The 72,089-nt window shown below is 35.5% G+C and overlaps 1 protein-coding gene, 1 non-coding gene and 1 pseudogene across 2 annotated transcripts; 2 read left to right on the top strand and 1 right to left on the bottom strand.

The window, feature by feature from the left end:
- The first annotated feature begins 3,575 nt into the window (after positions 1–3,575).
- Positions 3,576–4,301, top strand: LOC129872477 (uncharacterized). The gene is made up of 2 exons (XM_055947461.1): positions 3,576–3,647; positions 3,732–4,301. The coding sequence occupies exons 1-2, from the start codon at positions 3,576–3,578 to the stop codon at positions 4,299–4,301; spliced, it is 642 nt and encodes a 213-aa protein (XP_055803436.1).
- Positions 4,302–13,592: 9,291 nt separating this feature from the next.
- On the bottom strand, positions 13,593–13,689 carry LOC129875388 (small nucleolar RNA R32/R81/Z41). The gene has a single exon (XR_008763182.1). It is a non-coding gene; the product is annotated as a small nucleolar RNA R32/R81/Z41 (small nucleolar RNA).
- Positions 13,690–46,044: 32,355 nt separating this feature from the next.
- On the top strand, positions 46,045–56,290 carry LOC129875298 (receptor-like protein kinase FERONIA; annotated as a pseudogene).
- The last annotated feature ends 15,799 nt before the right edge of the window (positions 56,291–72,089 follow it).

Genomic DNA, 72,089 nt, shown 5'->3' with positions numbered 1-72,089 from the left:
AAATTCAGGTTATGATTAATTCAAGTTATAATTAATTAATTCATATAATAATTAAGATCAACTTATAATTAATTCAACTTATAATTATTAAGTTCAAATTCTATTTAATTCAAGTTCTAATTAATTAATTCATATAATAATTAAATTCAAGTTATAATTAAGTTCAACTTATAATTAACTCAACTTATAATTAAGTTCAAATTATAAATAATTCAAGTTCTAATTAATTCAAGTCAGATGTTCTAAGTTAAATAAGAATAAAATTACATGTTTCAAGTATATACAAATTAAAGTTCAAAAATAGGAGTATTCAAATATCTAATTAAAGTTCAAGTTCATGACAACATAAAGTTCTAATTAATTAGTTTTAAAGTCTAAGTTCTAGTTACTTCTAAAGCTTAAAGAATTCAAACATATACAAACCTAAAAATTTCAAAGTTCCACTTCCAAAATTCCTAAAGTTTAATTTCATGACTATGAATATGGTCTAACTCTAATTAGCTTAATTTGTTCATAAATACTACAATTCAACAAGATTTCAAAAGTCAACAAAATTTCAAGTTCAAGTTTCAAAATTCAAGTTCTAAGGTCAAGTTCTATATTATATTCAAGTATCCTAAAATTCAAGCATCTAAGTCCTAATTAGTTCCAAAGTCTAAAGTTCACAATTTATACAAACCAAAAAAATATTCTAAGTTCAAAAATCCTAAAGTTCAAGTTCATAACTTGAATATCTTCCAAACATCAAAAATCATTCAACCCAATGTTTTTCTAACTTGAATATCTTCCAAACATAAGAAATCCTAATTTCTAATTAGTTCATGTTCTAACCATAATTTTATCTTCAAAAACACTTCAAGTCCAACTAACACAATACCCAATTCACAATCTAATTAAAAAAAACCACAATTCAAACTAAGGCCCTAAAATTTTCATTCATATTCTCACTTCAAGAACTAACCAACTTAACATAACATTTGAATATCAACAACACTTTAATTCCAACTCCAAAAAATATATGTAATTCACAATTTAATTCAAAAAAAAAATCTCAACTCAAACAAAAGACCTAAAATCTAATTTTTAACATTCACCAATTCAAAATCACATATAAAAATTAGCTATGTTAATAACATACATTAAACAAATTAAATAAAATAAATTAACTAACAAATCAACAAATTAATATTTTTTTTCCAAATTAAAACCCTACAACTAACTAACCTTATTAACAATACGGAGAGAGAGAGAGGTTGACAGTAGGGAGGGGCGGCGGCAACAACGGCGACGGGGGAGGGCATGGCGGTGGCAGCAGCGACCGGTGGTGAGGGGGTGGGGTGGAATTTTTAGAGAGAAGGGGGAGGGTTTAGAGAGAGAGAGAGAGATCAAAAATGAGAAAAAAGACGGGTCTCTGTTTTGAAATATTTCAGATGAAGCGATAGACAGTGTCGCCCTGTCCGTCGCTTTTTTAAAATATTTGACCGACTTTGACCAAATAAGCAACGGACTAAGAGACGCTGTCCGTCGCTTATTTTAAAAAAAATGATAAATAAAATATAATAAAATACGACGGACGGAGATTCTATATTTAAATTATATTTAATTATTTTCAATTAAAAGCGACGGACTCCGTCGTTATTTTATTTTATAATTAATTTTTAAATATATTTTAAAAATCTGCCAAAAATAGCGACAGACATATAGTCTCTGTCCGTCGCTATTTATAAAAAAAATTAAATTATTTTTTACAAAAAAAAAGCGACGGACTGCGTCTCAAATGCCGTCGCTTTTTTGAGCGACGCAGTCTGTTGCTATTAGTTTCGTCATTTTTTACCAGTTTTTAGTAGTGGGGGAATTGTTTGTCGAAGTGGACTTTGGTTGGTCTATGGCGTAAATGAATTGAACTCCTAGAGGTTTGATAGAACTTGTTATGTGCTAAAACGCCAAGGTTCGTGTATAAACTTGAACTTCGTATATTTTACTTCCCAAAATTTGAAGTATCTTGATGGATTATTTTCTTACTCTTTGTCTTATTTCGTGGTATGATTATTATCTCAAGTATTGTAAAACTTTCGCAAAATCACTCACTTGTACGAATTGCTTGATCATTTTGCATTCGTGTTGGTACTTTGTCCTTTATGTTACAGTGACTTGTACTTGATATTGGCATGCCTCTCGATTCGGATCTTGCACATCTTGACTTTGAATTTATATTTCATCTTGACGATGGATTTTCGTCCATTTTCGAGTACGAGTGAAAAGCCACTTTCAACATGGTTCTTGATTCTCTTGATATTGGATGATGAACCTTCTTGATATGGGCTTCGGTCCTTCTTGATTTTGGGGATTCGGTCCGCCTTGGTACTGATTGTGCTTAGTTGAAGGCATGACCTATATATTGGGCGAAATTGATTATTTGACAACTCTTTTGAATTGAATTATAAGCTTTCAAGATACTTGAATCTTCGAATATTAATATTAATATTTTGAAACTCTTCAAGGTTTGTATTCGATACTTTGATATACTTGCTCACTTAGGCTTACTTTTACCTTATTGAGCCTTCTGCGACAAACAAGGAAATTGAAGAGTTTAATGGCTCCAAGCCCAAAGTTTATACACCACTAAGCTTTATACTTAGCGATAGTTATTTTCTGTCGTAGGTAATGTGTGGGACGAGTTGTGAAGATGGCCATTTGGAGTATACATTTGGAGCCCATGTGAAGATCACATCTGCATATGCATCTAGTTTTGTAAATATTTTAGGGACTTGTACAGGATACATGTGGCACTTATGTATGAAATTTTGAAGGCTTGTGAAAACAAAACCATATAATTGTAACTTGAATTGGGTGACTAGTTTTGCTATTTTTTGAGTGTGTTTTTAACTCAAGTCATGCCATATACTGGATTTATACTTTGACTTGTCATTATGCACAAAGGAAGATAATCATTTTGTGATAATTATTAGTTTGAGTTTTGTGTATTTTATGGACCCTCATTGGTGTTGAATTGGAAATAGAATTTCAAAACAAGTTTTCTAAATGTGTTAACTATTTGAGATTATAAAAAAAACTATCTTTTGCTTCGTAAGTGGCATCCTCCCAAAGGGGATACTACAAGTGTTGGTATCAGAGCATAGATTTATGATTCTAGGACTTTTATTGTGACTTGTTGGTATACTGTTTGTTTTTGTTACATGTTGTTTTTGTATATAGTGCATATGCATCATGTACATATCCCTAATGCAATGTGATCGTCCCTTATAAGAAATCAAGTCGTGGCATCTTCTACTTCTAATAGACTTATGTAAGCCGCTCGTGAGGGTTTAAATACCTCTAATGCCCAACTTCACCAACAAGAAGGGGTTGGAGAACATTTTTCTGATTCTAATCCTCCCAGTACAAGTGGATATGAAGCGGAAAGTAATCAAAGTATGAGAGTTGGGCCACACCCTCAAATGAGTCATAGTGCCCCCGCTGTTAATCCCTCTTTTCAACAAATGGTCATTTTCTTTTGTCACACGGCTAGAAGAGTGCCTGACCCTGATGAAATGAACTTTGAGAAAATGAGAAAAATGGGTGGAGTTGAGTTTGAAGGCACTGTTGACCCTATAGATGACGAGCAGTGGTTGGAATGGATTGAAAGAGTGTTCGAGCAGTTAGAGGGTTCAGACGCTGCCAAATTTAAGTATGTTGTCTCACTGTTACAAAAAGATGCATATGATTGGTAGGTAAGTGTACCGAATGCCAGAGCAAAACCTCCTGTTCTTACTTGGAATGATTTTGTGAAAGAATTTTATAAGAAGTATGTCCCACCTACTTATCATGATTCAAAGAAAAAAGAATTCTTAAATTTAGAGCAAGGAAGTATGTCTATCGATGAATATCAGCAGAAGTTTCTTGGGCTTTCCCGCTATGCTGTGGGTATTATTAATAATGAAAAAGATAAGTGCAGGCGATTCGAAAATGATTTGAATGATTCTATCAGAAAATCTGTAGCGATCCTACAACATGAAAACTTTTGTAAATTAGTTTCAAGTGGTCTTACTTGGGAAAGGATCGACAAAGAACAAGCTGGTAGAAATGAATACAAGTTTAGGAAAGCTTATGCAGATTTAGGAGGTCCATCAAAAAGAGGGAGGTTTGACAGTTCCAAAGCTAATACTTTTTGCAAGTTAGCCCAACATAAGCAGAATAGATCAAGTTTCTCTACTGCCAGCGCTCCAAGCTATGGCCAAGGCAAGACTCGTATACCTACTTGTACACAATGTGGAAAGAATCACTTTGGTACCTGTAGATGAGCTTCTGGCACTTATTTTAATTATGGGATCTTCGATCATAAAATGAGGGATTGTCCTAATTCTAACTCCACTTCTTCTCCGCATACGGAAGGCTCGGTTCAAAAACCTATTACCCCTCTCTCTCAAGGGAATAGAGGTGCAAGATCTAGAAACAGATAAGAAACAGGTGTAGGTGCAGCCAATCAAGCTCATGGGTCAAGAGCTACAGCATGAGCTTATGCGATGAGACAGAGGGATGACCAAGATGGAGCAGATGTGGTTTTTGGTAAATTTTACTTATTCAACTTATATGTTGTTACATTATTTGATCCTAGTTCTACACATTCGTATGTTTGCTCATCATTGTCTTTTCCTGAAAATGTGAAATCTGTGAGACTCGATTATGGGGTGCTTGTCCAAAGTCCTTTGGGTCAATAAGTTGTTTGCAATCAAATCTATCGAGGTTCTCCCTTGGTGATTCAAAATCTAGTCTTTCCTGCTCATTAAATTGAAATGCCTTTCCAAGACTATGATGTCATTATCGGTATGGATTGGCTTTATAGATACCATGCGGTAGTTGATTGTAGGTCAAAGCATGTGACCTTTAGAGCTCCTTCACCTTCACACATCATTGTTTGAGATGAAAGATCAATGACATCTAATATCATCTCTGCAGTGGTGTCAAGGAAGATGGTTAGACAAGGCTGTGAAGCTTATCTTGCTCATATATTTGATACACTCTTAGAAAGTAAAAGCCTTGAGGATATGCTCGTGGGGTGTGAATTTCCTGATGTCTTCCCTAAAAATCTTTCCGGACTGCCCCGAAAAAAGAGGTTGAATTTCCTATAAAGGTTGTATCTGGAACTACTCCTATCTCTGTGACGCCTTATCGAATGGCTACAGCAGAACTGAAAGAGTTGAAAAATAAATTACAAGAACTCCTTGAGAAAGGTTTTATTCGCCCGAGTGTTTCCCCCTAGGGTTCTCCTGTTCTATTTGTGAAAATAAATGGGACTTTTAGGCTTTGTGTTGATTACCGGCAATTGAACAAGGTAACCATTAAGAATAAATACCCACTGCCTAGGATTGATGATTTATTTGACCAGTTAAAAGGTGCTAGTTTGTTCTCAAAAATTGACTTAAGGTATGGGTATTACCAACTATGGGTAAGGGAAAATGATGTTCCTTAAACTGTCTTTAGGACTCGGTATAGCCATTATGAATTTTTGGTGATACCATTTGGGTTGACGAATGCTCCCACGGAATTTATGGATTTGATGAATCGCGTGTTTAAGCCTTATCTTGATCAATTTGTAGTGGTTTTTATAGATGATATTTTAATATACTCCAAGAATAGTGAAGATCATGGAAAGCATCTTTGAATTGTTTTGCAAATTCTGCAAGAGAAGAAGCTTTATGCCAAGCTTTCTAAATATGAATTTTAGCTCTGTGAAGTGGCCTTTCTGGGACATATTGTGTCGGCGGCAGGTGTGAAAGTGGATCCTAGTAAAATTCAAGCTATTTTTGAATGGAAACCACTTAAAAGTCCAACTGAAATAAGGAGTTTCTTGGGTTTAGCGGGATACTATAGAAGGTTTGTCAAAGGCTTCTCCATTATAGGCTCCCCTTTGACTAAACTCTTGAGAAAGGATGTCAAGTTTGTATGGGATGACAAATGCCAGGAGAGTTTTGAAAAGCTCAAATCCTTATTAACACAAGCTCCTATAATTACTCCACCAACTGAAGGAAAGGAATATGTGATATATAGTGACGCCTCTATTTTGTGGTTTGGGTTGTGTCTTGACGCAAGAAGGAAAAGTGGTTGCGTATGCTTATCGAAAATTGAAACCACATGAATTGAACTATCCTACTCATGACCTTGAGCTCGCTTCCATAGTGTTTGCCTTGAAAATTTGGAGGCATTACTTATATGGCAAAAAATGTCACATATTTACTGATCACAAGAGTTTGAAGTACTTGGGTACACAGAAAGAATTAAATTTGAGGTAACATAGATGGCTTGAACTCATCAAATATTATGACTTCATAATCGATTATCATTCGGGTAAAGCCAATGTGGTAGTAGATGCTCTAAGTCGTAAAGCTCTTGCTAGTTTATCGCTAAGCCACATGCCTTTGTTTGTTAAATTGAGAGCCATGAATGCTTGTCTTGTATTTAACTCTGATGGCTCTATTTCTGCCGGTTTGCAAGTCAAACCAGTTCTACTTGAACAGGTGAAAGATGCACAAAAGTTAGACGAGAAGATGGTGAAATTGATCAAAGAAGATCAAATTGGAGAAAAGCTTGATTTTAAATTATGGGAGGATGGTGTTCTACTTTATCAAAACAGGTTGTGTCCCTAAAGATGACAATTTGAGAAAAGAAATTTTGGATGAAGCACATACTTCACCATATGCAATGCATTCTTGAGGTACTAAAATGTACCAAACCATTAAAGAACACTACTGGTGGAATGGTATGAAGAAGGACATTGCGGAGATAGTTTTTCAACAGATAAAGGCCGAGCATCAAGTCTCGACTGATTTGTTACAAACCTTGTTGATACCTGAGTGGAAATGGAAAAGAATAACTATGGACTTTGTTTCTGGGCTTCCATGCACTCAAAGAAATCATGATGCAATTTGGGTTATAGTTGATAGGATAACCAAAAGTGCTCATTTCTTTGCCATCAAGATGGACTACCCACTTGAACGTCTTATAGAATTGTATGTTGAGGAGATTGTGAGGTTACATGGAGTTCTTGTTTCTATTGTATCTAACCGAGACCCAAGGTTTACATCTAGATTCTGGACTAGATTGCAAGAAGCTTTGGGCACTAGGTTGAACTTTAGTACATCTTTCCATCCTCAGACAGACGGTCAATTCGAGAGGGTGATTAAAATCTTTGAATAAATGCTTCGAGCTTGCATTATGGAATTTGAAGGTAGTTGGGACAGACACCTAGCCTTGAAAAAATTTGATTATAATAATAGCTACCAATCAGGTATAGGCATGCCTCCCTACGAAGCCTTATATGGGAGAAAGTGTAGAACTCTTTGCTGGAGTGAAGTTGGTGAACAAAAACTGGTTGGTCCTGAGATTGTGCAACAAACCGAAGATAAGGTAAAAGTCATCAAGGATCATCTAAAAATTGCTTCAAATAGACAAAAGTCTTATGCTGATCTTAAGAGGCGTGAAATTGAGTATCAAGTAGGAGATAAGGTATTTTTAAAGGTTTCTCCATGGAAGAAGATTATGAGATTTAGCCAAAAAGGGAAACTTAGTCCTTAATTTATTGGACCATATGAATTACTTGAGAGAGTTGGTCCAGTTGCATATAAACTAGCTCTTCCACCGGAGTTAGATAGAATCCACAATGTCTTCCATGTTTCTATGCTTAGAAGATATCGCTCCGATCCATCTCATGTTCTCCCTGTCGAATCCATTGAGATAAGTCCTGATTTGACATATAATGAGGAACCTATCCAAATCTTGGCCCGTGAGACAAAAGAGCTTAGAAACAAGAAATTTCCTTTAGTAAAAGTCCTTTGGAGGAATCATTCTGGAAATGAAGCAACCTGGGAGCGAGAAGAGGATATGAAAATTCAATATCCATATTTGTTTTGAGTATAAGGTAAATTTCGAGACGAAATTTCTTAAGGGGGAGAGAGTTGTAATACCCCAATTTTCTTTTTATGTTTTCTTCTAAAAGATTACCATGTGATCAATGTTATCTATGAAGTTCTATGTGAGTAACGATGGTTGACAATAGGTCTAGAGAGATTTGGAAGGAGTTGGAGGCCAAATAATGGGTCGAGGTAATCAACCTACTTGTGTAAGCTACCAACTTGGATGTCTTATATAACAAAGTTATTTGAGTATATTGTCGAGCTTAAGTAGAAAGGATTACATAGGTTCTTAAAGTGAGATGAGATTACAAACTCATGAAAGAGGGAAAAGGAGGCGTAGCACCTACTTGGACCAAATAGGTGACACACCTACTTGGGGTGGACCCCGACGCTGCCATGTGGCAGCTTTAGATAGGGCACATGGATGAGGTGGCTCCCTAGGGGCTGGACACGTGTCACCCCTAGGGGCTTCCATGTGTCACACTTTAAGGGAGCATATATATGTATGTTAAGATGACTAAGAAGTCATTTCTTCAACAAAATTACACTTAGAGTTTTGAAAGAAAACATAGAGAATAAGAGAGAGTACCTACGGCAGCAATAAGGAAAAAAGGTAACCGCTCCGATTTCGTTCCGTAAATTAATTATCTAAGGTGTTCTTCAATCAAATGGAGGTTTTTAATAACATAAATAAACTGATTGGGGAAGCAAGCAAGGGTAACGAACAGCCACCAATTTTTAGCCGCGATTAAGAAGCTTTCGAGGTCAAGTTTTGGCAAGGTAAGGTTTTACCTTTTAAGTTAAAGTTAATGATATTGTTGTTGATGTTGTTGATACGTTGTTCTTGTCATAAGTGGGGGAATAAACCTTGTTTTGCAAACTCGTTTTTGGTTGGGATTGTCGTTAGTAATATTAGTATAACTCCTTGTGTAAAGCTTAATTTTGAGTGATTCAAGATGTTTTGAAAAGAAATTTTATAGGGATATAACTTTCATTTAGGCTATAAAACTCATTTTTTCTTTTATCTTCTCGAAAAATGGTGATGAAGTATAGGGAAGGTGCTGCCCAGATTTTGTTTTGGAAATCCTACATGGACTACTGTTGATATTTTGGGCATATCATTTTGCACACAATTGATATGATGGTGATTCTAAATTTTATGCGACCCTAAGACACATGTCAAAAACTTTCATTGAGGCCACAAAGCATATTTCCCCCATTTGCCTCTTTGAAACTGAGCAACAATACAAGACAGTAGGTTGTCCAGAACTCTTATTTTGATAGTTTGGGCTGATTTTCATTGATTTCATATTTAGTTTCGATATGATGAGACTGTTAAACTTAAGTAGGTATTTTATTGTGTATTTAAGGTGTATATGCTCTTATACAAGCTAAGGGGAATTGTTTGACGAAGTGGATTTTGGTTGGTCTATGGCATAGATGAATTGAACTCCCCGAGTTGTGGTAGAACTTGTTATGTGCTAAAACGCCAAGGTTCATGTATAAACTTGAACTTGGAATATTTTACTTCCCAAAATTTGAAGTATCTTCATGGTTTATTTTCTTACTCTTTGTCTTATATCGTGATATGATTATTATCTCAAGTATTGTAAAACTTTCGCAAAATCGCGCCTTGTACGAATTGCTTGATCATTTTGCATTCGTGTTGGGACTTTGTCCTTCATGTTATAGTGACTTATCCTCTATATTGGCATGCCTCTCGATTCGGATCTTGCCCATCTTGACTTTGGATTTATATTTCATCTTGACGATAGATTTTCGTCCATTTTCGAGTATGAGTGAAAATCCACTTTCAACATGGTTCTTGATACTCTTGATATTAGGTGAAGACCCTTCTTGATATGGGCTTCGGTACTTCTTGATTTTGGGGATTCGGTCTGTCTTGGTACTGATTGTGTTAAGTGTAAAGGCATGACGTTTATATTGGGCGAAATTGATTATTTGACAACTCTTTTGAATTGAATGGTAAGCTTTCTTGATACTTGAATCCTCGAATATTAATATTGATATTTTGGAACTCTTCAAGGTTTGTATTCGATATTTTGATATACTTGTTCACTTGGGCTTAGTTTTACCTTATTGAGCCACCTACGACGACTAAGGGAATGGAAGAGTTTAATGGCTCTAAGCCCAAAGTTTATACACTACTAAGCTTTATGATTAGCGATAGTTGTTTTCTATCGTAGGTAATGTGCGAGACGAGTTATGAAGATGTCCATTTGGAGTATACTTTTGGAGCCCATGTGAAGATCACATCTGCATATGCATCTAATTTTGTAAATATTTTGGGAACTTGTACAGGATACATGTGGCACTTATGTATGAAATTTTAAAGGCTTGTGAAAACAAAACCATATGCTTGTAACTTGAACTGGGTAACTAGTTTTGATATTTATGGAGTGTGCTTTTAACTCAAGTCATGCCATGTGCTGGGTTTATACTTTGACTTGTCATTATGCACAAAGGAAGATAATAGTTTTGTGATAATTACTAGTTTAATTTTTGTGTATTTTATGGATCCGCATTAGTGTTGAATTGGAAATAGAATTTCAAAATAAGTTTTCTAAATGTGTTGACTATGACATTATAAAAAAACTATATTTTGCTTCGTAAGTGGCATCCTCCCAAAGAGGATGCTACAGTAGCCTTCGTATGTGCATAGACTATAGGCAGCTGAATAAGGTGACTATTAAAAATAAGTATCCCCTTCCTCGCATTAATGACTTATTCGATCAGTTGGAGGGTGCTTGTGTTTTCTCAAAAATTGATTTGAGGTCCAGTTACCATCAGCTGAAAATACGGGCAGTAGATATACCGAAGACTACTTTTCGAACCTGGTATGGACACTATGAATTCTTGGTAATGTCTTTTGGGCTTACAAATGCGACTTCTGCTTTCATGAGTCTGATAAATAGAATCTTTAAGCCATATTTGGATCTTTTTGTTATTATTTTTATTGATGATATATTGATCTACTCAAAGAGCAGAAAAGAACATGAAGAACATCTGAGGATTGTTCTGGGATTGTTAAGGGAGAAAAGGCTATATGTCAAATTCTCCAAGTGTGAGTTCTGGCTTTATTTAGTGTCTTTCTTAGGGCACGTAGTTTCTAAGGATGGAGTGATGGTGGATCCCCAGAAGATTGCGCAGTGAAGAGTTGGGCAAGATCCTCTAATGTCTCAAAGGTAAGGATCTTTGTTGGGTTGGCTAGCTACTACCGTCGGTTCATCAAGGAATTTTCTTTCATTGCTTCCCAGCTGACCAATCTAACCAAGCAGAAATTTCCATTTATGTGGTCGTACGGGTGTGAAGAAAGTTTTCTGAAACTCAAGACCTTATTGACTACTGCACTAATTCTTGCTTTTCCAGTAGAAGGTAAGAATTTCATTATTTATTGTGATGCATCATATTTTGGTTTAGGTGCAGTGCTAATGCAGGAGAAAAATGTAATTGCCTATACTTCAAGGCAATTGAAGGTGCATGAACATAATTACCCCACTCATAATTAAGAGTTGATTATGGTTGTATTCGTATTAATGCAATGGAGACATTATCTATATAGGGTAAAGTGTGAAGTGTATACAGATCATCGCAGTTTACAACATGTGTTCACTCAGAGAGACTTGAATTTGAGGCAGAGGAGGTGGATGGAATTACTGAAGGACTATGATATCACTATTATTTATTACTCGGGAAAAGCTAATGTAGTGACCGATGCCTTAAGCAGAAAAGTATAGAGCATGAGAAGTTTAGCTCATTTGCAGGTTTCCAAACTTCCATTGGCTAGAGAGGTTAAAACTTTGGGTATTAACTTTATGAGGTTGAAAGTAACGGAGAAAGGAGGATTCTTGGCCTGTGTGGAGGCAAGATCTTATTTCCTTGACAAGATTAAAGAAAAATAGTTTGATGATGAGAAGCTGAGACGGATTCGTGATATGGTCTTGCAGGGAGAGGCCAAAGAGGCGATGATCGATGAGGAATGCATCTTAAGGATTAAGGGGCGCGTTTGTGTGCCCCGTATTGATAATTTAATTCAGACTATTCTTGTAGAGGCTCATAGTTTGAGGTACTCTATACATCCTGGTACAACCAAGATGTATCGCGATCTGAGACATCATTATTGGTGGAGCAGAATGAAGTGTGACATTGTTAATTTTGTTGCCCATTGTCCAAATTGTCAACAGGTAAAATATGAGCACCAAAGTCCTGGAGGGACACTTCAAAGAATGCCCACTCCTGAATGGAAGTGGGAAAGGATTGCAATGGATTTTGTGGTTGATCTTCCAAATACATTGGGTAAGTTCAATTCGATATGGGTAATTGTTGATAGGTTAACTAAGTCTGTTCACTTCATTCCAGTCAAGGTGACTTATGATACAGAGAAGTTAGCCAAACTCTATATCCACGAGACTGTTCGATTACATGGAGTACCAATTTCTATCATATCAGATAAAGGTATGCAATTTACTTCTAACTTTTAGAGGACCTTGCATGATGAGTTAGGTACTAGATTGGATCTTAGTACTGCATTTCATCCTCAAACCAATGGGCAGTCTAAGAGGAAAATTTAAGTGCTGGAGGATATGTTTCGTGCATGCGTGATGGATTTTGGTGGCCATTGGGATCAATCTCTACCATTGGCAGAGTTTTCATATAATAATAGTTATCACTCAAGTATTGATATGGCTCCATTTGAGGCATTATATGGGAGAAGATGTAGGTCTCTTATTGATTGGTTTGATGCGTTTAAGGTGAGACCTTGGGGAACTGATCTTTTGAGAGAATCATTAGAAAAGGTGAAATTCATTCAGGAGAAGCTTCTAGCAGCTCAGAGCAGGCAGAAGGAGTATGCAGACCGAAAGGTCAGGGACATGGAGTTTATAGAGGGAGAGCAAGTGTTGTTGAAGGTTTCACCCATGAAGGGTGTGGTGAGATTCGGTAAGCGAGGTAAGCTCAGTCTGAGGTATATTGGGCCGTTTGAAGTTCTTAAGCGTGTTGGAGAGGTGGCATATTAATTGGGTTTGCCTCCAGGTTTTTCTGGAGTGCACCCAGTGTTTCATGTGTCTATGCTAAAGAAATATCATGATGATGGAAACTATATTATTCGCTGGGATTCGGTCTTACTTGATGAGAATTTATCTTATGAGGAGGAGCCTATAGCTATTCTTGATAAGGAGGTTCGTAAGTTGAGATCAAGGGAGATTGCGTCTGTGAAGCTTCAATGGAAGAATCGTCCGGTTGAGGAGTCCACTTGGGAGACTGAGGCGGATATGCGTGGAAGATATCCACATTTGTTCATCGAGTCAAGTAATCTTTTCAACCCTCGCTCTTTTTTTGACCATTAGGGGATGAAAGGTGGGTAAATTGGTATTTGTTGTAACGATCCATTAGGTCATTTTGAGTATTAGGGCTTTTTATTTCATAAAATGCTCATTCCGTAAATTTTTAATGGGTACTTTGGACTATTCGATAACCATGGTTATTTAGTTGAGGGTAAATTTAAATAACTAATTTAATTAATGGGCTAAGTTGATAATTTATTTAATACTCTATACCAATTATTAAAATAAAAGGATAGGGTTTATGAATTGTAGTACAAAAAGATTAGAAAAGAAAAGAAATGAAGGGACGAGGAACCTACTTGCGGCGACAACCTTCAGCGAATGAATCAGAAAGAACGTAGCGAATAAGGATATATTTATGGATCATATGAAAAAAAATTGCTCATCACTTTTCCTTATGTTCATCATTTTCTTCCCCCGTAGAAAAAAAAATTCTAAGGAAGGAGAAATTGGAATTGTGTGGCGGCAGATATTGAGAACGGCGCAGGTAAACATTCAACTTGAATGTACATTAACATGGAAAATTGTGTGCTTCAATTTACTTATTACTTTAAAAAATTATTATTTTATTGAAAGGAACGTGTGGAGGGATTGAAATCTATTAATTATTTCTACTACTTTATAATTTATATTAGTTTGGTGGAAATTGAATAGCAAAAATGGTGATGTTGGACAATCATTACAAAATAGTATATAGGAGTACAGAATGAAATTTAGTTCTCTAATTTGGTTTACGGGGTGGATTAACGTTAATGACTTCTTAATTTAGCTTCAATGCTTTGGACTATTTTTTTTCTGATACCGTATTATGATTTTAGTTTTTGCATATTAGTATACCTAATTGAATATTAGGTATATGGTATTATATGAATGTTAGGTATACATTATTATATGAATATAATTAGATTTTGAAATTGGAAGAATTGCGGCGTAATCATAGGCTTGAGATTTAGGACATTGATTATAGATTTGGGTGAGTTTTTGGGTCTAGGCTAGAGATATAGTAATATAGGTGTCTACGGATTCATTTGCTTACGAATATTATGCATTTCATAGATTGGAAATGTTCGGGGGCATCAAAGAAAGGAAACTCATTGGTGAATTAGCTTGCTTGACTTCGGTTCTTCGGTTGAGGTAGGTTATGGTTTTATTCTATATCATAGATAGACTCTTAATAGTGATTGATAGTCATTGAGTAATGTGTGAAGTTTTCTATGCATTTAATTATTGTGGTTTGGATGGTTGATTTCCTGCTACTACTTTATGCATATTGATTTCTATTTTGAGTCGGCCGATGATACCTACTAAGTACATGTTGTCCTGTATTGACCCCTACTTGTATTTTTTTTCTTTGTTTTATTTTGTGGAGTGCAGCGAGTGTTCCACCGACTTCGACTCGATCTCAGCTCTAGTTAGTCTCCATTTCATAAGATTTCAGGGTGAGCTATCCTTCTAGCTCGTGATGGATTCTCTCGGTTATGGCATGGTGTCCTTAATTTTCAGACACATTTTGTTATTTATTTATTCTGGTGTTTGACATTTCCAGACTTAGTTTTAGAATTTAGATGTCCTTAATGTGATGACTTTCAGATTTTGGGGAACGTTATGTAATAGATTTTAGTGGCTTTTGTTATTTCTGACTTTAATAAGATTGAGCTTCCGCATTATTGTCGTGGTTTATAAGTTGAATCGTTAATGTAAGTTAAGGTTTATATCGTTGATTCTCTCACCTAGGAGGTTAAGTGTGGGTGTCACTCATGGTCCAGTTTGGATCGTGACACACTGGCATTAGATAAACGAGAGCAAGGCATGACAGTGGCATGAAGGAATGGCATGGGCAGTAGCTGGGACATATTATACGTGTTGGAAAGCAGCAAACATTATTCCAAGTGTTGGAAGATGGAAATTCGGCTAAGGCACAAGGTTGCCATGTGCATCGCACATGTATCAGCTGAGTCAGATTTGAATTTGAAATTTGTCCAAGTGTTAGATATAATTTCTTTATTAGTTTATTTTTCCCTAGAAATTCGTAAAAGCCATGTGCAAGACATATGAGCAGTTGTAACCGCTTGTAATTGTTGTGCATATTTATTCATTTGTAGGCAAAATTTATTATAAGACAACAAGTCCGTTATTAACAGTAAGACTATGCCTTAAAAGAAATTGTGTATCCTGTATATAAATCTGTGAGATTAATAAAAATCCTGGGAATTTATTCATGTAAAGATTGTGTTCTTGTTATTCATAGGTTGCTAACAAAACAATCTAAGTACTTAGACAAAATTTCGAGTGTGTTGTGGCTGAAGTGAAGTGGTATGTGCTTGACTTCCTAGCGGTGGTGACGAAGGATAAAATCATCCCTATCTCAACTAGTATCAGAGAAAAGGTTATACGAGATGGTGACAAATATTGAACTACAAAACATGTATGAGGAGGGGAGGCATGTGGTTGTATAACGGATGAACAAGTGGGGGATCCAGAGTTGATGGATTTACTTCCCAGATCCTTCGCTTACGTGAAGAGATGGGTCAGTTTCGTGCTGAGATAGAGGACAAACTATTAGAGATGCTAAGTTTTCATGAAAGGACCAGTATATAGATCATCAATCTGATAAAGAAAAATGAAAATCTTCGTGCAAAGGTCGTGGTGCTATGTCGTGTTGTTGCTGCGTCTGGACAAACTCGTAGTGAACACTCTTAAGTTAAAATTCAAGAACCAAGTCTTTTGGTGGTGCTACAAGTGTCAAGGAATTGGACATATTCCTTTCAAATATGGAGCAGTACTTCATTACTACTCGAAAATGACAAATCGAATATCACTACCATGTACTTGATGGGTGATGCTAAATGACGGTGAAGGACCAGGAATTCAGACGATGAAAGTGCTGGCAAGCCTAGAATTGAAACTTGGGCAAAATTGTAAAAGGAAATGAGGGCCCAAATTCTTCCTAGCAATGCCTCATGGATTGCTAGGGACCGGTTGAAAAGACTAAGGCAAAATAAATCTATTCGTTATTACATCAAGGATTTTACTTCTTTGATGTTAGACATCCAAAACATGTCAGATGAAGACAAGTAGCATAACTTTATTTCGGGAAAGCAACCTTGTAAGACCCCAAAAGTTGGAAAGTCGAACAAAAAGAGAAAATTATAGAAAATCATTGGTGCCAATTTTTATGAGCATATTTACGGTCCCTACAAATGTGTACAAACCATAGAAAGCAATCATGGAAATGAGGAAAACCAGTACTTAGAAACTTTTGGGACTAATGACTTGTACGAGGACCTTCACGGGCCATATGATATCCCTCAGACCATAAAAAGGCCTCTTGGAAAGGGTCCTAAGAGTTGGAAAAGGATCAGGGTGGAAGGGCCTTTCTACGGGACTACCTACGGACCGTATAAGGTCCTACGGTCCATAGAAGTGGTCGTATAAGGAAATTCAGAAGGTCAGTTGGAGGGTTGTGCAGGATGAGGGGGTCTACGGTTCGTATTATTCTCTACGACCCATAGACCAAGCCCCTAGGAATTAGATCCAATTCCAGTAGCTCCCATTTTTGTGACACAGCTTCTTCGGACAATCTTCACGGTCCGTATAAGGTTTTATGGGCCGTAGAGAGTACCCACAGACCTTGAACCCAAAAACTCAGAAACTCAAGTCACTTTCTATGAATCGACCTTTGCGGTCCGTACAAGTTTCTCTGGTCCGTAGAGTTTTCCGTAGAATTTTACGGACAGTTATTTCTAGGGGTATTTTGGAAATTTTTTATTCTTTTAATATTGAAACCACGTCATTTTGGAACTACTTTTAGACGATCTATAACTACACAAACCCTTCAAACCAACCCCATTCCCTCTCATTCACCTAAAATTCATTCGGAGCTTCAAGTTTTCTCTCAAGAGTTCTTCTTCAAGTTCAAAGCTAGGGTTTTCAAGATCAAGTTCTTTAACTCCATTGTTATTAGGGCATTGACTTTCAGGGATGTGGGAATTCACAATAGATCCCATTTATCCATTTGGTCTCAAAAGAACTCAATTTTTTGAATTCAACTTCACTCAATTTAAGAGGATTTCATGTCAATTCTTCATGGATCTTATATATATTGATTCAATTGATATTATTTTACTTTACTATGCATGATTTCACATTAGTACATGATTCTAAATTGATTCCACATGGACTCATGCCTTATATCTATGAATTCACATTAGTACATGAATGAATGAATTGTGAAAGTTTTTCTCACAATATGAAGGAATCATGATTTAGATGCTTAGAAAGGTAAGTATCTATATGAATTATGTTCTGATCATGATTTTCAAGGAGTTATTCTTATAAAATATTTTATGATGTGGATTGGTATTGATTAATGTATTTCCTAATAATATGAATGATAAATGATTTACTCATTCTACCACAAAAGAAACTATGTTTCTTATAAGCTCACTTATATGTTTTAAATGATGCATTAACCTTATCTTATTGTTTGATGATTTATTCTCATGTTTTTAAAGAATGTTGGCCATGCATCCCATATTTATGCATATCATGTAATCATTCTTACATTTTTGCATGCTTCTAACATACTTAGTGCATTTCATATACCAACGCATATTTTTGCTTACATTGTCTCATAATATATGTTCTAACTCTCATCCCTTCACATGTGGCCATTTTTGGATTGCTCTTGAGTACACCGTTGGTGATTCCTCACATTTCGAGGAAACAACCCTTACGAGTTTTATGTTTTCTTTCATGAATTGTAGTTTCTTATATTTGGGTGAGCTAGGGCTTGTCCTAATCTCCCGTCGAAGATAATAGAGGCATTTTTAGACTATGTTCATGTAATTCCTTTTATTTCGATATTATGGTTTGAGTTCTTATCTTCTATCGAGATTGGTATGTTAAGACTTATCTTTCGCATTTATGAATTTATTTTGATATTTCTTACTTACCTTATGCATGCTATGCTAAGAGGCTTATTTGGGGTCTCTTGGGATCCTAAGCATTGTGTCACGTCTAGGGCCTAGCTTGGGTCATGATAAACTTGGTATGAAAGCACAAGGTTTAAGGTGTCCCAGGGTGTCTGATATGCCACGTCGAGTAGAGTCTTGAACATGAGTTTGAAGCGTGCCACATCTATGAATGAGAGTCTATAAGGCATTTTAGAAAACTTTATTTTTTTCGTTACTCTTGAGTCGCGCAATAGAGTTAAACTCTAAGGCTTTCCTTATAACGATTGTTCTTTGTGATTACAAAATCATGCCTCCATGAAGAGCTCCCATAAGAAGGAACGTTGAAGAGGAGCAAAAATCTCCAAATGATCCCATGGATGAACAAGTTTCACATGCCAAGTTTCAAGTGGCGTTTCAAGTGCTTGCCTAAGCTTTGGAGGCACAAGCCAATAGAGATGTTGTTTCTCCCGTGAACCCAAATGTTGGTATGAAGGCTAGTAGAGTTCGTGACTTTACTCGGATGAACCCTCCAGAGTTCCATGGTTCAAAGGTGGATGAGGATCCAAAAGAGTTCATCGATATAAGATTGTGCACATAATGGGTGTTAGCCCGGTTGAGAAGGCGGACTTAGCCTTTTACCAATTGAAATGTGTGTCTCAAATTTTGTGTGAGCAATAGAAGGGTGAAAGGGATAGATATGCGGATCCTGTAGATTGGGAAGAGTTCAAAGATGATTTGCTTGACCATTTCTTCTCTCTTGAACTAAGGAAGGTGAAGATCAAAAGTTGATCATTCTAAGGCAAGATAACATGAGCGTGAGAGAATATGCATTAAAGTTCACTCAATTGTCAAAGTATGTTCCTATGGTTGCCAATTCTAGAGCTCATATGAGTAAGTTTTTCTCGCATGTATCGGATTTGGTGGTCAAAGAATGTAACACCACCATTTTGATTAAGGAAATGGACATATCAAAGTTGATGACACATGCCGAGCAAATTAAGAAGGCTAGAAATCAAAAAAGGCAATGATCGATAGTGGTGAATTTTTGCATTCAAAGTACGGTAATGGTGGTTGTCCTCCTCGATTTGGCCAAAAGTTCTCCGGCTAGAATTCTTATAGTACTCCAGCTCTAAAGTTCAACAAGAATAGGGCATCTAACCCTAAGACTCACAAAGTAGCTTCTATTGGTCAGACTATCCCCGCATCCAATAAGTGTGGGAAGAGCCATCGGGGAGAGTGCTTGACAGTTTTGGGTGCATGCTTTGGATGTGGCAATATGGGTCACTAAGTGAGAGATTGTACCTCAAGTGCTAGTAGAGATGGAGATGGTCGACCTCATACTCAGACTACTTCAGGCTGACCGGCTCAGTTGGGTACTACTTTAGGTTCTGGTGGTGGTTAGCACCAGAACAGATTTTATTCCCTTTAGACTTGATAAGATTTGAAGAATTTTCCCAATGTGGTTAAGGGTATGTTACAAGTATTTGAGTTTGATGTTTATGCATTGCTAGACTAGCTACTACTCTATCTTTTATTAGTTCTTATCTTTCTATGAAATTTGATGTTAGTCCTGAGATCTTGTTAGAGCCTTTTTCAGTCTATACTCCGATAGGTGATTCAGTTTTAGCTAAAAGAGTATAGAAATTTTACAATCACAGTTTTCCCATAAAATCACCTCAGTTGATCTTGTAGAGCTTGATATGAGTGATTTCGATATTATTCTTGGTATATATTGGCTTCATACATGTTATGGTTCCATTGACTCTAGAACCTGAGTTGTTAAGTTTTAGTTTCCTAATGAGATAGTCCTAGAATAAAAAAATAGTAATTCTGTGTTTAAGGGTCAATTTATCTTGCCTTAAAGCTTGGAAAATAATTTCAATGAGTTGTATCTACCATCTTGTATGGGTTAGGGATACAAATTATGAAGGCCCTACTCTTGAGTTTTCGAAAGTGCTTTCTGATGATCTTTCGAGTATCCCCCAAAAAGGGATATAGACTTTAGTATTGATATTCTTTCCGATACCCAGCCTATCTCTATCCCTTCTTATAAAATGACTCCGACAGAACTTAAAGAGTTAAAGGATCAGTTAAAGGAATTTTTATATAAGAATTTTATTAGGTCAAGTGTCTCTCTATGGGATGCTTTGGTTCTCTTTGTTTGGAAGAAGGATGGTTCACCTCGCATGTGTATTTATTATCAACAATTGAACAAAGTCACAATTAAGAATAAGTATAGCATTCTGAGGATTCATGTGTTGTTGAGGATTCATGAGTTGTTTGATCAACTTCAAGGAGCTAGTTATTTCGCAAAGATCGATATTCGATCGGTTTATCATCAATTTCGAATAAGGAAATGTGACATTCCAAAAACGACCATTATATTGTATGTTCACTTTGAATTTTTGGTTTATCTCTTTTGGACTAACAAATGCTCATGTAGCTTTTATGGATTTTATGAACAGGATGTTTAAGCAATACTTTGATATATTTGTTATTGTGTTCATCGATGATATTTTTCTCTATTCTCGAAGTGAGGATGATTATGTCAATCAATTGAGGATTGTATTACAAGTTCTTAAAGATCATCAATTGTTTGCTAAGTTTAACAATTGTACGTTTTGGTTGAGGTCGGTGGCTTTTCTTGGCCATGTTGTATCCGGTGATGGTATTCAAGTTGACTTTAAGAAAAACAAGGCAGTAAAGAATTGGTCTAGACCCTTATCTCCTTCCATATTTAAAGTTTCTTGGGCTAACGGATTATTATAGACAGTTTATGGAAGGGTTCTCTTCTATTACATTTCCCTTGACTACTTTGACTCAAAAGAAGGTGAAATTTCAATGGCCCGAGGTATATGAAAAGAGCTTTCAAGAGTTGAAAGATCGACTTACTTCTGCTTCGATGTTGACTTTACTAAAAGGATTCGATGGGTTTATTGTGTATTGTGATGCTTCGAGAATTGGTCATGGTTGTGTCTTGATGCAAAATAGTAAGGTGATAGCCTATGCTTCTAGGCAACGTAAGGTACATGAAAAGAACTATTTGACTCATGACTTGGAGTTAGCAGGGCTTGTGTTTGCTTTAAAAATTTGGAGACACTATCTCTACGGTATCTATGTTGATGTCTTCACCGACCATAAGAGTTTGCAATATGTGTTCAAGCAAAAGTATTTGAACCTTTAACAAAGGAGATGGCTTGAGTTATTGAAGGACTATGAAATAAGTGTGTTATACCATTCGAGAAAGGAAAATATGGTTGTCGATGCTCTTAGTAGGTTGTCCATGAATAGTGTTGCCCGTACTGAGGATGAAAAGAAGGAGTTAGTTCATGGTATTCATAGACTAACTCGTTTGGGTGTTCTCTTGGTTGATTCTGAGGATGGTGGTGTTGTCATACAAAATGGTTTTAAATCATCTCTTGAGTCAGATGTGAAGGAAAAGCAAGAGAATGATTCGACTTTGGTTGAGTTGAAGAAAGTGGTTGCCGAAAAAGCCATTGAGGCCCTCTCCCAAGGGGGAGATGGGTTACTTTGATATCAAGGTCGATTTTTTGTTCTCAATGTTAATGTCTTAAGGAAAATGATATTGCCCAATGCTCATAGTTTGCAGTATTCTATTCATCTAGGTTCAACAAAGATGTATCGAGATTTGAGGAAATTTTATTGGTAGAATGGCATGAAAAAAGATATTGCGGAGTTTGTGGCTAAGTGTCCAAATTGTCAACAAGTGAAGGTTGAGCATCAAAAACCCAGAGGTTTAGATCAAGGCATTGATATTCCTACTTGGAAGTGGGAAAACGTGAATATGGACTTCATTACGGGTTTGCCTCGTACTCGTAGGTAACATGATTCTACTTGGGTTATTGTTGATCAAATGACTAAATCGACACAATTTTCTTTCCGTTGAGACTTCAATTTTGAACGAGGATCATGGTAGACTTAACATTTGAGAGTTGGTTAAGCTTTATGGGGTTATTTTTTCTATCATTTCGAACTTAGATACTCAGCTTACATCCAATTTTGGAGGTCATTTCAAAAGGGTCTTGGTACTCAAGTTAAGCTTAGTACAATTTTTCACCCTCAGACTGATAGTCAAGTCGAGCGTACTATTTAGACTTTTGATAGTATGTTGAGGGCTTGTGTTATCGACTTCAAATGTAATTAGGATGATCACTTGCCATTGATTGAGTTTGCTTATAACAACATTTATCATTCGAGTATCCAAATAGCTCCATTTGAGGTCTTGTATGGTAGGAGGTGTACATATCCTATTGGATGGTTTGAGGGTGGTGAGGTTGTTTTGATAGGCCCTGAGTTGGTGTGTGAATCTATGAAAAAAGTTAGACTCGTTAAATAAAGGTTGAAGACTGCCCAAAGCTGACAAAAGTCCTATTCGGATGTACGGAGAAAAGAGCTTGAATTTGAGGTTGATGATTAAGTTTAGTTGAAAATCTCACCTATGAAGACTATGATGCATTTTGGTAAGAAAGGAAATCTTATCCCTAATATGTAAGCTCATATCAAATTTTGAGGTGCTTTGGCAAGGTAGCTTATGAGTTGAATTTGCGTTCGGAATTGACATCGGTGCATCCGATGTTTCATATCTCTTTGTTGAAGAAGCGTATTGGTGATCCTACCTCCATTGTGTCATTAGAAAGCATTGGTATGGAAGAGAGTCTATCTTATAAAGAGGTTCCAGTTGAAATTTTAGATCGTCAAGTCTGAAAGTTGAGAAATAAAGAAATTGTACTAGTGAAGGTTCTTTGGAGGAACCAACTAGTTTAGGGTGCTACATGGGAGGCCGAAGCTAATATGACATCTCTTTATCCTCATATATTTTATTCCATTCCAACTTGAGGTATTAAGTTCCTTTATTTTTACTCTTTCGAATTCATGTATTTCAGTCACTCTCATGTTTTCATATGCATGCATGTTCATGAAATGTGTTTTAAAGTTATGTTTTAGCTTAGGGTTGATTACTCCTTGGTTTATGCATTTTTATGTGTTGTTGCATTCATGTTGGGTCGTTAGATATCTTTTCATATTTTATTCATGTTATTTTGATTCTTATTCAACGACGAATATTTCCAAGAGGGTGATATTGTAAGACCTCGAAAGTTGGAAAGTAGAATAAAAAGGGAAAATTATAGAAAACCACTGTTGCCAAGTTTTATGAGGATCTTTATGGTTCATACAAAGGTATACCGACCGTATGAAGTAATCGTGGAAATGAGGAAAACCAATACTTAGAAAATTTTGGCACTCATGACTTGTACGAAGCCCTTTCCAGGCTGTATGATGTTCCACGGATCATAGAAAGGCCTCGTGCAAAGGGTCATAAGAGTTGGAAAAGGATCAGGGTTGAAGGGCCTTTGTATGGGACTACCTATGGACCGTACCTATGGTCCGTAGGAGTGGATGTAGGAGGAGATTCGGAGGGTCAATTAGAGGGTTGTGCAAGACGAGGGGGTCTATGGTCCGTAATATTTTCTACGATCCGTAGACCAAGCCCATAGGAATTAGGTTCAATTCCAGTAGCTCCCAATTTTGTGATACAGCTTCTATGGACAATATTCACGGACCATATAAGGTTCTACAGGCTGCAAAGAGGACCCTTAGACTTTGAACCCAAAAACTTAGAAACTCAAGTCACTTTCTACGGATGGACCTCTACGGGCCATACAAGTTTCTACTGGCCGTAGAGTTGCCCGTAGACTTTGAGGCAGTTATTTCCATGGGTATTTCGTATATTTATCATTCTTTTAATATTGAAACCATGTCATTTTGGGACTACTTTTGGACGACATAACTACCCAAACCCTTCGAACCAACTCCATTCCTTCTCACTCACCTAAAATTCATCCAAGGCTTCAAGTTTTCTCTCAAGGGTTCTTCTTCAAGTTCAAATCTAGGGTTCCCAAGATCAAGTTCTTCGGGTCTTTTTTCCTCTGGTATCGGTCATCCGAAATCAGTATCGTTAATTGGTAATTTCTCTCTTGTGCCATTAGCGAATCCCTTTAGAGGAGTCGCCGAAGCGAGTCGAAAGGCCAAAGAGTCATCTTTGAAGGCTACTATGCATCATTATTCATAACTCCATTGTCATTAGGGCTTTGAGTTTTAGGTATGTGGGCATTCACCAATGGATTGCATTAATCCATTGGGTCCCAAAAGATCTCTATTTTCGGAATTCAATTTCACACAATTCAAGAAAGTTTCATGTCAATTCTTCATGGGTCTTATATATATTGATTCAATTGATATTGTTTCAATTGATCATGCATGAATTCAAATTACTACATGATTCTAAATTGAATTCACATGGACTCGTGCCTTGTGTATATGGTTTTCAATGATAAACCATGATTTATGAGGAACTGCGTAGAATTGTTTGATAGTGCACAATTTTGTTATAACATGCATAGGTTGTCGGCAATAGAGAAGAGCCCTTTTGAATTGGTGTTTGGCATGCAACCTAATACGCCGCTCGAAGTCGCTAAGTCAAAGTCACAAGGAAAGTTTCGTACTACTTACAGATATGCGTGGGAAAAGCAAGAGTTGTTAATAAAGCGCAAGACATCTTGAGAAAGAGATTAAAAAGAATGAAGAAGTATGTTAACACACATTGGCTTGCTTTGAATCTCGGGTTGGGGATAAAGTGTTATTGAATCCTACTCCATAGATTTGGAAGAAAATCAGTAGAAAGATGATTCATCGTGGACTAATTTCTAAGTATGATGGACCCTTCAAAGTTATAAAAAAGGTGGGTGAAGTTTCTTACGTGTTGAATCTATCGGAAAGAAGGAAGATTCACCCTACATCCATGTAAGCTTTCTAAATCCATTTTCATGAAGATCCAATACGGTTGGCATCCAGGCGGGCTCCTCCTATTGTGAAGCAGAAATATGAGGAACAAATTGAGAAGATCTTGGGTCATCGAACTTTGAGTCATAAGCAAGAAAAATCGGCGGCACAATTTATGGCTCAATAAAAGGGCAAGCAAGTGTGCGATACAACTAGCATAAAAAGACCATTGTTGTGGCAGTTTGAAAATGAAGTCAAGGTGTACTTAGATTCTGTCCAATTGAGGATGATGAGCTTGTCTAGTAGAAAAAGTTTGTTAGATGCTCAACTTGATGATTCGAGTGGCTCGAGCTTATCTAGAGATTTACACGATGAATCTAGCCAAGGCCCAATGACTTTGGTTAAATAAAGTTTACTTGTGACAAAACTTTGGCAATGGCATAGCTAAAGTATGTGGTGTCGTTAAGTCATGACAAGGGTTGGCCAGGCTAAAGCAAGGCAAGGCTATGGTTGTGGCTATGTGTTGGGCAAGTTAGACTAATAAAAAGATTGGACAGCAATGACAAGCTGTACGGGGAAGAACCTACGCACAAGGCAAACACGTGGGCAAGGTGCAAAGTTGGGGGCTAGAATGGGCATTTAGTGCTAGATTTGAAGGCTACCAATGTGTGTCATGCACATGCATTGGTAGTTGAGAAGTTACTTAGTTTCTAACCATTTGTGACTTGTCAACATATTTGAACTTGTAATTTGAATTCGTTATTGGGGTAGCAGTTGGGGATCTCAACTACATAGAATAAGACATGTGACTAGGTGATGTGGTCAAATTTAATTCCTTAAAACTCACGAATCCAACCAATGACTCAAATAACTCTCCAATGTCCTAAAATTCGTACCAACTACACAACTAAATCAAAAATCACCTTACTGATCTAACAAAACTTTCAGCATTTGAATGCAGCCTCATTAACCTAGAAAGATGACTTTGTTCAAACTTCCTAAATTTCACATTTTCAAAACTGAAAATCTCATCTAATATTCATCCGATCACCTTGGAAATCATGCCACCTATCACCGCAAGCCACAAATGATAAGCAAAAGATGCCGAAAGGATCAAATTAGGAAAAACACATAAAAACACAAAATGACTATGAAGATCGTTACAGATTTTCCTGCAACAATACCAAACAACATAAGTGCAAAAGATTAATAGTATGTCGCATGGGAAGAAAACCATTTAGTCAGTCCCCTTCTGATAGGAAAAATCAGTAAAATTCCAAATGTCCCTCCTTGAGTTAAATATGCTAAATCAGTTTAATACCTATTTGGGTTTATCACTTCCCATCTCAAAACAGACCTCAAGTATTATTGTCTATAGGTGGGATACAGTATGGAATAGGCTTTGATATGCTCCATTATCATTTTGCCACATTTATTCAGTTTACTAGCAGTTCAATGTGAGCTAATTCTTTAACAAAAGTTGTTTAATATGGGGAAGAAGTTGTTCTGTTCAAGTGAGAGTACCGTATGCTTTTATGCATTTCAAAGTTTGTCACCTTCTACCGTCTATTCTTTGTTGCACTAAGAAGATACCAATGTTGGAAAAGAGACTAAACTTGCCTTTGTACCTAATACTACCTTTTGGATAAAAACAGAAAAATTGAACCAACTGATCGATCAATAAACCAATTTATTTAGGTTTGGTTTTATATTTTTGAAATAGATAATATTTGATTTGATTTTGATTTTGTTCAAATAAATCGAAGAAATAATCAAATCGAAAGGCTATATACATATTATTAATAATTATATATACATGATATATTATTTTTATGAACAATTTTAATTATCTTATATATGTTTTCATCAAAATTAAGTGAGAGTTTAATGGGACTAACTTGGGGGGCATGATCCAGTTGTTGCTTTTTTCAATTTTGATTTCATTTTCTACACAGTGAGTGAAACACTCAACTAGTTAGGAAAAAGTACACTGTGGTTGATGAGGTAGACATGTATTTGTTTGCTAATTAATTTATTTTCTATTCACTCATCTTGTTTTTTGATTTTATTTTCGTGTCTTGTTAATAATCGAATCAAAATCCATAACAACCAAACGAATAAACATATACTATACTTGGTTTGATTTTGTTTTAATAATTTAAATAACGATTAAATTAATTTAATTTTGATTTTAAGCAATAAACGACCAGTAAACACCCCCACCCACTAGTGTGTCCTTTTCAAGTTGCTAACACGATAAGATTTTTGGTTGATAGCTACAACAAACCAATTCCAGCTATTCTGGAGATCCCTTCAAAGGACCATCCTTATGAACCTGCCCATAACGAGTGAAGTATCTCTTCTCTACTGTCCATAACGCCTAAGTGTGTACAATCAGCATTATATTTATGTGTGTTCTTCAAACTAATAAGCGATAGTTTAGGTGTATTTCTCACACTCTCAATAATTTAGGTATAAAACTTTGAAAAAATGGTGATAATTTAGGTGTGTTTTTAACACTTAACCATAAATCATCTATATTATATTAAAAGCACGAATACCTTAAAATATTGATTAAACTTTTTGTCCTTCCTCCACTTTAGATAAAATCATCTTTTCACCATTTTTCTTCAATTATTATACCATTATTTTAATGATATTAAATATTAACTACAACAAACATAATACAAACTAAATGAAGAAGATTTTCTTATTATAATTAAACTCCTACCATGAGAATTTAATTCCAACTAAAATAGACTTGCTCCCAAAAAAAAAGTCAAAAAGTTTTCCAAATAATTGGCAAAAAATGCTTTTAAAAAGTCCAACAAAAAAGTTCTTGTTAAATTATAGTGGATGTCTCTTTAATGGGTGTCTTTTTTCCAAGTGGGGAGTCCCAAGTGGGGCCTACTCAATGTGGGCAAATTGCCCACTTGGTTTTTAACCCTTATTTCTGACTATAAATATAGTCATTTTTCTGTAATGATAGATACAAAAATATAGCAATACTTTCTCCTCTCTATTTCTCTTAATCTCTCTTGCTCTTATTTTCTCCTTATTAAATTATTGATTTAATCTTATTTTACAACACGTTAGCAGCACGAGTCTCTGTCGCTTTGAGCTATATTTTTAGAAGGTAACAAAAGGGGTAAGAATTTTATTTTTTTAAAATGTGTAATATTTTAAAACTTGAATTTGTTGCTCTTGATATTTCTGGAAAAAGCTACTCATCATGGGCACTTGATGCCGAAATTCATTTAGAATCGATGGATCTGGCAGACACCATCAAAGATGAAAATACGGTATTTAGTCAAGATCGTGCAAAAGCCATGATATTTCTCCGCCACCATCTTGACGAGGGGCTAAAATTACAATATCTCACATTAAAAGACCCCCTTAAATTGTGGAAAAATTTAAAAGAAAGATATGGCCACCTGAAGTTGGTCATGCTTCCATAAGCATGTCATGATTGGCTAAACTTGCGATTAATGGATTTCAAAAATATAACTTAATATAATTCTATTTTTTTTAGAATTATACCTCAGTTAAATTTATGCGGAGATAAAATAACTGAGCAAGATAAATTCGAAAAAACATACTCCATATTTCCATCCGCGAATATGCTCCTGCAACAATATCGCAAAAAGAATTTTAAAAAAATATTCTGAATTACTATCTCACATTCTTATTGCTGAACGCCACAATGAACTATCAATGAAAAATTATGATAGTCGGCCTGTTGGTTCTTTGTCAGTCCCTGAAGTAAATCAGACAAATTATAACCAACGCAAAAGAGGTCATGGCCCCAGACGTGATCGTGGTCGAAGAAGAAATTATAATCATGGTACTCGGCTGGCACCGAAAAATAATCAACAATATAAAAGGCAGAGTAAAAGGCCAGAAGCTTTACCGAAGAAAAATTCAAAAAGTGTATATCATAGATGTGGAGGTATGGGCACTGGTCACGGACTTGCCGGTTATCAAAATGTTTGGTTTAGCTATATCATGCGCCCTTGAAAAGAGCAAAAAATAATCGAGAAGCAAATTTTATCTCTGAGGATAATATTGAGCCTATGCATCTGGATGTAGCTGATTTCTTTAATTTTTCAGAAGAAAATATGAATATTGATAAGACTAATAATATTTAAATCATTTTTTTATTATTATTTTATCTATACTAAATATTATGTTTGTATTTTCTTAGTTCATGTAAATAAATAAAATTTATGTAATAAACCATGTATTAATTATAATATTTACTTTATTTTCTTTTTTGAAGAAAAATATGGATATGCCTCAAATTTTGTTTGGATCAATGATTAATCACGAGGATATTTGTGTAATTGATAGTGGAACAACTCATGTTATTTTTAAAGATGAGAAATACTTTTTCAACTTACTTAGAAGGAAAGCAAATGTACTGCAATTTCTGGTAATTCAAAAATGATTGAAGGCTCCGGAAGAGCTATTATAATTCTGCCTAAGGGGACAAAAATTGTTATAGAAGATGCACTATTCTCTTCTAAATCCCCAAAAAACTTGTTAAGTTTTAAAGATATACGCAGAAATGAATATCATGTTGAGACACTAAATGAAATGAATACTGAATATCTTGGTATAACCAAGAGTGTCTCAGGCCAGAAATATATTTTGGAAAAATTACCAACTTTGTCGTCTGGCCTATATTATGCAAAAATTAGTGCAATTGAAGCGCATATGATCGTAAACTGGAAGCTTACTGATCTTAATATATTTGTGCTATGGCATGATCGAATAGGTCATCCTGGATCAATAATGATGAGACAAATCCTTGAAAATTAAACTGGACATCCGTTAAAGAACTAGAAGATTCTTACGAATGATGAATTTTCATGTGCTGCTTGTTATCAAGGCAAATTAATTGTCATACCATCGACCCTAAAGGTTGGCATCGAATCTCCTAGCTTTTTAGAGCGTATACATGGAGATATATATGGACCTATTCATCCACCTAATGGATTGTTTAGATATTTTATGGTCCTAATAGATGCATCATCTAGATGGTCTCATGTGTGCCTCTTATCATCCCGCAACCTGGCGTTTGCGAAGTTGTCAGCACAAATAATAAGATTGAGAGCGCAATTTCCAAATTATCCAATTAAAGTCATTCCAAGCTTTTAATAATTATTGCTTATCAATTGAGATAAAAATTGAACATCATGTTGCGCATGTTCATACTCAAAATGGTCTTGCAGAGTCATTTATAAAGCTCCTATAATAGATTTCAAAACCTCTACTAATGAAAATAAAATTATCAATTACTGTTTGGGATCATGCTAACTTACATGCAGCGGCACTTGTACGTCTCAGACTGACGCATTATAATAAATACTCTCCATCACAATTAGTATTTGGACACGAGCCAAATATAGCCCATCTAAGATTTTTTGATTGTGCGGTATACGTGCCTGTAGCATCACCACAACATACAAAGATGGGCCCTCAACGAAGGTTGGGCATATATGTTGGGTTTGACTCACCCTCCATAATTCGATACCTTGAATCGTTGACTGGAGACTTATTCACTGCTCGATTTGTAGATTGTCGATTTGATGAAACAATTTTCCCGCCATTAGGGGAGAGAAAAAGGAACCCAAAAAAGAAATTGCGTGAAAAGTCTCATCACTATCTCATTTTGATCCATGTACCCGCATATGTGAGCAGGAGGTCCAAAAGATCATCTACTTACAGAAAATAGCAAATTAAATGCCAGATGCATTTACTGATTTGAAACGGATAACTAAGTCACATATCCCTACAGTGAATGTGCCTATTCGGATTGATGTCCCAAAATGACCATCTACAAGTATCATAGCTTCTGAATCCCAAACAAGCAAAAAGTGTGGTAGACCATTGGGTTTAAAGGATAAAAATCCTAGAAAGAGAAGCGTGATAAATAATAAAGATGATACTACATAAGAACCTCCTAAATAAGGTCAAGATTTGAGTAATTCTGATATTCCTAAAGAAATCAGTGAACCCGAGACTCAAGTGAATGAAGAACTTTCAATAAGTTCTACCGGTGGTGAGATAAATTTAGACCAATCAAAAATTACGGTGGATAATATTTTTGCATATAATGTTGCAATTAACCTCATGCAAGATAGTGAAAATCTTGAGCCTAAATCCATCGAAGAATGTCTACGTAGATGTGATTGGCCAAAATGGCAAAAGGCAATTCAATCGGAATTAGACTCACTTGCTAGAAGCGAGGTTTTTGGACCTGTAGTCCAAACTCCTGAAGGTGTAAAATCAGTTGTCTATAAATAGATTTTTGTGCGAAAATAAAATGAGAGAAACGAAATTGTAAGATATAAGGCACACCTTGTTGTACAAAGATTCTCTAAAAAACCCGGGGTCAACTATGAAGAAACATATTCACCAGTTATGGATGGAATAACTTTTCGATATCTCATCAGTTTATCTGTACATAACATTCTTGAAATACATCTAATGGATATAGTTACAGCTTACCTTTATGGTTCACTTGATAATGAAATTTACATAAAAATTCCAGAAGGATTAAAATTGCCTGAAGCATTAATAAATCTCGGGAGATGTACTCAATAAAACTGCAAAGATCATTATATGGTCTAAAATAATCAGGGTGTATGTGGTATAATCGCCTTAGTGAGTACTTAATAAATCAAAGCAATATAAATGATGTCATTTATCCATGTGTTTTTATTAAGAAAATGAAATCTGAGTTTGTTATATTCACCATTTATGTTGATGACATAAATCTCATTGGAACCCCTGAAAAGGTCCAAAAGGCAATTGAATAGCTAAAGAAAGAATTTGAGATAAAAGATCTTGGAAAGATAAAACTTTGTCTAGGTCTGCAAATTGAACATTTAGCAGATGGGGTCTTTGTCAATCAATCTGCCTACACTGAGAAAATCTTAAAACGATTTTACATGGACAAAGCACATCCATTAAGTACTCCAATGATTGTTCGATCACTTGAAGTGGAAAAAGATCTATTTCGGCATCCTAAAGAGAATAAAGAACTTCTTGGTCCTGAAGTACCAAATCTCAGTGCTATTGGTGCACTTATGTACCTTACTAATGCTACCAGGCCTGATATAACATTCTCTGTTAATTTGTTGGCAAGGTATAGTTCATCCCCAACGCGAAGCATTGGAACAGTATCAAATATATTTTGCGATACCTGAAGGATACTATTGATATGAGTTTGTTTTATACTAATAAAGGTTGCGCAGACCTTAGTGGTTATGCAGATGCAGGTTATTTATCAGACCCACATAAAGCTCGATCTCAGACAGACTATCTATTTACACTCGGAGGAACTGTTATATCATGGCGATCTACAAAGCAATCTATTGTTGCTACTTATTCAAATCATGCTGAAATAATAGCAATTCATGAAGCAAGTAGAAAATGTGTGTGGTTGAGATCGATGATACAGTTCATCAAAGAAAGATGTGGCCTGGAAAATAATGTTAAAGTACCCACAGTTATATTCGAAGACAATGTCGCGTGCATAGCTCAATTAAAATGTGGCTTCATAAAAGGAGACAGAACAAAACATATTTTACCAAAATTATTATTCACACATGATCTTCAGAAGAATGGTGATATTGATGTACAACAAGTTCGTTAAAGTGATAATCTTGCAGATTTATTCACAAAGGCATTAACAACATCAATTTTTGAGAAGCTAAAATATAAGATTGGAATGCGCCGTTTTCAAAATATCAAATAAAGTTTTCATCAGGAGGAGTAAAATACGCGCTACACTCTTTTTCCCTTAGCCAAGGTTTTGTCCCACTGGATTTTTCTGGTAAGATTTTTAATGAGGCAGCACTCAAGGTGTATTACCATATGTGTGTACTCTTTTTTCTTCACTACGCTTTTTCCCACTGGGTTTTTCCTAAGTAAAGTTTTAATGAGGCACAACATTTATGGTGTTCAGAATAACTCTATATATATTTGTTCTTTCAGTAGAATTATTTTTTTTGTAGACATCAAAGAGGGAGTGTTAAATTATGGTGAATGTCTCTTTAATGGGTGTCTTTTTCCCAAGTGGGGCCCAGTCAAAGTGGGCAAATTGCCCACTTGGTTTTTAACCCTTATCTCTGGCTATAAATATAGCCATTTCTATGTAATGATAGATACAAAAATATAGCAATACTTTCTCCTCTCTATTTCTCGTAATCTCTCTTGCTCTTATTTTCTCCTTAATAAATTATTGATTTAGTCTTATTTTACAACAGTTCCAAGAAAATAGGGGGGGTGGGGGAATTCCAAAAAGGTACACAAAAAATAGCCAAAAAAGTAGGTTGGTTTAAGAAGACTCGTATTCATAATCAAATAAATAAATAAAATATATAGTAGAGAAATATTATAAAAAATAATTAAGTAGTCCTAAAATATATTTAAAAAAAAAGAATATTTTAAAAATTAAAAAATCCCAAATTTATTGTAAAAGTAGTTCTAAGTTTTCTTTTTTAAAAAAAGTTTAATTAAGAGGCAACCGCCAGCCTCAACGTAGGAAAAAATTTTATCAAAGAAGAAAAAATGTAGGAAGAAAAAACTACTTCCGAAAATTCTATAAAATAGGTTAGTTTAAAAAGACTCTTTTTCATAATCAAGAAAATAAATAATACCCTACTTAAAATAGAAAACCATATATATATATATATATATATATATATAAGAAATTATGAGTATGGATAAGTCATAATGTGAGTTGATTTTTTTTATTGTTTTGTTTGTAAAGAAAAATAAAAGAACGATCATAATTCTTCTTCTTCATCTTTCTTTGTTTTTATATCCATAATATATACCTTATCTCCTCCTCTTCTTCTTTGGTGCATCGGACTGCCCTTACAGTATAATTTAAAGTGATTCTCGAAGTATAATCTATTTTGACTGAAAAATTGATAGTAAAGGGTCAAAAGGTAGATTTTCTTTTGTTGTTCATTTAGTTTCTTTAGAATATATGTTCATCACAAATCTTATTGATTAATCATTAAAGTATGAGAACTTACTTTTTATAAAAAAATTGTGCAATTTATGTTAGCAAAAGGTGTTCAAATTCTTCCGATTAAAGATATTTTGTGTAATTCTTATTTAAAGTTATTTTTGAAGTACAATATGTTTTGACTCAGAAAGCTGATAGTAAAGGGCCAAAAGGTGGTTTTTCTTTTGTTTTTCATTTATTTTCTTTAGAATATGTTTATCATAAATTCTATTACTCATTAATCAAAGTTAGAAAAATTACTTTTTATAAAGATTTGTATAAAAATTTATACAGTCTATGTTACGAGGAGGTGTTCAAACTCCTCACGTTAAAGATACACTGTGCAATTTTTTTCAACAAGTGTTTGATATTTGTATTGAAACTAGATTAAATTTGAATTAGTATTGAAAAGTCTTATATTAGTAGTTAATCGATCCTTAAAAATGGTGACTCGATTCCCATTCTACGAGCTAGTTATAGCTGATAGATTGTAAAGTGAAAATAAAATGGCCTAAGATATACTTGTGCAGTAGATCAAATTTGTCATTATTCTTATTATTAGCCTTGAATGTCTTTTTATCTTTTTTTTTGCGTTTTCTTCTTCAATAATCTAATATAAGTCTTATGATAGAATATTATTATATTCCTACATTGTCTGATCATTTTAACTTGATTGACCAAATATGAATTGAGTCTTCAGGCCTTATTTTAATGATTCGGCAAAATACTATATTTAAATTATTTTAGAGATATCATTTTTTCGTGTTAATTGTCCCATTGATATATGGTAGTTTCTTATGTGGAATGAAGCATAATTTTGTTGTCTAAACTTGTGTAGGACAATGGAATAATCTGAATGCTCCGTTAATATTATGTCTATTTAACGCAGACTAAATTTACAATTTTTTTCAAGTAATTATTATTTTGATATTTAAGAATTTTAAATTAATTAAAATTAGAGATATTTTAAAAGTCTTAAATATTTTCTTATTTGAATTATATTAAAAGTCTTGGCATTTAATAATTTAAAATCAATAATAATTTTGTTTAGTTACAACAATCTTATGAAAAAATAACATAAGGAGACTGAGCTAAGAAGTCCTAGAACAATTTGAACTCCTTTACAAAAACGTTAGGCAATTTTAAACATTTAGACCACTTAGAAGTTTGAACTTCTTAATATTATTTAAGACTTTTAAATTAATTAAAGTCCTTATTTAGAAGTGCTTTTAAACTAAAAATAACTTTTAAACACTTTTGGACTGTTTGGGTAAGTTAAAAAATACTTATAAGCACTTAGCTTAAGCTAAAATGCTAAAAATAAGTCAAAAGTAATAAGTTAAAATCTCTAACTTATGACTTTTGACTTGTAAGTTAAAAATGAAAAGTCAATCCAAGCATGCTCTTAATCTAGATTAAAAAAAATATAATATTTAAAGTTTATGAAGTAGCCAAACAAATTAAAAGTTTATCTCTTTCCTCCTTTTTCTTTGTTTAAATAAATAATTTTTTTTGTTTTTTATAACCTATTAAGGAAAAATAATAATGAGGGAGTGCTAATTGAGTAAGAAAGGAATTTATAAAGTAAAATTTAAACTCCGATAGCAACCGCTGAGTACATACACTAAATTCGTTATATTAAAATCACAAGGAACTTTAAATTGTTGACTTAACTTTTTATTATTGATTAAAAAACTATACATTTAACAAAATTATCATTTACTATTTTTCTCAAATTATTGTCATTTAATGATTATACTAATATTTAAGACTTTAAATTATTTAAACTTATAGTTCTTAAACATTTACCTTATTTACAAGATGTAAGAATTTTTAATATTTAATATTTTAAAGTTAACTAAATTGTACCCTTATACTTAATAAGACTATGTTAAAGCTTCAAGTAAGAGTCCATTCAAGCTTTAACCTTATTTAATTTGTATATATTGTCCTATGTGCCTTCCATCTTCCTATATTATTCAACAATATAGAGCCCGTTTGGATTGGCTTTAAGTTGGTCAAAACCAACTTAAAGCCCCTTTTCAGCTTTTGGATGTGTTTGTCTAATGCTAACTTTAAGCCAGAAAGTTCTTAAAATCAGTCAAAAATGAAAAGTTAGGATTCCTAACTTTTTTTTTCCTAAGTGCTTAAAGTCATTTTCTTTGACCATGGAAATTACTTTTATATCCCTTATATTTTAACTAAATTCCCAAACTACCCTTTTTATTCTTTTAACCCTAAAATTCACATAATTTTCCTCATTTAAGCACTTTTATCCAAACACTCAACTGCTTATTTATAAAAATAACTTTCAGCACTTTAAAGTTCTAAAAGCACTTCATACATAAAAGTTACTTTTTTTAAGCCCATCCAAACAGGCTCATAGTAAAAGACTTAGGAGCTAGAAATTTAATTAGTGAGGTTCTACAAAGATAGGTGAAATTGAATTTAAAACTCAATGAGAAATTAGAACATTCTTTTCTCATTAAACAATAGAAAAACATAGAATTGAAAGTATATTCAACCATTTTGCCTTATTGTCAAATGAAATTGGTTTAAAACCACAAATATCAGAAAAAATAGTTAAATAATATACTTTAATATGATTTTTTTAAAAGACAAAAAAAGGTTTAGTATTTCATACAAAGGGATAGGAATAGAAAATTGGCGTATTTACACTTGATGATATGGGTAGATAGTATATACATAAATTTCAAAGTTGGGTACTCAATAATATAAGTTATTACACATGTAATATTTTGTTTATTTTATGTACACTTTTTAATTAATTGAAGCGGTACATACGTGCAAAGCATGTACGCTAAATTAGTATATTATTAAAAGTAAGAAGCTTTAAAGTGCAAAGTTGGATTACCATTTTGCCCCAACATAAAATAATAATATTAAAAAATATTTATTTAGTTAAATATTAAATAATAACCATTTATCATAAAATAAATTCCTCCCATTAAATATTAATAATTTGAACATTTTAATGTTAGCCTGCTCCTTAATTGGTATAATTTTTAATCTTCTTATACTTAATGCTAACCTTCTCAATAATTATATCATGTTGCCTTTTCATATTCTTTATTAATTTTATCTTATTTTTTATTTATTAATTGTGATCTTTTTCACTTTTCATCTTAATGTACAAAATATATAAAAAAATTATTCTTGAATAAATATTAATCGACCCAATGCACATATCTTCTTTCTATATTAATTAAAATCTAACAAAACTTATCAAAAAAATGTAAGAAGACACGTTACATTTTCATTTGTGTTCTTAATATCAACTGACATTTACTTTTTAATTTTAAAAAATGCAAGCATTAGAAAAAATGAAGAGACAAAATAGTGTTAACATATCATTTATGTAATTTAATGAAGAGTAAATAGAAAAGTAGAGATTTAAGTGATAAGGTCTATATATTGTTAAAGTTGAAAAGGGAGGAATCAAGTTATCATGTGAAATAGTTGAAAAAGATACATAGATCAATGATCATTAAGTCAAGGAATTTGAAGCACTTCTTTAATTTTCAGTAATTCTTATCTTTTCTAGATCCTTCCTTTTTTAAAATGTCGATTTTCCTTTTACGCTGTAAATTTGAATACATATATGCTTAAATCTGAATAGCGAAGAAGCTAAAATTGTGTGTTCATATTTATTTTTTTCTTTTTATTTTAGTTAGCCTAAATAGTAGGAGTAATTTAGATTTGTGTAATTTTTCAATTATACATCCAAATTTGTAGTTTACTTTTCTTCACTGCATTTTTTTTACAAGTTACTATGTGACATACATGCAAAGAGTTTAACACGAAATTATAAAGGATAAGTCATATATTTTATGATTTTAACGTATTCATACTATTAGAGGCTATATTAGCTTAGCTTCACATATTTTTCTTTGATGGAAAATACAATATTCTACTGTTATGAATTTTTTTAATAAATACATTGTACATGATAAAATTAATATTGCTAGCATTTTTTTATTAGAGATATTAATTATATATATATAAAAAAAATTACCGCAACTCTTCGTTAATTACATTTATCCACTGTAATTATTTGGCTAATGTTATCCTGTTTTACAAAATTATTTGTCCAAGTTAAAATGAGCATACATATGTGATAACTTTGATGATGGAGTCTTGTTAGACGATTATATGAGTCAAGACGAGTTAGACGAGAAGAACTAATGGAAGTTGAAGAAGCGAGAAGCTGCAGGTGCAGCAGAAGAAAGAAAACAGAGAAAGTTGCAGAGAAGAAGAGGAGAAGTGAGAAGATTACATTGCTATCCAAAATGATCACATTATGCATATGCACTCACTCTTCATGTGGTGTGAGTGAGTTGTATTTATAGAGTTAGATTAGTTAGTTACAAGTCACTATCAACCTACAACTAACCTCTAACAACCTTCAACTAACTTCAACTAACTTCTAACAAACTATTAACCATATCTAACAAACTATTAACCATGGTAGCTTGCATATGGTTAACACTCCCCCTCAAGCTCATGGTTTGAACAAGTTCATGACTCCAAGTTCCTTCACCAGCAGTTGATGTTGGCCCTTGCCAAGACTCTTGGTGAGCAAGTCGGCTAGTTGATCTTTGGTATGTGTGAATTCTGTTTTCAGCATACCTTGGTTGATCTTTTCTCTTACAAAATGGCAATCAATGTCTATGTGTTTGGTTCTTTCATGGAAGATAGGATTGGCAGCAATTTGAATAGCTGCTTTGCTGTCACACACCATGGTTATAGGAAGCTCAATGTGTATGCCAAGTTCTTCAAACAGCCCTACAAGCCATGTAACTTCAGCAGCACAGTGAGCCATGCTTCTAAACTCAGCTTCAGCTGAGCTTCTGGATACAGTCTCCTGTTTCTTAGATTTCCAAGATATCAATGCTCCACCAAGCTTGACCAAATAGCCAGTTACAGATCTTCTTGTTTCCAGGCAGCTTCCCCAATCTGAGTCACAGTAGGCTAGAAGCTTGTTGGTGTCTTCTGCAGGCATTAGTAGTCCAAGACCAGGGGCTTCTTTTATGTACCTAACCACTCTCAATGCAGCTTCCATGTGAGACTCTTTGGGGCAGTGCATGAACTGACTCAGAACCTGAACTGAGAAGGCTAAATCAGGTCTAGTCATGGTCAGATATAGAAGTCTTCCTACCAGTCTTTGGTACCTGCTGGGATCCTGAAGTTTGTGATCTTCATGTCCCTCATTACCTATACCTCCAACACACTCATCATATTGTGCAGATGTAAGCTTCTGATTCTGTTCCAAGGGAGTTGCTGCAGGTTTAGCTCCCCCTAGACCACACTCAGCTATTAATTCAAGAGCATATTTCCTTTGAGACATGTGGATCCCTTTGCTTGATCTGGCACATTCAATCCCTAGGAAGAATTTGAGCTCTCCTAGATCCTTCATTTTGAACTCCTTCTGTAGGTCTTTTCTGGTGTCTCTGATGATGTCCTGGTTACTACCAGTGATCAAAAGATCATCTACATATACAAGCACAATAAGTATATCATGCTTATCATGTCTAGTGAAGAGTGAGTAATCATAGTGACTTTGATGGAATCCCAGCCGAAGTAAAGATTGTGTTAGCTTAAAGTTCCACTGCATTGGTGCTTGTTTGAGGCCATATAGAGACTTGTGAAGTTTGCAGACTTTAGTGTTCTCCCCCTGTCTAGCAAACCCAGGAGGAATGGTCATGTAGACATCTTCTAACAAATCACCATTAAGGAAGGCATTGTGAACATCCATCTGATGGATGAGCCAACCCTTTGAAGCAGCAAGTGCAATAATAGATCTCACAGTAACCATTTTAGCCACAGGGCTGAAAGTTTCCCCATAATCAAGCCCCTCTTGTTGGCTATACCCCTTAGCAACTAGCCTGGCCTTATACCTCTCCACTTCACCTGTAGATTTGTATTTTACTTTGTAGATCCATCTACAACCAATAGGCTTCTTACCAGGAGGGAGATCCACCAGACTCCAAGTGTTGTTGTCCATTAAGGCATCTATTTCCTGTTGCATGGCATGGATCCACTGAGGGTCAAGAGCAGCTTCATGATAAGAAGAGGGCTCTGAGATAGCTGAGAATGTCTTGATGCAGGAGCTGTAAGATGAAGACACATGTTTGTAGCTAACAAAGTCAGAAACTGGAAATAGACAAGAGTGGCTTTTGGACTTAGTAACAAAATCCTGAAGCCAGATAGGAGGTTTGGTTGATCTGGAGGACCTTCTGGGAGGAGCTGTTGTTGGAGATGGAAGTGGAGAATGGATTTCAGGAGTAATTGGTAGCTGAGGAGGATCATCAGGTGATTGGCTAGTAGGTGGAAGATCATTATCAGGTTGTACTAGAGTTAATACAAGAAAAATGGGATTGGATGAGATTTGAAAGTCTTTAAAAGGGAACATGTCTTCTTTGAACACAACATGCCTGTTCACAAAGAAGGACTTAGTATGTAGATCATACAGAATATAGCCCTTTTGAGACAAGGAGTATCCCATAAGTACAGCAGGTATAGCTCTAGGAGAGAACTTATCAGTAATGGCTGGACAAGTAGCATAACATAGGCAACCAAAAATTTTGATATGAGAGAGGGATGGAGGATGTTGATACAGTATCTCAAAGGGAGACTTATAAGATAACAGTTTAGATGGAAGTCTATTAAGGATATAGACAGCTGTGGTAACACATTCTCCCCAAAATTGCAAGGGTACTGATGCCTGGAACCTCAAGGCTCTTGCCATGTTTAAGATAGTTCTGTGCTTCCTTTCTACTACACCATTTTGCTGAGGAGTGTAAATACATGTGGTTTGATGACAGATTCCCAGAGTTGACAGCATGGACTGAAAGGCTGTGCTCATGAATTCAGTCCCATTATCAGTTCTAAGTACTTTAACACAAGTTGAAAACTGGTTATGGATTTGAGCAAAAAAATGTCTCATCACAACTATAGTATCAGATTTAGCTGTGAGAAGAAATAGCCAAGTGAATCTGGAGTAGTCATCTACTACAGTAACAAAGTATTTCATTCCATTATGAGTAGGTACTCTATATGGTCCCCAAATATCACAATGCACCAAGTCAAAGAGTGCCTTTGAAGTGTGAATGCTTACAGGAAAAGGAACTTTTGTTTGTTTTGCTAATGGACACACTGTACAAGGTGAGCTGTTAGAGATATCTACTCCTGAGAGACTAGGGGACCTTCTTATTACATCAATAGGAGCATGTCCTAACCTGCTATGCCACAGTGTACTTGACTCAGAACTACTACCATATACAGCACTAGTAGTAGAAGACACTTGAGCTGTAGAGGTACTGCATCTCCTCTGAGTAGAATCAGTATGGTGAAAGCCTTCCTTGAGGATGTAGAGTCCTTCATCTTCTCTACCAATCCCCTTGACCTGTCCACTGTAGAGATCCTGAAAGACACAAAAATCAGGAAAGAAGGCTGCCATGCATTGAAGCTCCTTAGTTAGTTGTGACACAGATAAGAGGTTGCATTTGAACTCGGGAACAAAGAGAACATTGTCAATAACTTGATCTCCAAAGACTTTTGTGCTGCCAACATGAGACACTAATGCAACATTTCCTGTTGGTAGTAGTACATGCCTTCTTTTAGGCTTAGACACTGAGGTATAATTTTCTAGTGATGACAGCTGAGATGTCATATGGTTAGTGGCTCCTGTGTCAACTATCCACTCCTTATTTACATATTTGGACACTAGAGTTGACAAAACTCTACCTGTTGTGGCTGCTTTAGCTGAATGCTCTCCACCAGTATCACTGCCTTTAGTTAGTAGCTGCATTATTTGCTGATATTGTTCTTTTGTGAAGAAAGCTGCAGGTGGCTTGTATGCTGCACTAGGCTCTTCATTGTGTGATAAGCCTGCACTTTGAGCAACTGTAACTTGATTAGCAAAGGAACTAGAGCTAGGTGTAGAACTATCAGTTTTCTTCTTGGATCTCCAGCCAACTGGATATCCTTTGACTTTGAAGCATTGCTCCTTAGTGTGACCTCTGTAGCCACACACCTCACAGGTAATAACAGGTTTTTGTAGTTTCTGAGAATTAAACTGAGCTTCATAGTGACTTCTAATTGGATTACCACCACCTCCACCAGATTGATGACCAGAGTTCCCATTACCAAAACTATGACCACTCCCTTTTTGGCTAAACATTGCAGTACTTTCCATCAGTTTAGGCAGGGGTGATTCATAGTTAGTGTGTGCTATGTTCCTTTGACTTTCATGATCCATGACAAGGGAGAAGGCTTTGTTAAGAGTTGGAGTTGGAGACTGCATCAAAATTTGTCCTCTAACTGCAGAGTAGGTTTCATTTAGTCCCATTAGGAACTCTAGTAACCTTTGATACTCATAGTGATCTTGAAACTTCTTAGACTCAGGGAACGAACAACCTGGACAAGGCATAATTGAATCATATTCATTCCACAAACTTTTGAGTTTTGTATAGTAATCTGAAATTGACATGGTTCCCTGACTTAGACCATGAATTTCTTTATGGAGTTGATACACATGAGCTCCATTTATCTTGTCAAATCTTTCCTTTAGATCACACCAGACTTTGTGTGCATCTCCTCCATACACCACAGTTCCCAGCAATCCTGGTCGAACTGCATTCATAATCCACGAGAGAATTACAGCATTACACTTCTCCCAAGCATCAGACAACTCAGGTCCAAACTTAGACTTAGGATATCTACCATCAATGAATCCAAGTTTACTCTTGCCTATTAATCCAATTCTCATTGATCTACTCCAGATCGCGTAGTTCTCTGAACCAACTAGTTGAAGAGAAATTAATGAGCTACCTGGAGTATCATTTTGATGCAAGAAGAGAGGATGATTGTGATCAATGTTTGGTATTACCAGCTCAGATGCTGCTGTGTTTGAGTTGAAATTCTCAGCACCTCGTCTTCCAGTTGCAGTTTCACCAGCTTCATCTAGATTCACCATTGAACTTTCTTCGAAAATTGAGAATGCTGACATGCTGAAAATTTACTGCGACTCAAACTCCTTTCAAGACGAGCACCTGCACTTCTCGGTTTCCAGTTCTAGAAACTTACCAAACGCTCTGATACCATGATAACTTTGATGATGGAGTCTTGTTAGACGACTATATGAGTCAAGACGAGTTAGACGAGAAGAACTAATGGAAGTTGAAGAAGCGAGAAGCTGGAGGTGCAGCAGAAGAAAGAAAACAGAGAAAGTTGCAGAGAAGAAGAGGAGAAGTGAGAAGATTACATTGCTATCCAAAATGATCACATTATGCATATGCACTCACTCTTCATGTGGTGTGAGTGAGTTGTATTTATAGAGTTAGATTAGTTAGTTACAAGTCACTATCAACCTACAACTAACCTCTAACAACCTTCAACTAACTTCAACTAACTTCTAACAAACTATTAACCATATCTAACAAACTATTAACCATGGTAGCTTGCATATGGTTAACAATATGGTACATATTTCAAAGACAAATTTTATTAGATTTATGATTGCATCACTTATTATGAAGCAGTAATTTGGAAGCAAATAAATATGATATTTAACGATTGTGGTTCTTATGCTCTGTAATTAGTATTATTTCAACTTTAGGGTGCAATTATCCAAGGGCCTTTTACTAACCATTTAGTTAGAATCTATAATAATTAATGCTTCATTTCCCCTTGAATTAAATAGCACAATATAATGACTACTAATTGAAGAGACCAATGATAACTTAAAAATGAATTACGTAACTGGATTTATGTATCATTCTCTCTTTATTATACATTATTTTTTAGATAATATTTAAATCTGCAAGACTTTCGTTGGACAAATATGGAAAGCCCCAAAGTTTAAAATATTTATTAAAATACCCATAAAAAGTTAAATGACTTAATTATCCCTTATTTAAATGTCCAAATTACATCTTATCTAAAAGCAAAATTACTTTTCATAAATTAAGAGCTAATCACTTTTTCTTAATTATTCTTGATTATTAGACATTTTTTTCATAAGCATCCCACATCCCATTTGATGTTAACGTAACATTTTCATTAAATTCCCTAGTTATTCACAGTTATAATAAAGAAAGACTAAAAGTGGTTAATTTTTATATATCAAAAATTCCAAAAGATAATTAGTAGAAAAATATATAGTTAAATCAAGTAGACAAAAATATAGCGCAAATCTTATTTATTAACGTAACATTTTCATTAAATTCCCTGGTTATTCAAAGTTCTAATAAAGAAAGAGTAAAAGTGGTTAGTTTTTATATATCGAGAATTCCAAAAGATAATCAGTAGAAAAATATATAGTTAAATCATGTAGACAAAAATATAGCGCAAATCTTCTTTATTAACTCACTTCTTCTTTTCCGTCATCTTCAATTCAAGCAGGTACTCGATGAAACATAATAACTGGTAGCTTATTCTTTTATATTTTTAGGTTTCGATTGCTATACTAATTTTTTTTATAAGTAATGTTATATTTTCCATTTTATGCTCTGCAATAAACAATCATCTCCCCTTTTATTTATTTTTTTAATTTTTTTTTTCATTTTTTATAACTTCTGACCACATTTGGGTTAATCATGGTGGGACTCAATATATGTATCACTTTAGTCTTTATTTTTCATGCATAATAGTTAATTTTATGAGGGAAACTATTTTATTATATGTGTATATTTATATGTGTTTGGTTATGTAATTATCTTTAAATTAAAGTGCTATATATGTCACTAAGTAGCATCAAGTTTACAATATTTTCTAATCTTAACTTGCGAGTTATTACTTTTTTGTATGTTTTGATTTTTATTTTATAACACATATAGTCCAATAATATATGTACTATTTAAAATTTACTATTCACAGTATAAAATTTGTATTATGTATTTTGAGATAAACGTGCAACGCACGTTTCCAAAAACTAATATAAATATAAATCGATATAGATAAATGATTTACAATTTACTTTTTAGTGAACAAATTTTAACTTTGAAATAATGATTACATTATTACTTTAAATGCCCCAAACTGACCCCTATCAGTGATTTCATGAAATGATACGTTTGGGTGTGGGTTGGAGGTTGGGGGGGTCTCTATTGGGCAGTAGTGCTATTGACTATTGTACCTTTACTTTTCAACTGCATGACTCCGAAAAATAATCAGTCAGTCAACCTTAAGGGTAGATTATTTTAGCGAATGTTTTTATTTGTTCAATTTTTTATGTTAAAAAATAGTTAGAAAATAGGTCGGAGAATGGTAGGAGATGAGGTATAAGGGCTTTGTGAGAAGGCAGAGATTTTCTCCAGATGTGTCCAAACTCAAAATAATATTTGAACGTGTGAGATGATGCCGCTTTGGTCTAAGATAAATCCACCATTAACAATGGTTTATTTTAGACCCAATATTGGTAGGACTCGTAGCATGTTTAGTTTTGGGTTCATATTTATACAACCAATTAATTTGGTTCATACACAAACCTGAGCATCTACACTACTGTATGTTAAAACAGTATAAAGTAGTTAAAAATATTAAGTTTAGGAAAGGTAAATACCAGAACATGTCGAAAAATGCTAATAAGAATGTCTAATTCAATATAGTTCAACCCACTAAACATAGTTACAACGCCAAATAGGGTTAAGAAAGTTACATGATATTGGAAGTAGCAACTAGCATCCATACTTTTGCAAAGGACTGATTGGAACTTGTAACAGGAACCATCTCTACTCGAACGGACATGATTAATTAGCAAAGGAAAGAAGTTTCTGATGCTCTATGACTATTCTGTAAGTAAACAAAGTCAAGACTCAAGACTGGGTACTATTGGGCATTTAATGTCCAATTTCGCTACAATTTCTTAGATGGTTCCGCCTTAAGTTGTTTGTTTATCCCACTTCTAATTCGCAAAATTAGTGCCTACGAGAAAGATTATCAAACAATTTCCAATCGGATTCCTCAAGTTCGATGAATTTTTTCTAGAAGACTCTTTTCTTGAATATTATTCAACAAATTTTTGGATTTTTCAGCCACCACTGAACATGTTTCTCTTTGAGCTATTCATTGTCTTATTGTTTATGTTGATGATAATCTCTGCTGCCACTAACATTCATGAAAATGTTGCCATTTCATGTGGTTCCTCTGGCAATTCCCCTGCACCAGATGGACGAGTATGGATTGGAGATGTAAGTCTCACTTCTTCATTGCTACAGTTGAGTGGAAAATCTATCAAGTCAAGAGTACCTCACCAGGCTGGCTTGTCGGATCCAGTTCCTTATAAGTAGCTCGAACGTCTCGCCATCAGTTTACCTACCAATTTTCAGTGAAACCGGGACACAAATTCATACGCCTGCACTTCAAGCCAGCTTCATACAAAGGTTTCAACAAGTCCAAAGCCACTTTTACTATCAAAACTGGTCAGCATACCCTGTTCAGTGACTTCATACCTACCGTTGCTGCGGGCATGGATTATTTCAAAAAGGAATTTTGCATCAATGTAGAAGAAAGTGAAATATTGAGCATAACATTCATACCATCTCGAAAACCAAGCTTTTTGGAAGACACATGCTTTTGTCAATGCAATTGAGATTATTTCCATGCCTGCTGGTCTGTATTTCACACCAGATGGCCATCAGGGAGTCCCTGTTGTTGGACGAAATTACAGATTTTACATTGACAACAGCACAGCACTGGAGACAATTCAGCGAATGAATGTTGGCGGAAACTCTATTTCATCCTTGGAAGATGCAACCATGTTCCGGGACTGGGAAGATGACACTAATTACCTGATAGAAGTTGGTGCCTTTTCAATCAACAGAGCCATTGCAATCAGATATACATCCTCAGCAACTCACATTGCACCTAAAGAAGTTTACCAAACGGCCAGGTCAGTGGGTGCGCACTGCCATTCAAATGTCTGTAATCTCACATAGAACATTCCACTTGATTTGGGATTCAGATACCTTGTTAGGCTCCACTTTTGTGAAATTGAAGCAGCGATGCCAGATGAAGGTCGAAGGAATTTCACTATTGTCATAAACAATCATAATGCTGAAGATGAAGCAGATGTGATCAAATGGAGTGGGGGACATGGAATTTCTGTATACAGGGACTATGTTGCCATTATGGAGGGTGATAGAAGAGAAAGGAAGCATAACCTTTCTATTGTTTTGCAGCCAAAGTTTGTTGCAATCAGTAAACATTCTAACGCCATCTTGAATGGGCTAGAAGTCTTCAAGATAAGCAACCCTGACAACAATCTTGGTAGTGTGAGCCCTGCGCATCCTGTTGCCAATTCAACACCAGAGAAATATGTGTCGTTTGCTACAAAGAATCAAATTGCAATTGTACTGACATTGATAGTCACTTTGATCAATGTTGCTGTTTATTACATTAGGTGTATTTCAGAGATGAACTCTGGCAAGACAAACAATAGAATATCTTCAGGAGAACATCAGTATCGTCAATTCTCACTGGACGAGATGGCAAGATCAACGAACAATTTTGATCCTCAGCTTGTCATTGGTAGAGGTGGATATGGCACAGTATACAAATGGGGTATTAATGGTGGAGAGACTACTGTAGCAGTTAAGCGATTGAAACCAGGATCTAGCCAGGGGGAGAAAGAGTTTTGGACAGAAATCAAAATGTTATCTACGCACTGCCATGAGAACCTTTTATCCCTAATTGGTTACTGCATTGAAGGTCATGAGATGTTATTAGTTTATGATTATATGCCTCGAGGATCACTTGCTGACAACCTCTACAAAATGGACAGAAGTGGTCAGGATAACTCCTCTCTCTCTTGGGAACAGCGGCTCAAAATTGATATAGGTTCTGCACGTGGACTGCATTTCCTTCATACATCTCAAGATAGGGTGATACATCGTGATATCAAAAGCTCAAACATTCTGGTGGATGAAAACTGGGGAAGTAAGATTTCAGATTTTGGGTTGTCCAAAATGGGACCTGAAAATGAATCATATGCTCATGTTAGTACACAAGTTAAAGGCACATTTGGGTACATCGATCCAGAGTACTTCCTGACTGAGAGATTGACATGGAAAACTGATGTGTATGCTTTTGGAGTAGTACTATTTGAATTGCTCTCAGGAAGGCCAGCAGTCAATATGAGACTGTCTGAGGAGCAACATGGACTTGTAGCATGGGCCAAGCAATGCATCGGGGAAGGAGAAGTTAATAAGCTTATTGACCAGAATTTGGCAGCGCCCATCTCTTTGTCAGAATATATGAAAATATATTCTGACAGATTGTAACAGATTGTATATATTTAGTTCCTAATATAGAAATATTTAGTTTATTTAGTTCCTAATATAGAGATATTTAGTTTTCTTAATTATAGTCTAATTATATTCTTGTATTTGTGTATATAAACTATTGAGGTTAATGAAATAAATTAAGGGATTAATCTCTTTCATAGTATCAGCTGTCTAGGGCAAAATCCGACCTTTTCCTTCTTCTTCTAGGTCTTCCGCCGCCGCAACACCCCTTCCCCTTCCTCGTCCTCTCTTTTCTCTCACCATGTCTACCTCCAAATCTTCCTTTCATCCTGCTCTTGCTGTCTCCAACATCAAGAACCATGTTCCCATCACTCTTGAGATGGAGAACGTCCAATATTCCACTTGGGCGAAACTATTTAAGATTCATGCATGATCCCATTGGGTAATTGATCATATTATTCCTTCAGCGGCAAGAACGGAGAAACGGCCTCAACAGGAGGAGGACAGAGAACTGTGGTTCACCCTTGATGCCACCGTTCTCCAATGGCTCTACGCTACTATCTCTCATGATCTGTTGCATACGATTCTAGAACCTGACACCACGGCGATAGAGGCTTAGAATCGCTTGTGTGATATCTTCCAGGATAACAAACACTCTCGTGCTATCACCCTTGAGTACGACTTCACTCATGTCGACATGGCCGATTTTCCCAATGTCTCTGCCTATTGTCAACATCTCAAATCTCTGGCGGATCAACTCAAGAATATTGGCTCTCCAGTGACTAACGATCGTCTGGTTCTTCAATTGGTCTCTGGCCTTATCGAGCCCTACCAAGGTGTGGCGACTCTTATTCGCCAATGAGACCCTTTGCCGTAATTTTATCATGTCCATTCGATGCTCACTCTTAAAGAGGATGGCCGTACTAAGAAAGCAGCCCATAGTTCCTCAGCTGCATTAGTTGCTCGCTTATCTGAAGGTCCCCCTCATGTTCCTGATAATTCCTCTTCCAACTGCAATAATAATGGTGGGAAGAGGAACCACAACCGCAATAATAATGGCGGTGGATCTTGTGGCATCCATGGCAGTCATGGAGGAGGCAGAGGAGCTGCCAGCAGCGGCAGTCCTGCTGGCCGTGGTGGTCAGTTGGGTGGCGGCAGCAGTCATGGCAACACTGGGCAGCATTCAGCGGTGCCGCACCCTCCACCTTTTTCTCCTTAGTCTGGCGGGCAGCAGTGGCCATGGATGGCCTCTTGGGGTCTTAGGGCTGTGCCACTATGTCCATATCCGTCAACCGCTTGGTCCCGACCTAATTATGGACAACAGTAACCACCATGAGTAGGTGTTCTTGGCCCTGACCCCAGCAGGCATACACGATAGCCCCTACGCCTATGGACATTGAGGTCGCAATGCATACTTTTGGGATAACTCCTTCGGATACAAATTAGTACATGGACTCCGGTGCCACTTTACACATGACATCCAATCAAGGTAACCTCACATTCTATTTTAATAAGAGCATTAATCGTGGTATAATGGTTGGTAATGGTCACTCAATTCTAATTCACGGCTATGGTCACACAACTTTGTCTTCTCTATGTGCTTCCTTGCACTTAAAAAATGTCCTCCATGCACCTCATCTAGTTAAAAATTTGGTGTTCATCCGCAAATTTACCACTGATAACTCTGTCTTTGTTAATTTTGATTCCTTTGGATTTTTTGTGAAGGATTTTCAGATGGGGAGGCTGGTAATGAGGTGTAACAATCGGAGAGAGCTTTATCCAATCACCACTCCAATCACTTCACCATCTACTTTTGCTGCTTTGGCACCTTCTCTTTGGCATGATCGTTTGGGTCACTCAGGATCACTTGTGTTGAATTTTCTTAGAAAGACAATTGATTGATTGTAGTCAAAGTAGAGATGTTCGTATTTTTATTCGTGTCCTCTTGAAAAATATATTAAGTTGTCATTTTATGCGTCGAATTCTCGCACTCTCATGCCGTTTGATATTATATATAGTGATCTTTGGACGTCACCCATTTTGAGTTACTCCGGTCATCAATATTATGTCTTATTTATGGATGATTATTCTAAATTCTTGTGGACATTTCCTTTATCACACAAATCACAAACCTTTTCCACATTTTTAGATTTCAAGACATTTATTCAAACTCACTTTGAGAGGGATATAAAGAATATACAATGTGATAATGGCAAGGAATTTGATAATGACCCTTTTTGGGATTTCTGTAAAATCAATCGTCTGTCATTTCGTTTATCCTGTCCTCACATATCCTCTCAAAACGAGAAAGCCGAAAGACAAATCTATACGATTAATAACATTGTTCGTACCTTATTGGCCCATGTTTCCCTTCTTCCTTCCTTTTGGCATCATGCTTTACAAATAACAACTTATCTTCTCAACATTCTTCATCATAAACTGTTAAACTATCAATCTTCTCTTAGCATTCTTTATCGGAAGGATCCATCTTATTCCCATCTTCGTGTCTTTGGGTGTTTATGTTATCCTCTCATTTCCTCAACACTAATAAAGAAACTTCAACCCCGGTCTACCCCGTGTGTTTTTTTGGGATATCCATCACATCATCATGGGTATAAATGCTATGATTTGTCCTCTCAAAAAATTATTCTTAGCTGTCACGTACTCTTTGATGAGACGCAATTTCCTTTTGCCAGGTTACATACCCATCAAAATGACACATACTAATTTCTAGATGATGGACCCTCTCTATATGTAGTTCATCATATCACTAACCCCGCGAACCCACCGGCTCCACCCATTCCTTCCGCACTGCTGTCAGTCCCGTCGTGCCCAACTGGTGGGTCTCTTCCTTGCCTGGGCATCTCACTTCATCGCTGCCTGCTAGGCAGCATTCCACCCCTTCTTCCGCTCTTCCTCCTCGACCCACTCCCGTCTCTTCCTCTAGTCAATCCATCGGTCATGTTACTAGGAGTAAACATGGGATCTACAAGCCTAAGAGGTCTTTTAACCTTCTTACTTCCGTCTTGAAGTCCCCTCTACCCCATAACCCTATATTTGCTCTTCGTGAACCAAATTGGAAATTGGCTATGGATGATGAATATAATGCTTTTATTAAAAATAAGACGTGGGTGTTAGTGCCCCATCCTCCAAATGTTAATTGTATTCGGTGTATATGGTTTTTACTCATAAAGAAAATTCTAATGGTTCGTTTGAGAGACATAAAGCTCATCTTGTAGGTGATGGTAAAACTCAGTAGGTTGGCGTGGATTGTGGTGAGACATTTAGTCCAGTTGTCAAACCAGCGACTATTCATACGGTTCTTAGTTTGGCTCTCTCCAAGGCATGGCTGATTCACCATCTTGATGTCAAAAATGCTTCTTACACGGCGAGCTCAAGAAGACTGTATACATGTATCAATCTTTGGGTTATCGGAATCCTGATCGGCCTAATCATGTATGTTTGCTGCAGAAATCTCTATATGGATTGAAACAGGCTCCGCGGGCTTGGTATAAGCGGTTTGTTGATTATGTCCATACCCTAGGATTTTCTCACAATTGACCGATCATTCCTTGTTTGTTTATCATCGAGGTTCTTCTATGGCTTATCTTTTATTATATGTCGATGATATTATTTTAACTGCTTCTTCCGATGAGCTTCGCCAGTCTATCATATCACTTCTTAGCTTAGAATTTGCTATGAAGGATTTGGGCCTGTTGAGCTATTTTTTGGGCATTGTTGTCATCGTCATTCAGCCAGTCTATTTTTATTTCGAAAGAAGTATGCAGTTGAGATTATTGACCGCGCTGGCATGTCCTCGTGTAAGTCGTCTCCTACTCCGGTTGATATAAAGACGAAGCTTGAGGCTACTACGAGAACGCCATTTGCGGACTCATCACTTTATCGGAGTCTTGCTGGGGCACTGCAGTACCTCACGTTTACAAGACCCGACATGACTTATGCTGTACAACAGGTATGCTTATTCACGCATGACCCACGGGATGAGCACATGAACGCTCTCAAGCACATCGTGCGCTACCTACAAGGTACTTTGGATTATGGTCTTCACCTTTATCCCTCTTCCACAACAACTCTTGTCTCGTATACTGATGTTGATTGGGGTGGGTACCCCGATATACGCATTCAACTTCGGGTTATTGTGTCTTTATGGGTGATAAATTGATCTCATGGTCCGCCAAACGTCAAGCTACTTTGTCCCATTCGAGTACAGAGGAAGAATGCCGAGGGGTTGCCAATGTGGTTTTTGAGTCGTGTTGGTTGCGAAACTTGCTTTTGGAACTTCATTGTCCTATTCCACGGGCTACTTTGGTTTACTGTGTTAATGTTAGTGCCATTTATCTGGCTGGTAATCCTGTTCAGCATTAACGCACTAAGCACATTGAGATAGATATATATTTTGTACGGGAAAAAGTGATTCGTGGCCAGGTTCGAGTGTTACATGTCCCCTCTTGTTATCTGATTGCAGATATCTTCACCAAAGGTCTTCCGTTGGTATTATTTGAGGATTTTCGGGACATTTTTAGCATTTGGCGACCTCCCGCTTCTACTGCGGGGGTGTGTTAGAATATATTGTATTTGTGTTCCTAATATAGAGATATTTAGTTTATTTAGTTCCTAATATAGAGATATTTAGTTTTCTTAATTATAGCCTAATTTTACTCTTGTATTTGTATATATAAACTATTGAGGTTAATGAAATAAATCAAGGGATTAATCTTTTTCACTCTTCAACTTGTTTGAAGGTGTTTGTAGGAATTGCAGAGAAATGCTTGGATGATAATCCACATGAACGACCTTCAATGTCTAAAGTGGTGAAAAGCCTGGAATTAGCATTAGTGTTACAGGAGAGTGCAGGTGAAGGCATCATTTCATTTGACGACACATCAACATCTCAGTCAAAGGCTGAAGCAGAAAGCGCATCCTTCAAAGAGGATCGTAATGGCATTGATATAGCAAAAAGGAGTGCCATTTCAACGACAAAGGTGAAGTCTAAGGATATTGCCTCACTAAGATGGTGGGATTTTCTTGGCCTTTTTCCAAAAACACCACCAAAGCCAAAAGCTTCACCAACACAGCCACAAGAACTTCTCCACTTCTCCCTCCATGAGATGCTAAAGGCTACAAAAGATTTCCATGAGAGAAAGAGAATAGGTTTTCTAGGAGCTGAAAATGCATATATCATATATCATTAAAAGTGGAAAGGGTCCAAAATACAAAATTGAATTATCATTTTGCCCCTCCACTAAATTAAAAAATATTTATTTAATTAAATATTAAATAATAATCATATTATACTGATACTAAATATCATATCATATACCCAGTCCTCATCTAAACATTATTGTTATTTTGATATTTTGTACTAAATAGTAAATTTTACATGATAAATAAAACAACTAAATAAGATATTAGAGTGAAATTTCTCTGTCTACCTAGCATTTACTGCAAGTTATCACTTGAGATGATTCATTTTCTTCCCTTTACTTTTATTATCCTGTAGTCATTTCAAATATGCAATTTATATCTATTATTTATCATTAAATTGTCAATTAATACAAATAACAAAAAGGAAAGGAAAGAAATAGAAACGTGGCCCTCCTTTTTTTTAAAAAACAAAAACAGTCCCTTTGGCCTTTGCCTTGTTAAAAACAGCTCAATTATCAAAAATGTTTGATTTGTCTTCATTTAATAACTTTTAATTAAAATAATCCTTGCTTGCATTTTGACAATGTAACGTGGATTTGTGAGGATATAAACATTAATCCTATTTATTATACACTATTAAATATGACGACATGAAATTTTTTCTTTAAATACGAATTCGTGATTAGTTAATTTTCAATCAAAAATTATCAATGTGCTATATTTCATTTTCAAAGGAAGAGTGATTTAGATATGTAGCACAAAGAATAAGAAATTGTCAATTCTTTATCAATTTGCATAGTAAGAATCGTGACTAATTCAATTATTAGTATTAGTCATTCATTTCATAATTTTCTCTTTTTTTTTTTGTTGAGAAATATGTGAATTGTCATGATTACAAGATGAAAATTCTTCAAATATGGAATTGTAAGTGATTTTTTTTACCTTTCACATCATCATCTCTTTGAGTTCTCAAATATAAAAAAAGGACAGTCCGGTACACTAAAGTTTCCGCTATGCGCAGGATTCGGGGAAGGGCCTAACCACAAGGGTCTATTGTACGCAGTCTTACCTTGCCTTTCTGCTAGAGGCTGTTTCCAAGGCTTGAACTCGTGACCTCCTGGTCACATGGCAGTAACTTTACCAGTTCTCAAATATAATTTATTTGAAATATTTAGGGCCAAGTTTATTTAGGGATTACTACCTAAATCTCTCCCAAAATTATTGGGTGAATTAAAAAAAACATCATTTTTAATATGTCAAGTACTATGAACTGCTTTATTTTATTCTTGTAAGTGATTATTCGGCTTAAAAATTAATAAAGATATTTCTTTGCATTTGATTTGTGAAGTCTATATGATATTTTTCTTATAAATTACGGAATACAAAATATATATTTTTAGTCTGAAGGACATTTGTTCTTTCTATATTTATTTAGGCATGTGTTTGGTCTTTCAACTTCATTAGGCTATGATCTTAGAGTAACAACAGAACATGTAGCAAGTTGGGCGTCTTCAGTTTATTTAGCTACACCAAAAAGAATTTTGAGGAAGATGAATTCATAATGTTATAAATATCACGTATCGCTTCTACAATTGTATAACAACGACTAAGTTTGATTATCTAATACTTACATTAACAAAATTCATTCGATTCTTAGCTTCTTATAAATTATATTTGGAAGGTTAATTTGATTCATTGCTTTAAAGTTATATGTACACGTGATTTAATATTATAATGTTATAATTTTACTTCTATTTTTAAAGTAAAAAAAATAGAAAAATGAATTGATCAAGGTTAAGTTGTTATCACATTTTAAAATAATATTTTTGTCATTTTATAAGAGTTTTTTGCTTAGGAAGTATGGGTACACGCGCAGTGCGCGTGCCCAGGAACTAGTAGGCTTCATAAATGATCCAATTGTTGCCATCAGACGGTCACATAATGCAGAGTCAAGACTTCACATGGTTAGTGAGTTGCAAGCTAAAAGAGAAATGAGTCCCTTGGCTAGCCATGCCAACATGGTGTCTCTGATTGGGTTTTGCAGAAATGTTACAGAGATGATCCTTGTCTATGATTATGCAGCTGGAGGGACCGTACATGATTATCTCCGTGACCCTGATAAGAATCCTCTACCATGAAAGCGGAGGCTTGAGATCTACATTAGTGCTACAGAGGGTTTGAACTATCTTCGGTCCATACTGAAGATATCAATTCTCCATTGCATTTTCGACTCCTCCTATATTTTGTTGGATGAGAATTTGATAGCCAAAATTTCAGAGGTTATCTGGTCAAAAAAAAAAGGGATTAATACGGCGGGGGTAATTCATGAAGGGGGATATTTGGATTCAGACTACTTAGAGGAAAGATTGACAGAAAAATCATATGTATACTCATTTGGCTTGATGTTGTTTGAGATGCTATGTGCCAATGAAGCGTTGGACCATTGGCTGAATCAGGGACAGGTCAGTCTAGCCCATTGGATTAAAACATGTTTTATGACTGCGAATTCCCATTCCATTCACCCATTCTTGGTTGGAAGAATATCACCTGACTGCTTTGAGCTGTTTTTAGATACTGCAATCAATTGCCTGGATGATGAGGGTAACAAACGTCCATCAATGAATCATATAATCACAATTCACAAGTCTCAAGGAAGCACTCAAGCTGCAAGAGGCGGCTAAAATTACTTAGGAACTCTTGTTTTATTGCTTAATGTCTTTCAGATTTTGTTTGTGTGAAGGATATGTACCAATTGAAAATAATGTATACAATCTCTTATCAAATGAGAAAAATCATATTTCATAAACAAGTAATCCGAATAATTAATAAATCACATATCTCCTTGTTCCTTCTATAAATAAACATTTGTTGTTATATGATAATTTTACAAATATTCACAGATCCAATAAATCAATAATAGTAGTAACTAACAATTTCTTAATAAAATTCTTCCACATGGTACAAATAATCTCTTCACATCGACCATGAATCTTTTTTTGTAAAATTTAAAATCATGGGTCTTTTTTGGTAAAATTTAAATTTATGGGTCAAGTTTTATATTTCTTTTTAAAAAATTAAAAATCACACTTTGGAATTTCAAATTCTACTTTTTAAAAATTTTGAAATTTGAAATTATGATTAGAAGTTGAAGTTGAAATTTTGTGTGCACACACCTTTTGCATTGAAAACCACAAAAATCACAAGATTTAGATAATACACGCAACTCGCCCCTTGTGAATATAATGACAATGTTGACGCAAGTGAGGTCCTTAACGATATCGACAAGGATCACAAAAACATCAATTCTTATCACCACACCATTTTTCGTTCAAGGAATATGCATTGACAAGAAGGGTAGTAAACCATTATTTAAAAAAACTTAAACTAAAAAATAATTTAAATATTTTTTTTTTAAAAAAATGGAATAGACAAAAAGAAAATGTCTAATCTAAAAAAAATAGTTATTTTTTAAGCTCTTGACAACGGCATCAAAAATTTGTTGCTCCCAAATGCATACACAAATATATGTGGTCGCCAAGTAATATAATAACTCGAGAGTTTGATGCCGAACCAATACAGACTTATGATTAGCCATCAACTAAATTCAACTAATGTTTGATTTTACATTTTAGAAATCGATAATATTTGGTTTTATTTTGATTTTGTTCAAATAAATCGAAGAAATAATCAAACTGGCAAATTATATACAAATTTTCAATAATTATATATGGTAGTACCATAATGATTTTCCTAATGACTAATGGATGACTTTCTGTTATAGAAAAATCAGGACCGGAAAATTGGAGTAACAAAGTGTGATATTTGATTTTAAAATGTAGTGTGTGTTACAATCTTTATGATAATCCTCTGATTCTTTAAATAATATGGAACATGTTGAACTTGAATTTGATTTAGAATCAAGGGCTTGAATATCTTGATCTTGAATCTTCGTCTTCAAATTTGGATTTGAATTATTCGTCACGAACACTTGTATGGTTATGACAAATAGTAAATATGAACAAGTAACTTGATCTTGATCTTTGTGATATTTTTCTTTGTTCTTGATCTTGAAGCCTTGGAGTAACTGGTAAAGTTGCTGCCATGTGATCAGGAGGTCACGGGTTCAAGCCTTGGAAACAGCCTCTGGAAGAAATGCAAGGTAAGGCTGCGTACAATAGACCCTTGTGGTGGGGCCCTTCCCCGGACCCTGCGCATAGCGGGAGCTTTAGTGCACCGGGCTGCCCTTTTTTTTTTCTTGATCTTGAACTTGAACTTGGATTTTATTACTTGAACTTTGTTGCTTTGTAGAGAATTTGCGGTCTTTGATCCACGAGCTCTCTTCTTGCTTCTTGTTCTTGAAAACTCCCATTCTAAGAATAATGAGGACCCCTATTTATAGTTGTAGGGAGTGGTATGAGGGTGCGATTTAATTGGTTGGTTTGAACTGACCAATCAGATTTCTTTGGTGAAGAGCTTTAATTTGATTGGTTAGAACATGTCACATATACACGTGACATTATTCTAGTGGCTCATTTAATTTGACTTAGATAACCACATAACTTTGACATGTGGCATGATTTTAGTGGCTTATTTAATTTGACTTGGATTGCCACCTAACTTTGGCACATGGCATAATTTTAGTGGCTTATTTAATTTGACTTGAATCGCCACATAACTTTGGCACATGACATAATTCTAGTGGCTTATTTAATTTGACTTGGATTGCCACATAACTTTGACACGTGGCATGAAAATGGGCCTCTAGGATGAGATGATATTGGGCTTAACAAAGTGGGGTCATCTTTATAGCTCAAATCAATGAATTTGGATTTTTAATTAAATCCACATTTATTGAACTTAAATAATTAACCCAATTTTATTAATCCAAAATATTTATTTGTACTAATATATCTTGAATTTAATATAAATTGAATCATTCTATAAATTTATATTTAATAAATTTTAAATGATTACAAATGCCCCCTACTTCAAGTCTTGTCGAGATATTTTATCTTTTGAAGACTAGGCTTGAAGTATTAATTGTAGGATAATGACATTCCATGTATTTTGAGATGCACCGTGAATCCATACTATATTGATGCACCGCTTTATCATTGTTGGAGTAGAGTGGTAGCAAATTAGTTCTATCCAATTAGGATTAGAATTTTATTTTATTTTAATTTTTTTGCACGTCGCCAACCATTTTTTTTATATTTTTTTTTGCACGTGGCCAGCCATTTTTTTGTTTCCTTACTTTTTTTTTTAGTTTTGACCAATTAGGCTAGAGGAAAAAAAGGTATATGCTTGTTATGCAAGATTCCACCACCTGTAATTGGAATTTGCTTAGGAATCAATTTTGTAGAAGCCTAATTCAAGTTTGAGTCTAGTTACAATAGATGCTAATAAATCTCTATAAATAGACGCCTGACCTTCATTGTTTTGCATCAATGTGGCTTGACGATCAGCGTCGTGGTATTTTCTTCTTCTCTTTCCTTTGATTTTCACCAACCTTTTCCACATCTTGACATGTCTGTCGTAGAAAATTCATATCTTATTGTAAAAATGTTAAAATCACGAACGGTTTAATTTTCCGGAGACTAGACTTCTTAGTCTACAATATATCCAAAATTCAGAATTTAATATCTTCATAACCGTTCTGTATGAGTTTTTGAAGTTAGCTCTAGATTCTGCCATGTTAAAATTTTCAGATTTGTATGGCTTTACTAGACCTTTCATATCTTGATGTTGGAATGACGAAATCACAAGCCACTTAATTTTTATTTTTTTTTAATCTAGACACAAAGATCTACAACATATCCAAAATTCAAAATTTAATACCTTCAGAATTATTTTAGATATTTTTATGAAGTCACCTGTAGATTTGGGCGCACCAAAAATTTCAGATTTGTGTAAAGGCACCAACCCTTTTTTTTTCAATGTAAAAGTATCGAGATTGCAATTCTCTTGATTTTTCATAACTAGATAAGAACGACTACAACATATCCAAAATTTAGATTTAAACTCCTTCAATATCATTCTAGGTAAAAAAAAATAAAAAAAAATTTTGACTTCAAATTTTGTCATGCTGAAAATTTCAGATTTTGTTGCCTCACAAAATATTTTATATCTTGATGTAGGAACATCGTTACCAAAAAGGATTGGGATTGCTAGAAACTAGACTTCAAGGAATTATTATCACCAAGAAAATCTTGTCTCAAGTCTAGCCTGGTTAGTCTAGTGTGGCTTCCTCGACTTGACAGGTAATAGTTTTTTTATCTATGATTTTTTTTGTGTTATATACTTGCATATTTGGAGGATTTAAAGACTTCAACATGCACATTTGGTACGATTTAAAGACTTCAAGCATACTGTTGAAGAAGCTCATTTTTGTTGACTTTGTAGCCATGCATTATTTTATTTTATTTTATCTTTTTTTTTATCATTTAAAGCAAAGGTGTCGCATTGTTGGAAATAATTTCACATTATTCTTGGTAAATACTTTACACCGTTTGACCCGAAGGTGCCACATTGTTCGAGCCAAAGTCTTTACACTGTCTATGACAAATACTTTACATAATTTATGGCAAAGACTTTATATCGTCTGAGGCAAAGACTTTACATGATTTGTGGCAAAGACTTTACATCGTCTGAGTCAAAGGCATTCCATAGTCCAAGCCAAAGACTTTACACCGTCTGAGGCAAAGAATTTACATGATTTACGGCAAAGACTTTACACCATCTAAGGCAAAGATATTTCATAGTCCGAGCTGAAGACTTTACACCATCTAAGGCAAAGACTTTATATAATTTGTGGCAAAGACTTTATACCGTCTGAGTCAAAGGCATTTCATAGTCCGAGCTAAAGACTTTACACCATCTAAGACAAAGACTTTACATGATTTGTGGCAAGGACTTTACACCGTCTGAGTCAAAGGCATTCCATAGTCCGCGCTAAAGACTTCAGACCGTCTAAGGCAAACACTTTATATGATTCATGACAAAGACTTTACACCGTCTGAGTTTAAAGCATCCCATAGTCCCAGCCCAAGACTTTACACCGTCTAAGGCAAAGACTTTACATGATTTGTAAAGACTTTCCACCATCTAGATTAGGCATAGGTCTTGCTCAAAGAATATAATCATTCATTATTGAGATTCAGGACCATGATTATTGAATTACTAATTTAAGGCCTAATAAAACATATATTTTATTTTATTTTGCAGATTGAGTCATGGTTTACTTTAGAGATTTGACTTCTTCTTCTTCAGAGTTGCAATACTTTGTAATATCAGATCATAAAGACAGCGAGGTGGAGACCAAACTGCTTGTAAGTACACCCTTAGCTGGCCAATATGCTGCTCCATGGCCATCTTTGGGAGAACTTCCTGATTTAGATAATTGGACTCTTGAATATAACAGTTGTCCTCTTAAGACGTGGGTACTTTGCACTCCTAATCATCATACCAAAAATATTGCAACTTCTTTATCATGTTTGGGGTGACGAATCATTAATGGAGAGACTCGATGGGATAACACTTTTACACTTGATGGAGAGTTTCACTATATTCCAGGCTATTGGGAGTGGGTTGAAGATATCCTTAGCAAGAATCGCTAGACTTTGAAGGATGCAAAAATATATGATGTTGTGTATGGTTCACTTTTTACCTATGATCGTAACATTAACATCTTGCAAACTTTCTGCGAAGCTTGGTGTCCTGTTACAAATACACTACTTACTTCAGTTGGAAAATTATCTATATCACTTTGGAATTTACACGTGATTGGTGGTCTACCCATAGCAGGAAGTCTTTACGAGGAAGTTGTGTCAAATGTTGTAGAACTTTTAGGAACATTTGATAAGGGAAAAAGGTTTCTCCCTCATTCTTGTGATCATTTATTTAATGCCTTTCATCAGATCCGAGTAGAGAATAATCATGACCCGAGTGTTTCTGTGGAAAGATGGATAGAGTTTTGGTGTAAGAAAGATACAAAATATGGACAACCTCCACCAAGAAGAGAAAAGAAGTCTACCCGCCTTAAGTCATCACATAACCCAAATGGCGTAATTGGTGAATTTGTTAATTGATCTCCTGCTGAACAAGCTTTATTTCACAAGTTGGAAGTTAAGAGTCACAAGAAAAATGAAACATACTTGGCAGCCTTTTTATCTTGCTGGTTGTGTGTATTTGTTCTTTCTACGAAGGAGGATGACTTTATTCGTCCGGATGTCTTCAGAATCGCCTGTCATTTAGCATGTGGATGAAGAGTTAGCCTTGCAGTTCCAGTCTTAGTCAGCATTTACAAAGGTCTAAACGCGATTTCAAGATGCTCACGACTCGATCTCATTCAAACTTGTTTTCCAATTTATTATGTGTATGGTTGGTTGTCCTATTACTTCAAAACTCATTACCCATTAGCGGGTGGACCGGCTGATCCTCTTATGGTTTTTTTTCTAGCGAAGGTGCTGCCAGGTATTTTGAAAAAGAGGATGCAAGGAAGCGTATACATGGAGGGGGAACTATTGCCTGGGATACAACATTAATCAAAAGGCCTAATGCTCACCACTACCGCGAAGACGGCACTGAAAAGGAATTTCAATCGAATTTTTTTATGAGCCTTCGCCCAAACTATCTCACTTTAAGGGATGAAAATATCTTTATTGTGGAGCCTTATAGTCCCCATAGATTCAGTCGTCAATTTAGATTTTTTCAAGATGCTCCTGGTCGATTAGATCGAGATTTTCGTGAAGCTTCATTAGCCGAGGGCTTAAGGCTTGCACAAATTTGTGTGCTAACAAAATCTAGGGCAAGAGCAATATTTCTTACTAGTGGGTCCAACTTGAAGAAATTCTTTTCTCTCAATTACAAGTCTTAGTGGGAAAAGGTGCATGGAAATTTTCTTCAAAATTATATGTAGTCCTTGGTGAGAGTTGTTGGTCTGGATAGTAAGGTTCTTCAAAAGCAAGACGAGGAGGTCTTAATTGTGAGTCAACCTACTATTTTGAAGTCTAAAGTTGTTTTTCCAGACAAGATCAAGGGTTCTTCCCTTAAGGAAGTTCAAAAAGAAAAGTATCCAGCTCAAATTCAATGGACCTCTCACAAGCGGCCATCTCAAGACGAAAGTAGTAGCACCCGTAGTGATCGTTGTTGGAAGCAATTGAAACTACCTTCTAACATGCCAAACGATGCTAATTCATATCCGATAGAGATTTTTGACAACAATATTAGTTCTTCAAAGACTCTGACAGCTATTAAAGAGGTGATGATTTTTTTTATTCCATGATACCACATGATTCTACTAACCATGATATTTCTTATTTTATTTATTTATTTATATATATATATATATATATATATATATATATAAATATTATTATTTTTTTGCAGGCAAACAATGTTAGCATATTGGAGACTTCTTACCAAAGGAAGCCACACGATAGTAATGAATCTCTAGAGGGGCCGACTTCAGGAAGATCAATTCTTTTATCCAAATTTGAGCGAGAGGCTACTTTTGTCCCACATGGAAGGACTACATCAAATATAGAATATCCTCCCCATAAGAAACTGACAATGTCCGTGTCTATTTTTTACGGAAAGCAAGTCATCTTAGAACTTCGAATGAATTTTATCGAAGGAGCTTGGAATAAGATTCGTTCTAAGCTCGCTGATATCACTGCAGAGCGTTTTTCTTCTCTTAAGGATGAGATCCAAGTAATTATTAAGGATGTAGATGAAATGGGGGTGGATATTTCTCCTTTGAAGAATTTATTGGAGTCTCTCTTTGAACTTGCCACCTCCTATGACCAAGCACGATCATCCTTTGCTGATAAAGCCCTGAAAATTGAAGAATCTGAGCTATATCTAAATGCCAAGAAATACCTTGATCTTGTATTGAATGAAAAGAATAAGAAGTTCGAAGAATTGTCTGACATCTGTCAATCTCTTAAGGAGGCGAGGAAGAAGGTGAAGGAGTTAAAAGCCCTTCGAGATGCTGCTAAGAAAGGAGTCGAAGATGTCGAATCTAAAGTCTCAGCAACTGAACAAGAGTGTAACAAATGTGCTGATGTTTCTCTAGCTATTGCGAATGCCTCAAATGATGTGGAAGAGAAGAAGAGAGTTTTAGAGATTTCTCTTCAAGACTTAACTAATTATAAGCTACATTTAGACTAGCTTATTATGAATTATTTTTTTGCTCTTTTTTTAGCATTCTGATTGATTAGTTGTTGCTCTTTTATAAATCCTTTTGATTGCATTATACTGTGCATTTCTTTAAGTATTTCTTTTACGTTTCAGCTTCAAGAGTTATTTACTCGTATTGATGCATTGATGTAATCGCATTAAGCATGGACTTTCCCCTAAACATCATTGTTTATCACCTTGTGTGTTTCGATATTATGAGAGACATATCATTGTATGAGAGCACCAAAGCTAGGAGAGACTCAATTTATCAGAAACCAAACTTCTTAATCTAAGACATATCCAAAATTTATAGCTCAAGTCCCTCAGGATCGTTCTAAACAAACTTCAAAAATGAATTTCACATGCAGAAAAAATGACAGATTCATATTCGCCTGATCTTATTAAAAAATACTCATAGCTCAGCATAAGGAAGCCAAAAAGATGATTCATAGAACTGCAACATGTACAACAATCACTGCTAATAGCTTTAGTTTTGTCCTGTCCGCTAGGACTGAGCTATTCGTTTCACTACGGATATTTCTTTGAAGTCAATTCAAATTCTGTCTTGATTGGCCTTCTCTAATTCACACGTTATATATGACAATCTACAAGAACATCATGATGCTCAAATAATAGCGTTTGCCGCATTTCTTTTGTACTTATGAGACTAAACTTAGGATGTAATTCTAAGCTCCACGGACCACGGTGAAGAGGGTCAAGAGAGACTATGAGTTCTTTGGATACTCATGCGACTGAACTCAGAATGTAATTCTAAGAGACTACGTACCTCAGTGAAGAGGATTAAGTCATAACGTAGTTCTGAAAGAGTGATTTTTTATTTATATTTTTTTTGTGTACTTAATTTTGCCTAGTCCGCCTCTTTCGATATTTTCAACCTAGCAGATATTTTTTTTTCGGTGCCGTGCACAGTTTATACTCGTACCTTAAGGAGTCTGTTTTTTTTCTTCAAGGATAGTAACTCTTTATGAACTTTCCGTTAATGGGGCCAATGCGCAATCCTTTCGAGTCAACCAGTTTGTAAGCGCCACTTGAGTATACTGCTTGTACCATATATGGTCCATCCCATTTAGCAGAGAACTTGCTTCCAGACCGACGAGAAGTAATAATGGGCCTTCTTATAACAAGAACTTGATCACCCACTAGAATCTAAGACGAACCTTCTTATTAAAAGATCGAGCTAGACGAGCTTGATAACATTCCAGACTTTGTTGGGCCTCTAGTATTTTTTCATCAAGAGCCTCCAATTCTTCAAGGCGTAACCGAGCATTTTCTTCATCAGTGAGCCCTTCTTGAATAGCAAGGCTCAATGACGGGATTTGAAGTTCAAGTGGAAGAACTTCTTCAACTCCATAAACAAGAGAATAGGGAGTCGCTTATGTTGGCGTGCGATACATAGTACTATATGCCCAAAGAGCCTCTTCCATTCTTTCATGCCAATCTCTCTTAGACTTGGAAACAACTTTCTTCAACAAGTTGCAGAGTGTCTTATTAAATGCTTCAGCGAGACCATTAGCAGCCGCATAATACATAGAGGAATTGCATTGATTGAAGCTAAAAAGATCACATATGTTCGTCATTAACTTGTTATCAAATGGCTTGGCATTATCTGTCAATATGTATCAAGGAATACCAAAACGGTAGATAATATTGACTCGAATAAAGTTAGCGACATTCTCTTTCTTCACTTCTCGAAGAGAAATAGCTTCTGCCCATTTTGAGAAGTAGTCAGTTGCAGCTAGGACGTACAAATGTCCACCCGAGGACTTACGCAATGGTCCAACAACATCCAAACCCCAAGCTTCAAATGACCATGAGGTAATCGTTGGGTGTAATACTTCTGGGGGTTGATGTATAAAATTCGTATGGAATTGGCAAGCTTTACATCTTCGGATGTAATCCAGATAATCTTTCACCATGGTTTGCTAGTAATCTCCCATCCTTTTTATGTGAAAATGAAGTTTTGGCCCAGATTGATGCGCTTCACATACTCCAAAATGTGCTTCTTGCATAGCCTTAGTAGATTCATCTGCCCCCAAACATCGTAAGAGAACTCCATCGAATGAACGCCTGTAAAGTGTATTTTTATAATAAAGAAAACAAGGGGTTCGTCGTCGGATCTCTGTCCTTCTCGAAGGTTTTCTGGCAATATTCCATAACATAAATAATCTATTATTGGTTGTTGCCAATCATCAATTTCAGCCTCTAAATTGGCGATAACTTGTTAAAATTCTTCTTCGTGCTCCTCTGGAGGCGGAGTTGTCCATCTTTGAAAAACCACGACTTGCATTTCATCGGGCGATACTAATGCAGAAGCCAAAGCTGCCAACACATCAATCTTTTTATTTTCCTTTCTTGGGACATGTAGAATAGTCACCTCTCCAAGCCATCCTATCATCTTTTGAGCATAATTACAGTATGGGATTAACTCAGGCTTCTTTACTTCATAATTACCCAAGACTTGATTGATCACCAACTTGGAATTTCCAAAAACTTGTAGTTGCAATTATTTCATATCAATGGTCATTTCAAGCCCAAGTAAGAGTGCTTGATATTCAGCAATGTTATTGGAGCAGTGTTGTATTAGAGTGAAGAAGTACGGCAAAACTTTTCCATGGGAAGTTACAAATACCACTCCAGCACCGGTTCCTTCACGATGTGCAGCACCATCAAAATACATCTTCCAAGGTGGCTGAATTTCCACTAGCATTGCGTCTTCATCAGGTAATTCATCTGATACCTCTCAATCATTCGGAATTAGATGATTGGCTAAGAAATCTGCTAGCACTTGTCCTTTTACTGCCTTCTGAGATATATACACAATTTCAAATTATTGAAATTGGAGGTACCACCTTGCTAGTCGATCACTTAAGACAGGCTTAGACATGACAAACTTGATAGGATTTGCTTTAGAGGCAAGTTGCACAATATGAGCTTGGAAGTAATGCTTCATCTTCTGAATAGAGAATATGAGTGTCAGACATAACTTCTCAATAGGTGAATACTTGATCTCGTTTTGTGTCATCATCCTACTCAAGTGATATAGGGCATTTTCCTTCCCTTTATTATTTTTTTGTGCGAGAAGTGCTCCTACTGACCTTTCTTGTGCTGCAATGTATAAAATCAATGCTTTTCCAGGTATAGGAGCAACAAGTACTGGAGGCTTCATCAGATAAGACTTTATGTTCTCAAAAGCATTGGTACAAGCTTGGTCCCATTCAAAAGGAACATCTTTCTTCATAAGGCGACTGAATGGTTGACATCTCCCAGCCAGATTTGAGATAAACCTCCTAAGGTATGCTAATTTTCCTTGTAAGCTTTTTAACTCATGAATATTTTTTGGCTCAGGCATCTTCAAAATAGCATCTATCTTATCTTGGTCAATTTCAATTCCTCGATGTCGAACAATAAAATCGAGAAACTTTCCCGAAGTAACTCCAAAGGCATATTTTAAAGGATTCATTTTGAGTTGGTATCTTCGAAATCGTTTGAACACCATTCTCAAATCTTGCAAGTGGTCATCACTTTTTCTTGATTTTACCACTAAGTCATCGACATAACACTCAACATTTTTATGAAGCATGTCATCAAAAATATTCTGCATGTCTCATTGATAAGTGGCCCTGACATTTTTTAAACCAAAAGGCATTAATTTGTAGCAATATATACCTTTAGGAGTGCGAAATGCAATAAGTTCTTCATCCCTTGGTGCCATGCGAATTTGATTGTATCTAGATGAACCATCCATGAAAGTCATTGTCTCGTATCTAGTCGTGGCATCAATCATAAGCTCAAGGATTGGAAGAGAAAATTTATCCTTAGGGCATGCATTATTAAGATCTCTAAAGTCAACACAAACTCGGATTTGGCCATTCTTCTTTCTTATAGGTACAATGCTCAAAATCCATGTAGGATATTTGACTTCACGAATGAAACCTACATCAATAATCTTGTTAACTTCAATTTCGATCAAAGGAACCAGTTCATGTCTAAAGCGACATTGAGCTTGTTTAACAGGACGAGTCCCGTATTTCACAACAAGACGATGAACTACAACTTTAGGGTCTAATCCTGACATCTCTTTGTAACTCCAAGCAAATACGTCCCGAAATTCCATAAGCAGCTCAATATATTTCTTCTCTTCATCGTCATCTAGTGAAGTACTTACAAATGTAGGCCTTATATCATCATCACCCCAAGATTTACTTCCTTCAATGCACCAATAATATTCTTTACCCCTTTTTCTAGTTCAGGTGGCGCATCTTCAGCATCCTCATCCTCTTGAGGATCATCATCATTAAATGATACGTGATGACATGCATTAACATCAATAAACCCATCCTCAATTTTTGCATATAGTGAATACTTTCCTCATCATAAATTGTGATGTGATTTGATGATCCCACACTTTATTTATCTTTATCTCTCTCCCTGGTGTAAACTATGGTGTGAGTTCTTGCTCTCAGGACATTTCCACATGAAACTACAAGTTTTATTTCTCGCCTCATTCTAGAAGGAATCAAATTGGGGTAATTCTTGGGTGAATTATGCTCTCGAGCATGTACCTGTTCTTCCATCATTCTATAATTTCCTTGGAACTTGTATTTCTTCTTCATTGGTCCCAATCGATCAAACACTGAAGTTTTTAGAGTTGATTCAATAAGCCGATCAAATGCAGAAACATTAGGCGTCATGCCATTAAGTCGATCAAACATATAAGGCTTCTTGTTGAATGTCATAGGTTCTTCCACGGGGTAATGTAGTTGATGCTCATCCTTTTTATAGAGATTCGAACTGGCAATAGTTTTTTATAACCCAAGCCTTTACGTGATTGCTTGACAACATACCCTCTCTCTATCATTATCTTTTGAGTTGGATTTAGGCCATGATTTGCCTTTTCAATAACTTCATTTGGAAGTTTTCCTACTTTAAAAGCTTCATTGGGATTGTACCCTGTTTTCACCAACAACTTATATGCATTTTGGTCAAAACCCTCATTTGTACGCTTTTTAGGAAGTGATTCATATGAATCATGATTTGATGGTCTAACAAATCCTTCTATCATTTTTGAAGGTGATTTGATTGTATCAATTTGCTTGATAGGAAATGTCAACTTGCTACTCTACAACTCAGAGGGTGGAATCTTGACCTTGTTTTTCTTTGGAACATAGTGAGAAATAGGAATCGCTCTCTTACTTGAAGATGCCTCACTTGTCTTAGATATTTTACTCATATCTGAAGGTGTTTTATTATTTTCAATCATGACCCTTGCATTATCAGGTGCTATATCAACCTTTTTTGTGATATCAGCCTTTCTGATTGGTGGCGCATTCTCAACTTTGACTTCTTTTGAGACATGATTCTTTAGTAGAATTTTGCATCGGCAAAGTGCGCTTCTGTCTCGGTGAAAGGTTCATCATCAGCAACTACCTTCTTTTGAACCCTATTTTCAAAGTATTTGAAATATTGATGGTAGGTGGATGGTACCATTTTGTTCTCATGTATCCATGGCCTTCCTAATAAGATATTATACGAGGTCTTTGAGTCAATAACATGCATCCATGCACTCGAACGCATATCTCCCATCATTATATCTAATTTGACAGCACCAATGGCTCTTTGCCCCCTTGGTTAAATCCTTGAATCATCAGATGACTTTCAGACAGTTTATTTATCGAGATTCCAAGTTCCTTCACAGTGCAAATAGGGAGAATATTAACCCCAGATCCGTTATCCACCATGATCCTATTTTCTTTATGCCCATACACAAAACCTGCCATATATAAAGGACGATTATGCAATACTTCACCCAATAAAAGATCATCATTAGTGAATGTAAACTTCGCATCACAGGTGTCAACTTCTTTAGAGTGAGACTTGATAGGGCCTTCATGTGATGGAAGTAATGATGGCGATAAGTCTTCTCCCGTTGTCTTTTCTTTATCAATGTTACGATATAAGGCCTTGGTTTCATAATGAGAAATCTTTTCATGGAACCAACTCGACAAGAATTCCTCTAATGTTACCAGAGAACGTTGCTTTTGATAGTAATTTCCCCCAACTTTTGACTTCTTTATATTCTTCTTTACCCTTTGAGTTTTAGGTAGTTTCTTCATTTTTGCTCTTGTCACTTGTTTACTTGTCTCTCTTTGCAAGCTCGTTTTACAATGTCTTCATCGTGTTACTAAAATCTATCCCTCATCATCAGTATAAGCACCGCAAGATTGATTTTCCTCCAGAGGTTTATCTTCCTCTATTACTTCATTTATCAAGGGAATGAGCGATGATGTGTTAAAATATATCAACTCGAAGTCACTAAATTTAATTATTTTTGGTGGTGTTGTGGCTAGGACATTGCCACCATCATGTATTTTGACAAAGTTGCAAAGAACTATGGGATTGAGTGAACCAAAAGTGATAGAGAATTGATTTGAACTCACTTTCTCATCTTCAAGCAATATTTTTCCTTCACTGGCCAAGTCCATGATCTTTTCCATAAAGATAAAACACTTTTCAATAAGATGGCCCATCAAACGATGATATTTGCAGTAATTTGGATCATTAGTCCTCCCAGCTTCATCTGGACGCTTCATTTCAGGTAGCTCAAAGAGTTTTAATGCCAGAAGCTCTTCAAAAATTGCTGGGACATCTGAGTCCAAGAAAGGATACTCTTTTGCCTGCATTTCCTTCAAAGTCAGTTTTCTACCAGCGTTATTCTGAAAAGTCGTGGTCTTCACCCTTTGATTCTTGCTTAGATTTGTAGCTACTTTTAAAGGCACGACATTAACATTCATCGACTCCTTATTTCTAAACTTAGATGCCAATTTTCCTCCTTTCTTTACCTCTATTTTATCTTTTCCCTTGCGAAGACTATAAATAAGTGGTCCTTCAATCCCGCTTGCAGACATGCTCAACTCCATATCATGAGCACGTGTGGCTAGTTCCTCAAATGATTTGGGTTTAATACCCTATAGGATATAACGAAGTCCCCAACGCATTTCTTGAATACACATTTCTATTCTAGAAGTTTCACGAAGCCTATCCTTATAATTGAAGCTTGCATTTCTCCATCAGTTGATGAACTCGATGACATGTTCATCTTCCCATTGACGTGTATTTGTGAGTTCAACCATGCTCACAGTACGCCTTGTTCTATAGAAATGATTGAGAAATTCATGCTCAAGTTATTCCCAACTATTAATAGAGCCAACCTCGAGATTCGTATACCAGTCAAAGGCATTTCCTTGTAAGGAGCGCATAAATTTCTTGACCAGATAATCTCCATATGTTCCAACATTATTGCAAGTTTCAACAAAATGGGCAATATGTTGCTTTGGATTTCCCTTTTTGTCAAATTATTGAAATTTTGGAGGTTGATAACCTGCATGCATCTTCAAACATCGATTCTTGAAGTGTATGGCTTTGCATACGTAAATGATGACTTTGAAGACACGTTATACTTATCTTTGATGGATCCCATAATGAATTCCTTCAGTTGATGAATGAGAATTCCTCCTTCAGCAAATACTTGCAGCTTATTACCCATATTTATTTGCTTTGTAACTGAATCTCCCTTTTCTTGTATCATCAGACGTTTTCCAGGTGCATGAAATGAGTCCCCCTCCATAACATTTTCAACTCTATCCATCAACTTGACAATTCGATTATCCTAATCTTGCACATATTTTGTTAGACCTTCAATTGCCTTTGTCAAACTCGCCAATTGTTCTTCAACAATTGAGGTGTTAGTCATCATCGCTTGGATGACCGTTATGGATGATGGAGAAAAGCATGGATTTTCCCTCAAACTGAAATTTGTCTGAAATAAGTTACGTAGAGTGACTGGGGCAGATCTAATGATCAAGACATCATCTTCATCTTGAATAGTGCAATTTTTTGTGTTAAAAGAACTAAGAGGAGCCAACGTCTTTTCAACAATATCAACTATATTCTCTCCTTCTTCCAATTCATTCAGAAAGAATCTTGCCCCCTTTGAAGATAAAAGATCAAAAACAGAAATCGATGCGGACAACACTTTGAGTGCTTGTTGTCCTAGCAAGTTTGCTCTGTTCCTAGTGATGGGTCCCAAACTCCCCATAGTTGCATCCAGTATATTCTCCACCTCAGAGAAAAACTTGGATTCAGTAGCCTTAGCAATAATAGTCCTGGAGTCAAACTTCTTAGATGCCATTTAAGTGTTCTTGAAGTTTGATGATCGATGTAAAGAGATGAGAGGTTGAGATTGTCCCACTGGGAGTGCTAAAATTTGTAAACAATAAATTTTCGAGCCGAGAAAAATAAATAATCAAGACCGAAAAATTGGAGTAATAAAATATAATATTTGATTTTAAAATGTAGTGCGTGTTACAATCTCTATGATAATCCTCTGATTCTTCAAATAATAT

The sequence above is a fragment of the Solanum dulcamara genome, chromosome 11, assembly GCF_947179165.1.
Source record: "Solanum dulcamara chromosome 11, daSolDulc1.2, whole genome shotgun sequence".
Lineage (NCBI taxonomy): Eukaryota > Viridiplantae > Streptophyta > Magnoliopsida > Solanales > Solanaceae > Solanum > Solanum dulcamara.
Note: the sequence above shows the minus strand (reverse complement) of the source record. Positions and strands in the feature narration are given on the sequence as shown.

Bases quoted from the DNA above. Each gene is read 5' to 3' on its own strand.
- LOC129872477 (XM_055947461.1), top strand. From the start codon at position 3,576: ATGGGTGGAGTTGAGTTTGAAGGCACTGTTGACCCTATAGATGACGAG. The intron at 3,648-3,731 runs GTGTTCGAGCAG...TATGATTGGTAG, and splicing joins GGTTGGAATGGATTGAAAGA to GTAAGTGTACCGAATGCCAG.